Raw genomic sequence first — 71,190 nt, 5'->3', positions numbered from 1 at the left:
TTGTCCTAAATGATATTGTGGGGACAGATGCTGGACAATATATATCCTGCCACAACCCACTGAATGGACTGGGGGAGAGTGTAAACTACAATGTAAACTATTATCCATGTGTTGCAGCAAATGCAATGAATGTGCACATTGGTGAAAGAGGTTGTGGATGTGGGAGGAGTGGGGAGGGGTTGGGCGGTGGGGGGTATATGGGAAGCTCTTATATTTTTTAATGTAACATTTTTTGTGATCTATGTATCTTCAAAAAAATTCAATTAAAAAATGATGGAGGGTGGGGAGTGGGGTATATAGGAACCTCTTATGTTTTTTAATGTAATGTTTTGTGTGATCTATTAACTTTAAAAAAGATAATTAAAAAAAAAAGAATCAGAAGGAAAGAAATGAAACTGTTAATTCACAGAAGATACGATTTTCTCCATGTAGAAATTCCAAAATGGTCTAAAAGATAATAAAGTTATAAGATAATTCAGCTAAACTTTTTATGTAAACTGAAAATTCGGACTTTAAGTACACATTTTATACCAACATCAAAGGATTGGAAATTGTACTTTTTAAAAACTTATAAAAGTTTATGTAACATAGCTAAGAATAAATATAAAAACATGGTATATTCATTTTATGGAGAAAATTATTGGACTTATTGAAATACACCAAAGAAAAATAAAATAGAGATAAATTTATTCAAGGATACTTACATCAAAGAGAAGTCAACTTTAGAGAGACTGCGAAATAGATGGATGATTCAATGAAAGGGCTGGCGGGAGAGAGAAAATGAATACTGGGTCCTTAAATTCCACCATACACAGACTCAATTACAGGGACATTATAAACATAATCACAAGAATTAAAATTGTAAGCTTTAGAAAAATATCCTTATGACCTCAGGGCAGGGAAGGATTTCTTTAACTAGATACAAACACACAATCAAGGCCTCAAGAATCTCTTGCATACATGCATCAAGAACCATGTAAAGAATGTTCAAAAACAAGAAAGGGGAAGAGGATGTGACTCAAGTGATAGGGTTTCCACCTACCATATGGGAGGACCTGTGTTCAATCCCTGGGGCCTCCTAGTAAAAAAAAGAAAAGAAAAGAAAAGAAAAAGCTCTCCAGCACAGCAAGCCAGTGCCCATGTGACAAACCGAGTGCCTGTATGGTGAGCCAGTGCCTGCACAAGTGAGTCACACAGCAAGACAAAGACGCAACAAAAGAGAGATGAAGGGGAGAGTCAAGGTGAAGCCCAGCAGAGACCAGGAACTCAGGTAGTGCAGGTGACAGGGAAACTCTCTCCTCTTCAGAGTTCCCCAGGATCGAATCCCAGTGAATCCTAGAAGAGAACGATGAGAAGAGAAAAAGAGAAACAGACACAGAAGATCACACAGCAAATTGACACAGACAGAAGGAAAGAAAAAAATAGCAGGGCAGGGAGAGAGAGGAGGGGGAGGGGGAAGGGGGAAAATATTTTTTTAAAAAAACAAGAAGGCTAAAAACAACCTGACTGTCCCTTGAAGGGAGAAGGGAGAAAGAAATCATGGCTTCTTTTAATGGCCGACTACTACACGTCACTGACCGGTAATGCAGCAGCAGTTACTGCTAAGTGAACCATAACTAAGTAAATCAACATGAAAGAATCCTCAGCATTTTAAATGAGCACAAAAAGCAAACCGCTGAAAAATGCCTTAGGTATGGCCGTGCTTTTATAAAGTTAAAAGTTGACTAAAATAAACAGTATTTGGAGATTCAAACATGGTCAAAACTGCAAGGAAAGCAGGGAAATGATGGCCACGATATTCAGGGGAGCAGTTAGCTCTGATAGAAGGAAGGCCCCAGGATGAGAATGCCACACACAGGATGTTTACAGGACATTCCGGCTCATAACATCTGTGTCATGTGCTTTTCTACATGCAGAATATTTCATAATTTCTAAGATGAAAAAATAAATTCTTAGGCCCAGTCTGCTGCCTCAAACTGCTCACAGTTTAGTGAGGGAAGGCGTCTTGTGAAAAAATAAACTGTAATACAAAATGTATAAGCAAAGTGCAATCAGAGACAAAGTGGCTAATTATACCTGGGGAGGGAGGCAAGGCTGGTGACACCTGGGCTGGGCCTGGAGTGGGTTTTGAAGGATGGAGGGAGAGGGGGGAGAAAGTTCCCTGCCAGGTTGGGGGGACCTTTGCGGGAAGGTGGGGAGTGGTGGAAGGCTCAGACAAGTTGATGGAACCTGCCGGAGAAGCTGGGAGATCCGGGGGAGGTGGGACCTGACTCCAAGTCCCAGATTCTCTGCCTCACTTGCTGCCATCGGGAGCATCTGTCGTTTTCTCCAGTGACAAAGTGGAAAGAACTCAGGCTTTCGAACACCAGGAAAGGTGGGTTTGAACTGCAGCGCCTCCGTTCCCAGCCACACGAACTTGGACAGCCCCTCGTTCTCCTCTGTAGAGTGGAGGCACCGCAGCCCCCAGTTACTGCCCAGTCTGAGAAACAGGCACAGATGTCAACTATCTTCTCCTCAGGGTGTAATTCTCTCGATGGCCGAAATTTTTCTTTTGTTCATTTAGAAAAATTTTATTGAAGTATGTCATTCATGTATGAACACTGTATACATAAGCAGTAAGTGTATAGTAAAAGCTGTGAGCTTACCAAACAAGCATGTACAACAGCATTCAGGGGTCCCTCACTTCCCCCCAACACCAATCTTGCATTGTGAAACATTTTTTTGTAACAAATTATGAAAGATCATCATCAAAATATTACTACTAACTATAGTCCGTACCTTACATTTGGTGTATTTTCCTCCAATCCACCCTATTATTAATCCCCTGTATTAGTATTATGTATTTGTTATAGTTCAGGAGAAAATGTACTCAGACTTGTTCTGTAAACCACAGTCCATCTTCTACCACTGGATTCCCTGCTACGCAGCTCCCTGCCTTTTACAATCCATTCAAAGTGTACATTCAGCGGCTCTCATTTTCATCACAGAGTTGTGCTGTCATCACCTCAGTCAACTTTAGAATGTTTTCATTACTCCAAAAGGAAAAATCCCATACCCCCTACTGGTAACCCTTAGAACGGACACAATATATTATTTGCCATTGCTGCAAAAATATTACTGTTAACTATTGTGCATAAGTTACACTGGTTGTAATTTTCCCATGTAGAAATTTTGTCTTTGAGGCATCTGCTTTTTTTTTTTTAAGATTCATTTTCTATTTCTCTCCCCTTCTGCCCATTGTCTGCTCTCTGTGTCCATTCGCTGTGTGTGTTCTTCTGCGTCTGCTTGTTTCTTGTCATTGGCACCAGGAAACCGTGTTTCTTTTTTGTTGTGTCATCTTGCTGCGTCAGCTCTCCGTGTGCACAGTACCACTCCTGGGTTGGCTGTGCTTTTTTTTGCACAGGGCAGCTCTCCTTACGGGGCACACTCCTTGTGTGTGGGGATCCCCTCCACAGGGGACACCCTTGCGTGGCACGGCACTCCTCGCACACATCAGCACTGCACGTGGGTCAGTTCACCACACAGGTCAGGAGGGCCTGGGTTTGAACCGCGGACCTCCCACGCGGTAGGCAGATACTCTATCCATTGAGCCAAATCTGCTTCCCAGGGCACCTGCTTTAAGCTCTGTGTCGAACAGGTTTTGAAGTCAGAAGGCGTGGCCCAGAACTCAGCCCCACCACCAGAGGCATGGCTTTTGGGAAGTTGTATAACTGCCTCCAGCCTCAGTTTCCTCAATTCTAAAAAAAAAAGGAGGAATAGTTGAAGGAGGTTTCATTTCACTGGCCATAGAGCCATAGAGACTTCTGAGTCTGTTTTAGATGCCTGAGAAGGAGGGGCAGTCTTTCTCCTCTCCCAAATTCCTGTGAAGTGTGAGGCAAAGCTTAGCCACTGGCCCCCTGCCCAGGCAGTGTAAGAGTTCAAGGCTGCAGTGAACTCCCTGCACATCTGGCATGCCTTTAAAACAACTGTATCTCAGTAAATAAGTCAGGTCATAGGGCAGCTGAGCTCATCCCTAAAATGCATGTCTCACACACACACAAGCTGAGTTTACTTCTAGGAAATGTCCCCTTTTACGTTCACATCTAGGCTGACATCAGGCAGAAGCTTCCAGATGGAGAAGAATCTTTTCTGGAGGAAAACCTTGACCTTAAAAGAAGGATGTTAAATAGCCTCTCCTCATTTCAACCAGGCCTCTTTGGGTTCCAACTTTGATAATTCAACACCTATACTAGTCAGATGTGAAACTGTGATTTGGTCCATGAGTCACCATGGCCTGGCAGGGGACAGGGGAGAAGGGTGGGTGAGTCAGATGACAGCTGCTCTGGACCATCTTCAGGCTGATATTTTTTCCACAGTTATCTCAAATAACTACAGGGGCTTTTTCCCTTTTTTTTTTTTTTTCTTTAATGCACCGACACAGCAAATGGGATTTCAGAAGCTAATTTTCAAATGGCCACATCACAACTATCAAGGTATCTTTTGTTTATTTCCTTGTTTGAACTCTTTATTATGGAACATTTCAAAAATATACAAAAGAAGAGAACATAATACAAAAAACTGCCACATCCTGATCACAGTCTTGGCAGCTCCCAATTCGTGGACAATCTTGTTTCATCTTTTCTCTCACCTACCTCGCCCCACCCCACCCCATTCCCCAGGGTTATTTCTAAGTAAATTCCACATATCATATTACTTCATCGGTAAGCTCAACGGGGTTTTTTAACTCGTTTTTCACAGATGAAACAATTTATAGCCAGGCACGTCTGCTTTGTCACCTTGAGTAATCCATCTGCTACTCATTTACAGAAGGTAAATTGCAGCAGACCCAAGCTCTGAAGCTGGCAGTCTAGCTCAAGCTAGAAGAAGAGACTCAAATTGGAAGTGACTCTCTAAGAAGAAACGCTGCATGCCAAAGGTAACTTCTAGTTTGCAGAATCAGCTTAACAAACATTTTATCAAGCACCTGCTATGTTCAGAACAACCACTTACAGGTGAAGGGTGCTTGGAAATGGGCAAAGACCCTCTGATCTTCCGGGTAGCCCCATCTTACTACTGTGCATACTTTATAAAGAAGGAAATGAGTGTTCCGAAAAGTCCTCTAAATTTCTCCATCACTGGTGAGAAGGCAAGGTCTTAACCTTACAGGCTATATGCACAAAAGCGTTTGGAACAATCAAAAGCCTGGCAGAGACCTAAGTTATTATGTGTCTCCCTGTCTACTAAGAAAAGTAAGCAGGTTTGCAAGGAGAGTGAAGAGTGGGCCAAGCCCTGAATTCACTATGAAATTACCTGTGGGTACCAAAAGGGCTGATCTTGCGGATGGTTATAGCAGCCGTTCAGGCTGTGATAATGAACATAAGATCTAAGAAGAGGAGGTGTGCCATAGAGGAAATGAGAGATTCTGTAGGAAGGTCTGAATCACTGAACATCACTCATCTCCACCCGGCGTGGCCGCCCGCAGCGTGGGACAGCCCAGCCAGGCGGGAGGAAAGAGCTGGTATGGAGATTTGAGACAGATCGCAGAGTCAGATAGAGAAAGTCTGTCTGAGGAGAGAGAAAATGCAACAGATTTATAAAGGGGCTGCAAAAAAAAACCCCAAACAAAAGATTATGAGCAGTACAATGGCATTTCCTGTCGTTTTGGGGGAAAGGCTCACTGGATGCCGTGCCCTCATCATCGCATGAATCTCTTACACAATTCTGCCACAGCTGAGGGACGGAGAGGAGCAGGTGGTAATTTCTCCTGACCTCTTCGCATCTTCTGAGAACTCTTCAAAACCATCCATCCTCTCTTACTGAAGTCTCATATTTGGAGGCCCTTCAAACGAATCATTTAAGTTGCCCTTAAAATAAAGCACTCTTTCTGCACACTAAAAAAACACAATGCTTGTTTTGATTTCCTCAACTTTACCAAAGGACTTCCTCTGTGCAGGTGCCAGGCTGAGCATTTCACATGCACAACCTCACTCATCTGCTTAGCAGCTCCATGAATTAACCCCAGTCCTATCCCCATTTTACAGATGAGACTCCCATGCTCAGAAAAGGGAAGTTACATAGCTAAGTTGGCGTAGTGAGTTGAGTAATTTTCAAAACCCTGTCCAGCCAGCTATAAAACCCAGGCTGTCAACGAGCATCGCAGGCTGCCACCCCAACTTGCTGATCGTAACATTTTTCTGGTCCACACTTAAAGACAAAAATGAGAACAGATACCAGAGAAAGGGGACTGAGACTATGTAAACTTGACTTTTCCATGGCTATTATGAAGAATTCCTGGCTAAAGATGAAACTGTTGTGAATAATTATTTGCTGGATGAACAGCGAGCTCAGCAGTGCTTAGCCTAAGGAGTAATCATTAGTAGCAGAATATAGATAATAAACAGCACCTTTTCCATAGCATAGCACAGTGTGTCTCAACCTAGCACCCCATGGCCTCTTTACTATCCTGAAATGACATGGATAGAAAACATAACCTTCACACATATCAGAAAAAAATTTCTAATGTGTAAGGATTTGTTTTGAATTCAAGAGAAATTTAAGCAGAGTTATGCTACTATTACAAAGAAGAGACTCATTATGCTGCAGTACATTGCAGCCGGCTTCCAGCATGAGTGTCCACATCCTCCTGAAGTACCACTAATAGGACAGTAAAGGGTTTTTTAAAGCATAATCTAGAAAGACAAAAAAATCGGAAAGATGGAGACAACAGCAAAAAGCAGGGATGGGGGGCTGGAAAACAGGACAATACCTGGACTCAGCAGACCTGAGACAATTGAACATTAATCCAGTATTGGGAAGTCAGGAACTAGCCCTATATAAACTGCAGACCCCTCAAATCTCTAGAGAAAAGTGATGTCTCCAGGTACCTCTGCAGAGTTAAAAACTGGAGATTTGGTTAAAAGTCCGGTTAAGTAGCAATAAGCTCTCCACATCTACTCCCTCACTCTTAGTACCATCCTTTCTCCACCTTGGCAGAAGATTAGAGGTTTATTCTCTGGACTGGGAGACACCAAATTCTCTGGGCTGGGAGACACCAAACATCATTGTGGGCGATATTTGGGTTCCAATAAAAGAAGGATTACCTAAACACACACAGAATGGTGGGACACCAGCCAGCTCCTATACTTGGTTCTCAAAAAGCTCCAGGCAGGCTTATATCATCCAGACAGGAGGCTAGAAAATCCAAACTTCCATTCCAAAAGGAAAGACCTAAAGATACAAACATCGAATTTTTCCCCAACAAAACAGCCCATGCAAATGAGCACCCAGTGATTCCCATAATTAACAAACCATATTCATGCCCAGTCCTTCCAATCAGCTTCTGAGTGTCAATGTCAATTCCCAAGTATCAGTGGGAAGCCAAAGATCATGGGACATGAAGAAGCTTTTTAACATGAGACACAGAGCAAAAAACTAAATAGGAACATAAATTTGAAAGAAGAGACAAAAACTTTATAGATGCAAATATCAGTATAGTCTTCTCAAAGAAATAAGAGAAAATCATGCTATTCCCATAATATGGGAATAGCATTTATATTTTTTTCTGAGAAAAAAATGTGCTTTGAAATTAAAGTATGAGTTTTTTTTAAATAATAGAAGGCTTTGAAGTTAAAATTGAGGAAATATCCTAGAAATTACCACAAAAAAAGACCAAAAGAAGGAAAAATAGAGGGAAAAACATAAGAAAATGATAGGATTTATTATTTTTCAAGACTTATTTTTTATTTATTTCTCTCCCCTTCCCTGCTCCCTTCTCCCCCTGCCCCCCCAGTTTGCTCTCTGTCCGTTTGCAGTGTATTCTTCTGTATCTGCCTGTATCCTTGTCACAGCATCAGGAATCTGTTTCTCTTTTTGTTGTGTCATCTTGCTGCATCAACTCTCCGTGTGTGCAGTGCCATTCCTGGGCAGGCTGCACTTTTTTCACGCTGGGCAGCTCTCCCTATGGGGCGCACTCCCCACGTGTGGGGCTCCCCTATACAGGGGACACACCTGCGTGGCATGGCACTCCTTGTGTGCATCAGCACTGCACGTGGGCCAGCTCATCACATGGGCCAGGAGGCCCTGGGTTTGAAGCGTGGTAGGCAGATGCTCTATCTGTTGAGCCAAATCTGCTTCCCAAAATGATAGGATTTAAATAAAGTTTCAGAGAAAATGGATGGGAGAATAACAGTAGAAATTATGCTGCTATGGTGGTTTCAAACTGTATACATGTTCTTAAAGCTAATCCACTCCTGTCTGTGTAAATCTCTTGTAAGTGGAGTCTTTTGATTAGGTTTCATCAGTTAAGGTGTGGCCCAGGATGGATCTTAATCCTCTTTCCTGGAGTCCTTTATAAACAGGATGAATATGGAGATAGGGAGAGAGAAAGCCACGAGGCCAGAAGCTGAAAGCAACCAAAGCCAAAGAGAAGGGAGCTCAGCAGATGCCACCGTGTGCCTTGCCGTGTGACAGAGGAGCCCAGGATCACCAGCAGCTGGTCTTCAGGGAGGAGACATCACCTGGAGACACCTTGATTTGGACATTTTTCTCAGCCTCAAAACTGTAAGCTTATAAATGAATAAATCCCCACAATTAAAAGCCAACCCATTTTATGCTATTTTCTGCAATTTGCAAATTAAAATACCTACAAATTTCCCAATTACGAAAATGAGTTTCCAGGTTAAAGAGTCCCAGGAGACCCAAAATAAATGCTAAGTCACGTTACCATGAACTTTCAGAATACTACGGTCCAAAATCGAGAATCAGAATGCCCTGGAAGTTCTCAATACGAGAAGCAGGAAGCCAGTAAAATGATACTTTCAAAATTTTGAGGGGAAAAAAATTGTTTCTTACCTAGACTTTTATATTTACCTGAATAGCAATAAAACATGTGAGTAGAATAAAAAACAGTTTCAGGGTTGCATGTTCTTAAAAGGAGTTTGCCTCCCATGCAGGCTTTTTTTCAGGAGGTTCCAGGGAATGATGCCAGGACCCCATGCATGGGAAGCAGGCGCTCAGCCACTGGAGCTGCACCCACTCCCCCCATGTGGGCTTTTTCCGGAAGCTCCGGAGAAAGGAATCCACTGAAATGGAGACATAACATAGTTAAGAGAGAGGTGTGCAAGCCACAGCATCATGGGTACTGGGCTGAATAGAGTCCCCCGAGTTCATGCCCATCCAGAGCCCAAGAGTGTGACCTTATTAGGAAATGGGGTCTTTGCACATGTAATTAAGTTACAATGAAATCATAGGATTAGGATTAGGGTGGGCCCTAAATCCAACATGACTGGTGTCTAACAGGAAAAGAGAAAGGTGGACACCGACACACAGGCACGAGCAGAAAACAGTCCTGTGATGACAGAGACTGGAGTTACGTTACCACAAGCCAAGAGCTCCCGGGGCCACCAGAAGCTGGGAGAGGAGAGAAAGGACCCTCTCCTGGAGCCTTGGGGGCCCACAGCCCTGCTGACACCTGGATTTCAGACTTCCGGCCTCCAGCGCTGAGAGAATACATTTCTGTTGTTTTATGGTACTTTTTTACAGCAGCCCTTGGAAACTAATACAGACAGTTAAAAAAAAAAACAGCTCTCAAATGTGTGCCTCTACGAGAAGAAGGTGCCAAGTTGAGGGGAGGGCCTGGCGATGGCGCATCTGTGGCCGCTGTGGCGGCGCCCTCTCGGTGCTCCCTTCCAGAGAGGACCCGCTGGGAGGGGCGCCCTCCAGCTCCCGGCTGAGCGCAGCAGGGATCCAGAGCTGGGCCGCTTGGGCCCCACGTGGGAGACCGCAGGGCGCTCGCTCTGGGCGAGCCGAGGCCCACTCAGGGCACCGCAAGCTGAGACCCTCGCGCGCGGCCTGCCCCCGCGCCCTCTCCCCCTCGCCCTTCCCAGGCGTTTCCCTCGAGAAATCTCAAAACAGGCGCTTCCAGTCCCACGCTGGCGTCTGCTTCTTGGAGGGCCCAAGCTGGCACAGTCCAAAGCCAATGAGGTCAGACCGTGCCAAGAAACGCTTCTTCAAGGAGACAAAATGATCAGAATACCCAGAGTGTTTGATTTTATTGAGCAATCTTTACACAGATGGAGGAAAGTTGGGGGATAATCAGCTACAAATTCATAGACAATTAGTCCCTCTTCCCTCCCTGCCCCAAAAAAGGTAATGGTTCGTTCCTGGGGGGAAAGACTAGTTTACTACACGACTAAAGAGCAAATAGAACGTAAACACTAAACATCACCCTGCTTAGACTCCTACCACGTTGGAAGACTGGGGGAACAGCATATGTTCCTAAACGCAGGACGGAGATTAGTCATGACAGAGCACTACATCTTCTTCTTTCACATTGAGAAATCAACCGATAATGCCAAACGCAGGACACTAAAGAAGTAGCAGAAGCACGTTATTTCAGAGATGAGGCAAACATCATTCAAAGAATTCATTAAAGACCGTTGCAAGGGTTGCCTCTGGGGAGGAGAGAATGGGGCAGGTAGTTTAGGGAGTTGTGTCTTTGTTAAAAGGCCGTTTAAAAATTTAACTCAAGCTATGCACGGTTATCACTTTCCTAAAACAGACGCTGCAAAATAAAAGCGCACCTAACAGGGAACGGAAGGTGAAGAAACAGGAGAGCCTTGGCCAGACAGTGACAGAGGCAGCCCCAGGCCACTGCAGGCTCACAGGGGAGCTGCGACCCTGGCCTCCAGCAGGAGGTGCTGGGAGTACTTGAGTGACAAGGAAAGATGAGTGTGGTGAGCAAGGGCGGGGCTTGCACTTGGACAGAGGGGTGGGCCCCCCCCCCCCCCCCCCCCCCCCGAGGGCGCCTTCCCTGGGGACCTCCCCTTGGTTGCAGGAAAACACTCAGGGCAGGTGCTGGAAGCCCTGGGAAGATCCAGGTGTGCCGATGGAAATGTCTCCTGCCTGGGCACCTCTAGGGCCGACAGACAGAAAACGACTGTCTAGAGGGCTGGAGCCCGAGCACTAGAGGACAAAAGAGTGAGAAGGCAGGAGAGCAAGAGGACAGAGCCAAACCAGGAGCCAGGCGGTGTAGGGTGAGGCAGGAAAGCCATGGGAAGGAAAGGGTTACGAGGGAGTGCGTGGATGATGCAGAAAAACAGAGAAAGAGGAAAAAGCCACTGTGGCAAACAAGAAATTAGCTAAACTGCTGGGAGTTTTGAGACCTGACTTTCCCACGTGCTAAACTGTTGCAACTGGGTTTCTAAGAAACTGCTGGCTGCATGAAGTCAGAGTGTGTTTCTTTGGCTTTTCGTCATCGTTTGAGTAAATTGGTGCAAATTCTGAGAGCTTACCCTTGCCACTACGATGTGTCACTCTGGGTGTTTGTTCCTACCAGGGCTGGCCTTGCTTAGGTATTGTTAGAAACTCTGCTTCTGCCTTGACCGCTTACCACCCTCAGCGACAGGTTTTTCCAGCTGCTTGAAACCACTTCCTAAGTACAAGAAATGAGACGTTTTTCTCCTCAGATAAAATGTAAAATGTAAGCACAAGCCATCAGGAAAGCATAACTGAATAAAGTCATGCCAATTTGGAATGCCCACTCTGAAAGCCTGAGACTATTAACCCCTTTGTTGCAATGTTCCTATCCATTGTTGTTTTTCTCTACACACTGTCTTAAAAAACTAATATCCAAAAGTCTGATGGAGAGGTATTGTAATTTTTTACTTTATCCGAAAACTGTCAATGAAATTTAGTATACACAAGTTTTTCTGTCTTTAGACGGAACCAGTTGGGAATATTCTGCATATATTCAGGACCTTGATTGCTGTGGATGATAAATAAATCATCAACGCCTGAAGGAGAAGTATGTTTGATGTTGATGAATTCTAGCTCGTAGGAGCAGGGTATCAGAACAGTCACAGAATGCTAGTTTTGGGGTTGTTGCTTTTTTTTGGTGGTTGTTGTTTGTCGGTTTGTTGGTTGGTTTTATGCCCCCAAAGAGATACATAGCTCCTGGAAGTACTGCAATACCAGGTCGATGTGTGGACTGATGGAACAAGCACCAATTCCATCTCCCTGTTCCAAAAATCCATTTACTCTATGGTCCTTAGATAGAGGACGTAGTGGAGAGTAAACTGGTGACAGATACCATGCTTGATCTTAGCCCAAAGGCCGAGAAGCAGTTAGAATGCTGGTTTTGACCACATAGGCCAGGGTTGGTGTGTCCACCTGCTGCATTGAAAGGAAATGCTTCCTTCCTTTACTTCTGTCAAAGTAAATGTCCATTAAATAAGGCTTTAGAAAAAAATGACAATTTTTTTTTTCTTTTCATCTATTTCTTTACTTCTTCATCTGTATCAATAGTTGGTTGCTTGAGAATTTAGGTAAGGGGATGGATGGATCACGTCCAAATTTCAGTTCCCCAGGAAAATCTGTGCATTTTGGTTAGAGATCTTGGTTGCAAACAATAAAAATGGAGGTCAGCAAACTTAGCAAATAAGCAGTTTATCGGAAATATACTGAACGGCTCACAAAATGAGAAGCAGGTAGGAGCCCTAGGAGGCTGGGATGCTGAGCTCACCACAGGACATGCTGGTCAGGAGGCTGCCCTGGCCACTCAACTACGGCTTCCCCCGGGGGCCATCTCCTACTTCCTTTTTTTATTTTTTAAGGATTTTATTTATTTCTCTCCCCTCTCCCCTCTCCCCCCACCACTGTTGTGTGTTCTTCTGTGTCCACTTGTATTCTCAGCGGTACCGGGAATCTGTGTCTCATTTTGGTTGTATCATCTTGCTGCATCAGCTCTCCATGTGTGCTGCGTCAGCTCTCCGTGTGTGCAGTGCCACTCCTGCACAGGCTGTGCTTTTCTGGTGCTGAGCGGTTCAATGTGGGGTGCACTCCTTGCGCATGAGGCTCCCCTATGTGGGGGGCACCCCTGCGTGGCAGGGCACTCCTTGTGCGCACAGCACTGCGCGTGGGCCAGTTCACCACACAGGCCAGGAGGCCCTGGGTTTGAATCCTGGACCTCCCGTGTGGTAGGCGGAAGCTCTATCCATTGAGCCACACCCACTTCCCGTCCTACTTCCTCGAACCTCTGCTTTGCCTCCTCAGGATTCAAAGTAAGAACATCCAGGTGGCCTGGCCCGGTTGTGAGCTCGCACTCTGGACTCCAGGACCCTGCCCATCAAGACTCACACAATTGGCCATTCCCCAACCCCAGAAAGGGAGTTCCAGTCTTGGGAAGCCAAAAAATGACATTTGACTACTGTAACAGCGTCTTTCAAACTTTTTTGACTGTGGCTTCTAGTAAGAAATACATTTTACAGCACACACCACCCCGTATGTGTGCACACATACATACACACGCATATAAATGAAAGTTTCATATGATAATTTCTTCTCATTACTAATTAGACTGAGTACCTAATGCCCTGTAGGTAATGCACTAAAAATGCCAGGGCTGCCATGCACATAGACTACATGCAAGTGATGTCTCAGAAGTGTACAGTGCACAGCCTGCACAACCATACCTAGCAGCCCTGTGTGCAACATGCTTTGTTCAATTTTAGTCCATTTAATTTATTGTAAATTCTCATTGCAAGCCATTAAACGGACTTCATAACCCACTTATGGGTCTCAATGGCACAGTCTGGAAAACACTGCATTGTATTATGCTTAGGGCAATGTGGACCCCTTTAGAAATCTGCTTCTAGCTCCAGAGTTTTTCAGAGAATTCCAGGCTGCAGCTGTTCAGAGGAAAGCCTATTCTGAACCTTCACCTTCCCCAGGAGTTCCCCATTTCTCTTAGTGGGGTTCTCCCTGCCTCCCCCCATTTTTACCATTTGTCCACCCTTATTAATGCTAAACTGGGAAAGTAAATAGATTCTCTTCCTTCCTTTCTTCCTTTTTTCCTTCTTTCCTTCATTCCCTCCTTCCCTCCTTCCCTCCCTCCTTCCCTCCTTCTTTCCTTCCTTCCTTCCCTCCCTCTTCCTTCTTTCTTTACTTTATTTAATAAATGGATTCTTTACGATCTCAAAGTTCCCTTAAGTAACATTAACTCTTGAAAGTATTTTCATTAACTTAAGATGAATTTGAAGTGCATAAACATCAATAATGAATTTTTTACTTATAAAGCCTTAAGTCTTATTCTCCTTATCATTATAAGCAAAATTATAACTTTAATAAATAAAGGGACTGAGAGACAAAAATACATATGTATTTTTAAAATTTGAAACCAATGTTAGCCTCACCCTAATAAAACCTAACCTTACATGGGCTAGAATAGGACATAACCAAAACCAGTGTCAATCCAAGGGAGGGAATTAAGACAAATTACCAAGCCTGATGTTCTCAAACAGAGGGAATTGTTTCTCTCAAAAGAATTGGTGGCTCCCAATGGGGGAGGACAGACTAGTGTGTCAAACCCTCAACATTGTTGCAAGTATCTGTGAATCTGGTCCTTCAAACAGTGAAGGTTGGTTGTCACCATGGGCCCTGAGGGGAGGGGGAGAGAGGAATAGAATAGATGGAAGCAGGGTAACTGGGGGGCAATGGAAGTGTTCCACAAGACCATGCAATGACAGATAAAGGACATGTTAAATTTCACCAAAAATGTGTTAAAGTCTGTAGGCTAAAATGTATACCGTAATGTAAACTACAATGTAACTAAAATTTTAGAAAATAAAAAATGTGCAGTCTAAAATATAAACCATAATGTAAACCAAAAAAAAAGCCATGTTTGATAGCTATGTTTCAATATCTGTATATCTGCTATAGCTTATATAACATGAACATGTAAAAAGATCATTGCTGGGGAAGGGGGAGAAGGATTTGATGTTGGATATATGGGAGTCCCCTATATTGTATATGTGACTTTACTGTGATCTAAAACTTTTTTGAAGACAAAATTAAAAATTATAAAACAAAAAAGGATGTAGACACTGAGGAAGGAATGAAAGAAACTGCCTTGCCACTGTACATATAGGGCAATACCTATTACAGTGATGAAAGGGAAAATGTCAAAAACAAAGCTTTATGAGATTTTTCATTTTTTAATACACCAATTTATTTTTTACTTTTAGTTTTTCTAAATTACTATGTATTCTATTTCTAATCTTTAAACCTATCATTACTACTTCATTTTCCTACTAATTGAATTTAACAATATATTAGGCTTCATTTTTGAAGAAGTTTTAGACCACAGAGGGGTTCAATTATGGCAGGGGAGGAACACTGGTGTGGGGTGTTATTGATGAGGGACACATGGTTGGGAGGGAGTTCTCCAGGGCATGTATATAGGATATATAAATATGTTCGGATAGTCATTGGGTATTTTCATAGTAGTTACACTTACAAATGACAACTGAGGGAGTGCTGAGTTCCTAGCCAGGCGAGCTCTGTCACATTTCCAATGGAACAATTCCCCAAATGCAAGGGCAAAGACCAGTGAAGAAGGATGGTCCAATGATGAGCCCTTGATACTGATGACTATGCTTATAAGCCTGTGTGCCTGAAATTTCAACTAGGCCTAGAGCTGCAGTGTGCCTAAGAGTTAATTCATGAGAGCCTCCATGTTGCTCAAATATGGCCACTCTCTAAGCCAAACACAGCATGTAAATGCATTACCCTCCCCGCCCTCCCCAGCATGGGACATGACTCCTGGGGATGAGCCTCCCTGGCTCTGAGGGATTACTACCAACCACTAACTGGTGATGCAACTAGAAAAAGACCTTGAATAAAAGTGGGAAATGGTAAAGACAAATGAGTTTATATGGCTAAGAATCTTCAAAAAAGAGGTGGGAGGTCATCAGAGGGGGTTGCATTTACACACGCCTCAGCAGGATCCTACAGACAGCCAAAGTAGATACAACCCCATGTATTGGTGCTCCTGAGGGCTAAGGAGACACACAGGTTCTATGGTCATGGCAGATGGGTCTGGAGTTCAGTGCCTTGTCAGTGGGCCCTACTTTGGAATTTATGTTCCTGAGTGTGACTGAGTTGGACTCAGATGTGACCTTGCTACACATGCCTCTTCTATCACTTCTACTGTACCTGTGGTTGGTGCTGGGGTTGGTGTATACACAGGAGACTTGAATCTCTGGACTAGCCATGTGCCAGCTGGGCCCTGAACCTCAGCAGAGTTGGAACTCCTATGCTCCTGTTCATTGGTCTTACCGAGGTCAGCTAAGAGGGAGGTGAAGATGGTCAACCACCACACCAGGGAACTGAGAGGGCCTACAGCTGCAAGCAGGAGAATCACATCCATCAATCATGTGGGTTCTAAGCTCCCTCTCGATTTAGAGGTGGAGTGGGCATCACCATCCCATGGTCCACAGGATGGAGGAATAAAATATGGATTAGAGAGGACTTACTGATATTCTACTATAGAATTATTTTGACTAGTAATGGAAGAAATTGTAGCATTGATGTGGAGAAAGCATTCACAGTAGTTGCTGAGGGCAGGGAGAGGGAAGAAGAGATGTGATGTGGGGGCATCTTCAGGACTTGATGTTGTTCTAAATGATATTGTAGGGACAGGTGCTGGACATTATATATCCTGCCATAACCCACTGAATGGACTGGGGGAGAGTATAAACTACAATGTAAACTATTATCCATGCGGTACAGAAGTGCTCCAAAATGTATTCACCAAATGCAATGGATATGCCACAATGATGAAAGAGGTTGTTGATGTAGGAGGAGTGGGGTGGGGTGGGTGTGGGGTTGTGGGAACCTCTTATATTTTTTAATGTAACATTTTTTGTGATCTATGTATCTTCAAAAAAATAAATTAAATAAATAATATTTTTAAAATTAAAAAGAGACAAATTACCTTTAAAACCTTGTTCTTCCTTCCATGTACCCTATTTCTGCTTATTTCTATTTTCAATCTTTTCTTAGCTAGCTTTCACTCCAGATAAGAATGTTTTTAGTTGCCTTTTCCTTTTTATCTCTCCTCTAACTTCTTCTACACCTTAAGAAGTTCCAAGGATGGAGAATTATCTTGCATTGACTTTTACTAGATCCCAGTTACTTGACATGCGTTACCCCATTGTATCCTTATAGCCACGGGGTGAATTTCCTTAACCCCACTTTACAGGTGAGGATTCTGAGAGTCAGGAAGTTTAAGTCCATACTGTAGTAAGTTCTAAATCAGATTTTCCAATTTCAAGATTTGTGACTCTTTCCTCGACACAGCATTGCCTCCCTATTGCCTCATTCATCCAAATCCATCCAGAGTGTTTGCAAAGCCTGCATTGAACATCAGAGGGTCCTAGACAGTGGTAGGTACCAGGGCAAATGCTGTTCAGACCCCCAAAGTACTACGTAGGAACCTCTTGGATGATAGTGTTTGCCCCATTGGAATTTATATCGTCTGATGAAACGGGCTTCCATTGAAGCATTCTGTTGCATTTGGAAGATACATCTACCAGCTTGAAAGCATCATGGTTTCCCTATTACTTACCACATCCATCTTAAACTTCTTATATTTAACTTTGACAAGTATTTATCATTCATCCTCATCTTCCCTCTAAACTATAAGAGACTTTTCTCTACTTTCTTTCTTAAATTTAATTAAATGTAATTTTTTCAATAACTCAATTTTATTGGTTCATATTTACATCCATCCAAAGTGTACAATCAGAGGTATTTGGTGTTGGATGGTCCGCCTGGCGGCAGAAGCAGCACTGGGCCAGCAGCCAGAGGCTCATAGGCTCTTGCTCTGGTTGTGACTCAGGACAGCTCTGCATCTGGCAGCCCATCAGATCACCAATCCTGGGGACTGCCTCCCCAGCTCCGAATAAAGAGGCCTCGACTCAGTGGTCTCAAGGCTCTCTTCCTGCCTTGAAATTCAGTGAGCCATGTAGCATTATAGCGCAGGACAAAACTCTTCTCAATTCATGGCTCAGGATTTTGTAGCCACAAGACCAAAAAAATAAGAAAACGATGCTAAGTAGGGCACACTGGTTTCGAATTAGCACTGTGTTTTCGATTAGGCTACCTCATTTCTCCAAAGCCTTTAGCTGTTAAGATCTAGCATTTCTAGATTGGCAGGGAAAGTAAGCAAAGGCGCGGAAGGAAGTGGTTAGGGCAAGGCGCCCGGAGCCCATTCAAACAGGCAAACGGTGGTCAGTGCAGCCCGGGGACATTTCTACCCCTGACCTGCAGGCAGAACTGCACGGTACTGTGATTCCCCGACACCCCCTCCTCGGGCACCCTGGGGTGCCCTGTGGCCGGAACCCTCTTGTGGGCTGGCAAGTGGCTGACATCAGTCCACCAGAGCGCTGCTCTCACTCTTTCCTCTCTCCACTTGGAATGGTATCCTTTCAAGCAGTAAAACCTGTTTTGAACAAAATTTGATATAAATCCAGAAGCTCATCTCCTCCTGGCTTGCAACTTTCAGCCTTCATGAACACAAAGCAATCTCCCCAAGCCACCGCGCACCCTCTGCTGGCCTGGCTCCCAGAGCTCAGCCGTGTCAGGGACCCTGTCTTGTACCTTGGCCCATCAATCAACCCTTTCCCAAGGCTCACCTCCGCTCACTAGTTTATCCTGGAGGGAAATGCTGCATCCCAGGCCAGTGAGGAAGAGGGAGAGTGCAGGCCCAGCACTGACCTGGCCCCTGCTTTGGATGGACCATGTCAGGGCTGGGGAAGGGCTGCAGTGCACAAAGTCTACACCACAACCTCCTTCACCCTGGGCCAACCCCGCCAACTGGAGGGGCCTACGGTCACCCACGCAGTTTGCTTTGAGGGGCTTGGGAAGGACAACCGTCCTCCCATTCTCCCTAGAGAACCTGCTCTCCCAAAGCCTGAGAGTGCCCCACGGTCTTTAGTGGGGCATTGTTCTCTCTCTAATTTTCATTCAAATTATAAACGCTCTTGGGAAATACCACATTCACTCCCTGGGACTGCACTAAGAATACCTTTATTACTACATAGTACAAGCTGCAGGAAGAGTCAGAAGGGGCCAGAGAAGGGCGTGGGGAGCTGTGGCTCAACAGGAGAAAGCATTTCCCGACATGGCACACTGGCCTGGGAGTGCGTTTCCACAAGAAAACATCTGAGGTCATGGGTTTGCTTTCCTGACTCAGTAAAGCAGCTTCCAGAGATGGTCTAGATCTGAACAGACTGTGACGAAGGAAGGAGAGTGAATCAACACACACACACGCGCGCGTGCTTTTATGGCATCTCCCATGGGGTCTGTCACTTAGGAAGTGTTCAATAAATAAGCGTGTTTTCCCCATATAACTACATCCCCTAAACATGTAGGTTTCACGTCTGATATGCCCAAAAATTGCAAATAAAGTTCATAAGCCATTGGTCTTCAAAAAGGAACTCTCGTCTGGATATTAAGACTCATGGAGCTGCTCAATGTGACCTTAAGCTGATCTCAGGTCGCAGTATTCCTGGAGGTTGGAGTTAGTTAAAGGAAGTCAGTAAAACAGTGAGGTTAGGAAAGCAGATTTGGCTCAATGGATAGAGCGTCCACCTACCACATGGGAGGTCCAGCGTTCAAACCCAGGGCCTCCTGACCTGTGTGGAGCTGGCCCATGCGCAGTGCTGATGCGCACAAGGAGTGCCGTGCCACACAGGGGTGTCCCCCGCCTAGGAGAGCCCCACACGCAAGGAGTGCGCCCCGCAAGGAGAGCCACCCAGGGTGAAAAAAGTGCAGCCTGCCCAGGAGTGGCACGGCACACATGGAGAGCTGATGCAGCAAGATGACACAACAAAAAGAGACACACATTCCCGGTGCCACTGATAAGGATAGAAGCGGTCAGAGAAGAGCACACAGCGAATGGACACAGAGAACAGACAACTGGGAGCGGGGAAAGGGGAGAGGAATAAACAAAAAATAAATCTTTAAAAAAAAACACAAAGAACAGTGGTTAAAAATACTCATATTAGAGAAGGCTTTAAAAGAGCTTACTTCCTTATTTATTTACTACTGCAATTACTGCTGAGCCATTCCATTTCTCAGTGCTCTACCAGCACACAGCTGATTATTTAATACAATATGGTCATAGCACCTCAATTTTACATAGCAGTTTGTCTTTTTTTTTTTTGCTTTTTAAAGATATGTTGACTGAACAAGCCCTCTTCACAAATCCCACCAAACAAAACCCGACCTCACTGACTGATTTCATGTGAACTCCCATCACACGGTAAACTGAATGTGCCTTCTTTTCCCCAGCCTGCTTCCCGAGCTGCAGCCTGCACCTCCTGCTTTCCCTGGACACACACGGCCCATCTCAGTTCCCTTCTCGTTCTTCCATCACTTCCTTGGGTTCTCTTTTCCTTCATCTTTGCTTCATTTCTTTCTGCTTCTCTCCTTTTCAGGGAGACCCCACCCTGGTTTCCAGTTCTTCCTTGATTTTCTTAGCCGCTTAGTCACCAAGGCACTGAGCACACATTATGCTCCTGCGCTGCCGGCAGTATGGGGGGGCTGGAGCAGAAAGGCCTTCCTGAGGGGCAGCGGAGGGGCAAACCCAGCGTGTGCTTAAGGGACGGAAGACGGCAGGGGTCAGAGAACCCGTCGTGGCAGCTGCCCTCCCTTCCTCAAGGACCGGCGTTCCCGCAGCGGGCTGGAAGACGGAAGGCTCCCGGGGAGACCCTCGACTCGGTCAGGGTGCCGAGGCAAGAGACAGCGAGAACCGCGCTGGCCGCTCAAAGGACTGCTGAGTGGCGGCGACGGGCCCGAGAAGAGCAGGCCCCGTCCAAGCGGCGGAGCCACGGGCTCCGAGGGCCCAGGCTGGCCGGGGAGGCCAGGACCCCGCGGGCGAGCAGGGAGAGCGGGGTCGCCAACGGGAGCGCCACACGCTGGGCGCGCTCAGGCCTGCCTGGGGTTCGGGGAGCGGGTGGAAGGGGCTAGAAAGGGTCGCAGCGTTTCAGGGGCCCGTGGGGAGGAGTGAAGCGCAGGCCTGGGGGACAGAAGGAAGGCTCACGAGGCGCATCCCGGGGTGGGGGGGCAACTGCGCTCGGGAGGGGAGTCGAGGCTGGAGGCGCAGATTTAGGAGGCGGCAGGGGATGCAGTTGAGCACATCCAAAGCTCTTCCCGCAGCCGGCCGCCCCAGCTCTCCCCCTCCCTCCTGCTCCTCCTGCCCACCCCCTCCCTCCTGCTCCTCCCGACCCCAGCTCACCCCCTCCCTCCTGCTCCTCCCGTCCCCTGCCCACCCCCTGCCCACCCCCTCCCTCCTGCTCCTCCCGCCCCCTGCCCACCCCCTGCCCACCCCCTCCCTCCTGCTCCTCCCGACCCCAGCTCTCCCCCTCCCTCCTGCTCCTCCCACCCCCTGCCCACCCCCTCCCTCCTGCTCCTCCCGCCCCCTGCCCACCCCCTCCCTCCTGCTTCTCCCACCTGGCTGCACTGGCCTCCGCAGATTCTTCGTCTTCGACCGCCGAGCCCTTTGCCACCGCAGGGCGTCACATTTCCTCTGCCTGGAAAATTCTTCTCTTGGCTTTCCCCCTTTGCATCGTAGGGGCCAGTTTAAAGGTCCGCTCTTCAGGGAGGCCCTCCCTCACCCCTTGTCTGCAGGACAGTGCCGCAGTCAGGGCCCCCTGCCGTTTCTCTGCTTGGTCACAGGATCTGTTTCCCGCCTCGGTCCCTAGACTGGAAGCTGCCTTCCCAGGGAGCTGTCCTGTTCTGCAGGCTACCCTTGCACTAGTTCAGCACCTGACAAGCCGCCGACACTCCCTGAGTATTTGCTGAATGAATCCAGAGGCTTCTGTGCAGAAAAGGACTGTGTCAGCCAGGTCCCAGCGGGAAGTGGTGTCAGAGTGGGTGGTTTGAGGAGAGCTCAAAAAAGGGGGGACTTACAAAGGGTTGGGGAGAGTGTGGGCAGGCCCCGGAGTGCTGGGACCAGTAAGGTGGCGTGCCGGGCACAGCCCACGCCCAGGCCTGGAGGGGCAGCAGGGAGGGAGGGACCCCAGATCCCAGAGAGCCTGAGGGAAGGGCCAAGTGGCAGCACCAGGACCTTGGCTTGAGGGAGGGAACCAAGGAAGGGCCCGGGGAGGGGTGGCAGGGGAGCCTGCACCCGTCAGTGCATACAGGTCAGCTCGCGGGCCCAGGAGGGGGCAAGGGTGGAGAGGGGTCCCGGGAGACAAACGGAGAAGGCGCAGCGCAAGGACCACCTAAGCCAAGCGTGGGGTTTTCGAGACCTTCATCAGGCCACCCACTCAGACCCACAGGCTCCCGGCACCAAGGAGGTGCCCTCGGCCCCAGGGAAATGGGCCTGTTCCAAACAGCCAAGGGCTGCTGGGTCTCATTTCCAAAGTGTGTCCTTAGGGTATCTCAATGAAATTGTGTGTTACATGGAAAACTCAGAAAATCCTGGCTTAGACTGAGTTCTCACTACACGATTTCTCAAGCTCCTTGCTACACCAACGTGCAGGGTGAGCGTCCCAAAGGAGGAGCTTCTTGGTAACATCTCGTGAATCTAGAGTGCTCCCAGGATACTCCTTGGTAAATGTGAGTACGATCCAGTGCACCAGGCTGTATAATTCCAAGTCTGGATTGGCCGTTTCCTAGCTGTGTAGACTCTGCCAGCCTCTCGTGCCCCTTGTCTGCCCATCTGAAGGGGTCCATCAAAGAGGATCATATTTTTAGGAGTGATGTCTATCTCTGAGTCAGGCTGACCAGCGACTTTTCATTTCTCAGGGTGAAAAGCAGGAATCCTTAGAACCCCCAAGCAACAGCTTGGTGGGAGGATGCCCTGGTGTGGGCACTGAGTGCAAGTCTTGCCTCCTCAGCCCAGACCTGATTGGCCTGAACTTGTTTGTCACCAGCTCCAGCGTGATGCACGCTGTCTCTGTGGCCTGGAGCAAATGACTCAGGCCTGGATTCTGCCCGGACTGGTCCTGTCTCTGTGACATGGGCTGACTTCCTCATCACTGTGACTCTTTGGCGTCCTCTAAGGTCGTCCCCCAAGGTCACCTTCTAAGGTCCCCACTCAGCCCAGGATCATGTGTCCTTGTGCTTCTGCGCTCACCAGACCTCAGCACAGGGCCACCTGTCCTGTCCTCTTCCAGCAGTTGTCCCCTGGCAGCTGATTTTGTTCCATGCCAGTCTGTTTATCCCTGATAGCTTCCTCTTTTCTCCTACCCCTGGAAGCAGCTCCTTTTTCTCCCTATTTCTTCCAGAGCCGCCTCTCTCCACCTTCCCCTCCTCTCCAGTTCTCCAGGCTTGCCTGCATTCCTTTGGGCAGAAGTTACAATTCCATATCCAAGCTGGACCTCAAACCCCAGCCCTCCCTCCATGTGTCCCCACGTCAAGCTTGCTGTTCACGAAGGCAGCCACACGGCTTATCATTCTAACTGGGTTAACTTTTGAGGTGGAAGAGAGCGCTATTAATCCTTATCCCACAGGGTTGTCTCTGGCAAACAGGGACATACGGTCATCCCACTCTTGGCAGACGTGTGACCTGCTTAGCCACTCAAATTCCACCCACTTTTCTTGCAGCAGATGCTATTCTGTCTCGCTCCTGCAGGTTTGAAGGGCTGTGCCTGAGCACGCTCAGATTTTTCCTTTTTCTTTTAGAAGGTACCGGGGATTGAACCCAGAACCCCCTACATAGGAAGCACGTTCTCAACCACTGAGCCACACCTGCATCCTGGATTTTCTCTTGAGTGACGTGTCGTGCAGGCCTCTGACCATCCCCTAGCCCAGCTAAAGGCCTCCTCTAGATGACAGGCCCCTCAACGGGTGCTCGTCCCGGGTCTCCCGCCACACTCCTCCAACTCACAGTCCCTGGAGTTTCCCCTCGGAGAGCAGCAGTCTCTGCACCCTGCCTCCCCCTCCTGCTCCCCTCCACCACCTGCCCCACTTTTCAGTTTAACCTGATTCTCCCACTGGTGCCTACAGCAAAAACACCAGAACATTCCACCAGAACATTCCCACGGCCAGAGCAGAGCTTCTGGGCCTAACCCTCCAGACCCTTACTGGTTGGTGTCTGCTGTGGGGCTCGTGCCCCTCGTCCATGGCCAGCCGGATTCTCTGTGGCAGTTGCCCACATTGTGGTGACATTAGCCGGTGGAGACGGACTCAACAGTAAGAGGTGGGATCCCAGCTCCAGCTAGCACAACCCAAAAGGGGCAGCCAGGAGCTGAGGACCCAAGCCCGTTTTTAACAGTGGGAGGGTAGGAATGCAGCTGGGCCTGAGGAGACCTGCAGCCAGTGGGTACGGGACTCACCCACTCCCACTGTTGGCTCCTCTTGTCCCCTCCCCCTCGTTGATGACCAGTGGCCCCTATGGCAGGAGAGAAAGGAGGCTGCTCAGCTCCCTCGGTTGCTCCTCAGTGCTTTTTTCTTTTTAATGATTTCTTTTATTATTTACTTCTCCCTCCCACTCCCCCCTCCGTTGTCTGCTCTCTGTGTCCATTCGCTGTTGTTCTTCTGTGTCCGCTTGTTTTCTCGGTGGCACCGGGAATCTGTGTCTCCTTTCGTTGCGTTATCTTGCTGCGTCAGCTCTCCGTGTGTGCGGTGCCTCTCCTGGATAGGCTGTGCTATTTTTGCGTGGGGCAGCTCAATGTGGGGCACGTTCCTTGCGCATGGGGCTCCCCTATGCGGGGGACACCCCCGCGTGGCACGGCACTCTCTGTGTACATCAGCGCCACGCGTGGGTGAGCTCACTACACGGGGCAGGAGGCCCTGGGTTTGAACCCTGGACCTCCCATGTGGTAGGCGGACGCCCTGTCACTGGAGCCATGTCCGCTTCCCCTCAATGCTTTTGACACAGAAATAACTGACTTCATGTCCTCAGGTCTCCAGGACAGACTTCCAGAGGCAGGACCCAGCTTGGATCTGCCTGCCCAGGCCAGACCCATCCCTCAGGGCCAGGCTGGAGCAAGAGGAGCAGGGGCAGTGGCCAGGAGAATGGAGCTGCAGGGCCCGAGCTCCCTAGACCCTCCACGCGGAGACTCCCGGACCCCGGAGCTTCCCTTCCAGGTTAAAGCAGCCCACTGGCAGCCCCTCCTTTCATCCTCTGGACATGGGGGGCACACTTGCTCCCACCTTGGATGCAATGCTCCCCCAGGAAAACTCACTCTGACTTCCTGTTTCTTTATTACTGTTATTACAAGTAGGTCCTTACCAGTTGTCATCACATAATGACCCCAGCCTGCCACCAAACGAACCAGATTGTGACACTCACCCCACCCAGTTTCTTATAGCACAATCAACACCGTCTCATCAGCCCCACCCCCTCCCCCAGTTTCTCCAGTTCTGTCCCCAGCGAGGGGCAGCTCCTCTGGCAGGTCAACTTTCAGTTGACTTGCGCTACGTGGGTAGACTGAGTCATCGCACTTGAGCGTCCAAGCTTCGTTCACCTTTGACACCTTTCCTTTCTGTTCCTTTGACTTTTCCCCCAGATAAAATCTGAGCTTCCTGTGCCAAGCTGCAGGCACCCCCTTCTTGGGGCCTTTTTCTAGGTCCCCCCACCAGCACCACCTCTTGGTCTCTTGAGCCTCCTCTTTCCCCCATGCCTTTACACCTGGAGGGATCTAAACCCAGTAAGACCTTCCTTTTCCCCATGTCTTCCGCTGCCTCTCAGGGCTCCCCCGCTACCTGCTCAGGATTCCTGCCCATTCCTTCGGCGTCCCCGCCTCCATCCCCCCTCCCACAGCCCCCTTTCCTCCCCAGGACTTCTCTTGGTAGGTGTTTTTGTCCCTAGCTGGGGAGCTTCCTCCTGCCCTTTGGGCAGGTGTCACCAGCCCGTTTCATTTCCCCACTCACTCGGGGCCTGCCTCTACTACAGCCTGCACATAGGAAGTTTATGTCAGTATAACTGCCTTCCACCCAGAGATTAGCCCAGCCCTTTATATACGAACAAAGATAGCAGCATATGTGCACACTTGAAGGACTGTTACGGGCACTATACTTGAAATACTCTCAACTTAGCCATTGAAGTTACGTTTCCTCTTTTTGGTTGCATTTTAAAATTAACAAGTAATTCCTTGTAATGATAAAAATAATACGGGATGCAATAGAAATTTAGCAAATTTGCATTTTTGTTGTACACCGAATGTTGTTTAAAAGATACATTTTTTTAAAAAGACATTTGCGATGCTAGCACACATACTTTTTCACTCAGTTTCCCGATAACTCAGTTATCGGGAAGCATATTTGGCTCAACCGATAAGAGTGTCCGCCTACCACACGGGAGGTCCAGGGTTCAAACCCAGGCCTCCTGACCCATGTGGTGAGCTGGCCCACGCGCAGTGCTGATGCATGCAAGGAGTGCTGTGCCATGCAGGGTGTGCCCCACATAGGGGAGCCCCATGCGCAAGGAGTGCACCCCATAAGGAGAGCTGCCCCACAAGGAAAAAAATCACAGCCTACCCAGGAGTGATGCCACACACACGGATGCCGCACACACGGAGAGCTGACACAGCAAGATGACGCAACAAAACGAGGCAGAGATTCCTGGTGCCGCTGACAAGAGTGTAAGCGGACACAGAAGAACACCAACGAATGGACACAGAGAGCAGACAACGTGGGTGGGGCGCAGGAAGGGGAGAGAAATTTTTAAAAAAACAAAAAACTCAGTCATCAAATACTTACTGAGCAGTGTTCAGACTACTCTAGCCATAGTGCTGGAGAATGGATCAACTCCTTTGTGTACTTATTAACTCTTCATAGCCTAATTTTTTTTGTTAATGCAAGATCCATTATGTGGATGCACCATAATTTACTTAACCATTTCTTTATTGTTACTTATATTTTCACAATTATAAATAATGTGACAATAAACATGCTTCTCTTTGGCTCTCCTCTACACAGGCTAAAGCCCTTGTTTGGCCTATCACTTAGATTCTTCTAGGTGAGTAACCCCATCTTTTCCTTGTTACAATTCTAGCTCACATTCTGTGCTTCGAATCCAAAACCAAACTGGTATGTGAATTTAGCAGGGCCCGTTAGGAGCAGCATCAAAATACGAGAACCCACGTGGGAATGACCCCCGATGATCACCTACCCCAGTCCTACCAACCTCCTACTCAAACAGCACACTTCACTCCTCAGTCCCATGGACTGGATTGTCTGCGCTTCTGAAAGGAGCAAGGAGTCCTAGTTGAGACAAAACAGGGTGAGGAAATTTGTGTTCTGGCTGAACACATACCGAGAAGTCACACAAACCATTTTCAATCACTTCCTCTTTTTTCAGATCTTTTTTTAGTTATCCCAATTTAGTTCTTAATTACCATCAGTGAGAGTAGAAGAGGAAGGAAGGAAGCAAATACCACCCTTCTTGGGTGGCTGGACTATTTTAGGCCAGATATGATGGATCCACAATTGAAGCTTTGAGCGAACAGTCCTATTAGACTTCATGCCGGAGTCATAAATCATGAAACCACGTTTCTCTGATGTGGATGGCAAAGAGCCAAAATGTATGTTGGAGATTCTATAACTTTTTATGTGAGGAGGTGTATTCGTTAGAGTTCTCCAGGGAAGCAATCAAAAAGAGATATCTGTCAATAGAGATTTTATCAGAGTCTCTCACACAACCGTGGGGATACACAAGTCCAGGTTCCGCAGGCAGGCTGCAACCAGGGCGCCGATGAAAGTCCAGTGAAGGTCCTTGGTGAGTTCGGGGAGACACTGGCTGTCCAAAGACGAGCTGGGATATTCTCACTCAATGCTGGAATCACTTCCCCTTTTAAGGCATTGAGCTGATTGTATTGCTGATGGCAATCTCCCTGATTGATGTAATTATAACCAGCTATCTGTGATTTACTACTGCAGTAAAGTCAATGGTGACTAAAGTCCATAAATGCCTGTGTATTGCAATTAGCCCAGTGCTTGCTTGACCAAACAACTGGGCACAATTAACTGGCTGAGTTGACACATTAGCCAAACTATCCCAGGAGGTATCCCTTCTTTCCTATGTTATTTCCACTCATTGGAAGACTTCTCATTATTTTGTCATCTTTCCTTACCACTCAGCTTCCTTTCAGACAAATTTTATTCATTAGGAAAACACCCTGTTTTCATGGTTCATTTCTTATTAACTAGGTCTGTATACAACCAAGATATTAAAAGCCATGCCCAAGTATATGGCTTCCGGAACCTCACATGAGCCATCAGTGTCAACCTTGGTATCATTTTAGTGTTTTAGTTTTAAATTCCCTCCTAATGAAAATCCACACGCTCTTAATTCTACCAGAATCTGGCTACAATTAAAACAGGAGCCAAGGCAAGCCTTAGTGTTCACCTTGATCAGAGGTTAAGAAATGATTCAATTTTCTAAATATTTCAGAAACCAAAACCCAAAGCAAAACAACCTCTTTGCACAAATTGCAGGTAAGACTCTTTCCCAGTGGCATACCTAACAAAATAACCATCTCAGAGCAGATCATTTCTAACACTTCTTTCCTTTAGATAACAGAATTATTTTTGGTCACAATTATAAAATGAAATAATAGTTAAGGCCAGAAAAGAAGCAAAGGCCCTGAAGATGTTCTTTTATTGAATTTCAAATATATAACCATGCCAGTAAAAAATTAAAAATTAAAAAAAAATCAGAATAAATAAAAGAAAAAGAATAGGACTAAAACTTTTAAATTACACTAATATATTTTTGAAAGGGGGAAGCTATCTATACATATTTAAATATACAGTAAGGAATAATAAATTATAGTTTTTCCTTTTGAACCATAGCTCCTGCAATATAGCTTTGCGAAAATTGATCTTCTTGGCATATTCACATTCAATAGATACCATGGCCAAATTTTTCCATCTTTTTAAATTCTTAGTTGATTGAGGAACATTTGCATTTGTTTTTTTCACTTTAATTTCAAAAAGTTTTTTTTCACATAAATCAGTAGATACACAAATAGTTGGTTTAGCAGAGATTAATATACATCCCATTTCATTAAAAATTCCAGGAATTAAAATACTGTCCCTGTTTTTGTTTCTTTGGAGTTCCCAGTAGTATTCAAAAGACTTCATAGTCAAAAAGTTTTCATTAAAACACCTTCTCCAGAAACTTTATCATAGATTTCTACAACCTTTGGTAGAAACTTGCGAAGTTTTGCTTCTTCTGCAAAATTCAAGTAAACTGATGCCTGAAGAAGAGTAAACACTGAAGTTATCTGAGCTGCTCCTTTAGAACAAGTACAGTAGGTTGAAAGCTGTGTCCCAGCAAACAAATATGGATCAAACTTAGCCCACATTCCCATGAGTGTGCACCCGTTTTAGGTAGGACCTCTTGGAGATGTTGTTTTTAGTTAAAGTGTGGCTAGTGGGAGCTGGGTGGACATTAATCTGGATTACTGGGGGCCTTATAAAAAGAACTTGGACATCAGAGAAGCAAAGAAAGGAGAGGACATTGCTATGTGATGGGAGACAGAAATTCAAGCCAAGGGACTCCAAGGATTACCAGCAGCCAGCCCCAGAAGGCCACATATCTTCCAGAAAAGCAAGCCTTGCCATTACCTTCATTTTGGACTTTTTCTGGCCTCAAAACTGTGAGCCAATAAATTTCTTTTGGTTAAGCCAGCCCTTTGTGTGGCATTTGTTTCAGCAGCTGGTCAAACTAAGACAATGAGTGTCCAGCTCTTGGAGAAAATAATTGGGACACTCAAACTTGTCTTCTTCTGGCAATGGGAGACTAGCATCTTTTGTCATTTCTGGGCCTTTGTCTTCAAAATGTAATTGTATTTTCTATGCAGATGGTGTGTTCTCTATTTTGTTGTTGCAGAGTTAAAGGTGTTCTTCAAAAACTTGTGCACCAATCTTGAAGAAAAAAAGAACAGTTTCAAGAGCTTACTAGACATTGTTCAAGGCTGATTCCAGCTGCTGGAGGCTATTGTTGTGTCTGATTAATCTCACCTAAAACTTCACCCTAGGAAAAAGTATAATTTAGAAAATAAAAGTAACACAGAACCAAAAGTGAAACCTAAATTCACATTTTCTTTGGATTAAACTACTTCAAACATTGGGACTGGCTTCAAAGTTAGCTTTCATGGTATGCCCAGCTTCAGACTGAGCTCTCCATCTTCTCTGGGACAGGCTTTTTATTTGCTGTCTACACTCTGCAGTGTTTTTCTTGTATGAGGTGAGACTAAAAGAATGAATGACATTTTCCCAAAGTTCCAACAGTATCACACATGATGAGATGCACCCACAAGAGTAAAACTCGACGAAGATTCAGAGAATGAATTGTACAAGACCCTAGTAAGGGCATGGTAAAATTCTTGGGTTTTTACTGAATAGCACCATGAATACTGGTCAGAATTGCGGGGCTGTCATTTTCTCGATCATGGCAAAGGTTTATGTGTTGTCTATCCACATCCGATTGTGTCAGTACCTCTTTGGTGTATTCAGAGGCAATCTTCCCAGAAATAAGAAAGAAGCCCAAGAATGATTGTTTTATTTTAATTTGACCACCTTCAAAATGGACACATCTGATCACTTCCAATATTTAATAACTATGTGAAATATAAAATAGGAGTGATATAAAAAAGAAGGCCAATGTATTTTGATTTTTTTATTATCTACTACTCTTTTCAGTTTGCTGTAATTTCCCAAAAGATGAATGTATTCATTTTGAAGTTTTGGAGATATGTATGGAATAAAATTCTCTTCAGAAACATTAATACACCTAATTTTTACATTTTGTTCCTTCAAAACTTGTTTGCATTTTGAGGCTGTTTCTACCAACTCCAAAAAAAAAAAAAAATTCATTTGTTTGCAGATGATGTATCAGCTCCATGGCCTCAGAAATAAAGGCTTTGTTTGGTCAAAAACAATTCATCCAACAGATTATATAAGATAAACTGTCTCATCATTCTTTCCTTATCTCTTTTCACTTGATAGATTTTATCAATAGGTTTTTAGGAGTTTCAGTCCATTACCAAGGTTTTCTATTTTTCTCAGTAGGGGAGACTGTGGTTTAATTACCTCATGCTCGAGGACTTGAAGATTTAATTTCTACCAGATTTTAAAACTAGTTATAGGGAAACGGATGTGGCTCAACCAACTGGACTCCCGTCTACCATATAGGAGGTCCAGAGTTTGATGCCCAGGGCTTCCTGGTGAGGGCAAGCTGTCCCATGTAGAGTGCTGGCCCGTGTGGGAATGCAGTCCCACACAGGAGTGCCAGCTGACATGGAGAGCTGGCGCAGCAAGAGGCACAGAGGAGAGAAAATAAAAAAGACGTAGCAGAACAGGGAGATGAGGTGACGCAAGAGCGTAATCGCCTCTCTCCCACTCTGGAAGGTCCCAGGATCGGTTACTGGAGCAACCTAATGAGAATAAAAGCAGACACAGAAGAACACACAATGAATGGACACAGAGAGCAGACAACAGGTGGAATGGTGTGGGAGGGGGAAGAAATAAATTTTTAAAAATCTTTAAAAATGAAAATGAAAAAAATAAAACCAGTTATAAAACAGGATGTTCTATTTTGTTTTTTTTTTAAAATCTTACCTGCAAGTAGTCTCCAGCAAAAACAAAACAAATTTTTCAAATTGGTCCATGTTCTCTGCACCTTTTTGGCATTTGGTCAAGATTTAGGAAACCGTGACATTGTCATGTGCTGGATTTAGTTTGAAGACCAAGTAGTGGTTAAAGTACAAAAAGTCACTTTAATTTTAAAATGTTATTCACGATAAACCAAAATTTGCCCTGACCAAACAAAAAATTATATCTCACAGTTCATACTCTGTTTTACAGTTTGAAATTTTAAATACAAATTAAAACTCCAAGTGGTCACACAGAATGACAGAATTGAAGTGACTCAAAAATTTTTTTTCTTTAAAATTACTGGGATGTGATTGTTTATTCTGAATCTACTGTTTAAACATACACAGATATAAATGCCACAGGAACTGAGGCCTAAACTACACCAGACGGAGCTTCAACAATTAGGAACCTTCCAAAACTTACTCTTTGTTGTTGTTTTTTTTTAACTTTTCATTTTGAAATATTTTTACACTTATAGGAAAGTCACAAACATAATACAAAATAATACAGAAAACTCCAATATGCCTCCTACCAGATACTCAGATTTAACAACTGTTAACATTTTACCATATTATTTATATCATTCTATCTATCTACCTATCTATCTATCTATCCATTTTCTAAACATTGAAAAGTAGGTTGCACACAACACATTCCCCTACCATTCAGTACTTCCATATACATTTCTAAGAACAGAATATTCTCTTATGTAGCCACATTAAATGCAATTATCAATCATGTCTTGAATCAAACTCATGTGGCTGAGTTCTCTGTTGGGATTTAAACCTGCGAGTTCTCCAAGTTAGTTACCATACAATGTTTATTAAAGGATAAGATTTTCAAACGTGTTAACTGAAGCTTACATAGATTATTAAAAGTCAATGGTAACCAAAGAAACTGTTTAGAATTTAAACCAACAAAAGAGTTTTTGGGAAAAGGATATTTTATCATTGACAAAGGCACGGGCTATAACCAAGAGCAGACCAACATTCAGTTGATTTCATTATTGTTTCTAAATCTTCTGTAGACAATATACCCCCTAATTGCCTGTACCCTGAAAGACAGATCCTACTGCCCAACAGTTCATCCTTGATGTGGTGGTTTGAAGCTTTATGTACCCCAGAAAAATATGTTCTTAAACTTAATCCATCCCTCTGGGTGTGAACCTCTTTGAGTAGGACATTTTTTTTTTTTTTTTTTTTAAAGATTTATTTATTTATTTAATTCCCCCCCCTCCCCTGGTTGTCTGTTCTTGGTGTCTATTTGCTGCGTCTTGTTTCTTTATCCGCTTCTGTTGTCATCAGCGGCATGAGAAGTGTGGGCGGTGCCATTCCTGGGCAGGCTGCACTTTCTTTTCACGCTGGGCAGCTCTCCTTACGGGCGCACTCCTTGTGCGTGGGGCTCCCCCACGCGGGGGACACCCTTGCGTGGCAGGGCACTCCTTGCGCGCATCAGCACTGCACATGGCCAGCTCCACACGGGTCAAGGAGGCCCGGGGTTTGAACCGCGGACCTCCCATATGGTAGACGGATGCCCTAACCACTGGGCCAAAGTCCGTTTCCCTGAGTAGGACATTTTGATGTCACTTCAGTTAAGGGGTGACCCATCTTAATCATGATGGGTCTTAGTCCTTTTATTGGAGCCCTTTACAAATGGAATGAAATTCAGTTGCACACACAGAGAGAAAAGTTGAAACCAATGGAACCTGGAATAGAAGGGAGCGACCCAGAGACACTGCCCTGTGTCTTGCCATGTGACAAGCTAAAGACCAAGGATTGCTGGCAGCCAGCCCCAGAACACCACCATCTTTGGGAAGAAAGCATCACATTTTTGGGGATGGCACCTTGATTTGGATTTTTTTCCCAGTGTCAAACCGTAAATAAATGAGTTGCAATTATTCAGTCCAACCCATTGCATGGAATTTGCTTGACAGCTTAGGAAACTAAAAAACTTGGTATGGCACTACTCTGTTCTTTTATAGGTAATATTTTTGGTTGTACCAGTCAAGATTAGAAGAGATAATTAATTAGTGGATCTCTCCAGTCTCAATATGTCTCAACCAAAACCCATCCTCACCCTACAGTGTTGCCTATCCCCACCCTAGATTACTACCCATCTCACTTTCTGTCAAAGTTGCCACTTTTCTCCAATCACCCAAACTCAAAAGTTTGCATTTACCACTGGCTCATTCTTCTTTCTCACCTCCACATCTGGCAATATGCACTCCTTACCCATTTTTCCTTGAAACACATCTTATGACTAGTTCAGGCGTGCATCCCTCCAGTTCTGAATTTATTTAATACTTCCCAGCCAGACTCCTTAAATCCAGTTTCTCTTTTTTCCAGAGTTAATTTAGTGTTTTGCCTAGGCTAATCTTTATTCATCTCAAAACCATCAGTAGCAACTTTTTTCCTGCCACACCAACAGGAATCTTTCCTGCCTAATCGCAAAACCCTTCAAAAAATGACACCAGCCACTTTGCAGTATTTCTCATAATGTTCAAATTGTTGGGTCTGAATAACCTCTTCAGTGCCCCACGAACTCTCCTTGCCCATTCTCATCCTGAGCACTGATTTATCCTTCTTGCCTTGCCTATCACACTCTTCCCTCTGCCCGGCCTTAACGTAGTCCTCCCGCAAAGGTCCATCACCTGGAGCAAGATAACTCGTCTCTCATTTGATAATTAAAAAAAAATGACAGGAGAGAGAAAGACATAGAATAGATGTTCTTTGAGACCCTGTGTGCTTCACACATGATCCTCCAGGCCCACCTGCTCACCTCTCTGCCTCTTGCTTAGCCCCAGAGCCTGACCTGTAGAAGCTACATCAATAGACCCTTGTTCTCTCGCTTTTGGATTGGGTTTAGCCAATGTGGAACCCAGGAAGAGAACAGAGAAAGAGAGGAGAGCAAAGGCAGGGTATTTATTCCTCTAGCACCTTCTTTGTGAGATTGCCAGGGGATTGGCTGTGTCCCTTGACAAAGGTCATAGTTACTCTCAAAGTGGCCTATTCCACTGGACTATCTTTCTGAGTTCAGTCGCTGCTGCTTCCCTAAATCCCTCCAGCCTGGAGTTATTGAATAATCCCTGTGCTTCCTCAACACTGATGTCTCTGGAAAGAGTGCCTTTATGGCATTACCCTAATTTGAATGTGTCATCTCAATTTGCTTGGAACCCTTTATGCACCTCCTCAGATTCATTGGACCCCATGTGTCTGTGCCCTCAAGTGCTTACTCAAAAAGAGTCCCACCACCACCCATTGCCAGGCAGCCACCACATCATCTGCTAGCATTGGCAATCTCTAAGCCTCCATCAAGGTGAGCACCATGCCCCAACATGGCCACTGTTGTCCTGCTCCAGTGGGAGTCACAGAAGTTCTGGTACCCAGACCCAACACTGACCAGATTGGATGAAATGCTAAGCTGCAGCTCGTGAGAAGAGGCTTTCTCAGCAACTGCCCAAAGGGGTATGATAATGCAATTCAGAAGTGCAGGGGAGGTAACCCTAGATGGGGAGCCCTTAACCTATGAGAGCTAGGAGATAGGAGAGAGAGAGGATGAATCCCTCTTTCCCGTCCTCCCTTCAATGGACTCTTCTGGGGTGCTGTGTTCTGTACATACTGTCTGAAAATAGCCTGTGTGGCCAAGCAACCTCCTCTGCCTCTTCTTGAAGCCATGGCCAGTCAGCAACACATCACCTTCTATTTGCTTCCCCTCCTTTCCTGCTGCATTAGCTCTTGTCTTCCCACCCTTACAGCTCTGGAATTTCACCTCCCATAAAGCATTAATTAGCCCTCTAGCTTTGGCTCAGGCTCTGTTTTCCAGGAAGTTCATTCTCAGAAACTGATGAAGATCCTCTCCATGTCTATTAGTTTATTACAGTCTTCATTTCTCCAAATTTATATTCTTTACGCATTCATGCAAGAGCCTACACTACAGAATTGTGTCTGTAATTACATTTAATTGCTATTTTTATGGGCCCTGATCTTATTGTCTACGTAGATCAGAAACTTCTTATGACCTAAATCTATATAGTTCTCTCTTAACTTCTATTAATGAAGTAGATATGTTACAGCAATAAACATAATAATTCAAGGAACTTTTTTTCTAGAGATGGGAATAATATCAGAGTCATCAGATTTGGATTCTCGTCTTAACAAACTTTGGTAAGAAATTTCTTTCTCCCATTCCCTCCATTGGCATAGGTGAAAAGGTAGACTTTAGGGGAAAGGCATGGCCTTTGGAGTCAGATGGACTGGGGTTCATATCCCAGGCCTACCACTTACTAGCTGCACAACCTCAAGTCAATTACCCGGCTTCTCAGAGTCTCAGTTCCCTCCTTGCTAATACATATAAAAGTAATTACCACAATGTAGGTCATAAATAATTCTCCCAATAAGTATCAGTTTCCGTTTCCTGTGAAATTTTCTAAGTCAAGTGCTCGTGCAACACTTTCACCACTTCTAAGCAAGTAGGTTTTGCAAATTCTGAGCACAGTCTGCCCCTGCCTAGGCCTGGCTCTCACTTACTGAAGGCAGGGCTGCCCACTCTGTCCTCCTTACGAGCGTCAGTCACCAACACAAACAACCAAGGAGACTAGCGTTCCTCAACACACCTGCCAACTCCAACGTCAGGGTTAGTTTGGAAGAGCTTTGCTCTTAGAACACTTAGTATCACTTTGCTGAATTCACAATTTAATGTGATCCTATTCACCCTAAACAGAAGAGTAATGCCAAAAGTACAGTACAGTCTACCTGAAAATGAGATTGATTCCCATAGGGTTAGTTGCTGGAATACGACTTGGCATTTACCCACAACTGCCTCACGCAGTTCTTGAGCAAGCAGTACTTATCTAGCAACATTCTTTGTCATTGTATGTTGGTCAGTGTTCTCCAGAGAAACAGAACTGACAAGATTTATATATGTGTGTGTGTATACATATGTAATTATTAAGAGATTTATTATAGGGATTGGCTCACGCAACCATGGAGATTAGCTGGTCTGAATTCCATAGGGCAGACCACAAAGTTGGGAACTTGGTGGTGACATTGAAATCCCTGGCAGAAGCCCCAAATTGGGAACTCTACTGGAGGTGAGGATGAATTCTCTAGGACAAGTGGGCTGGCTGAAGTAGAGATAGAAGTGCTTCTTTCTGACTGCTGTAATCCTAGTTCTGCCTTTAAGGCCTTCAACTGATTGCATGAGGAGATTTCTCTGTTGCTGAAGGCAAACTCCTTTGTTGATTATAGGTGTAATTGGCCATAGATGCAATCAACTGAGCAGTGTTCCTTAAATCCACAAAGTACCTTCACAGTAACCATTGGGCCTGTGGGGGCCAAACAACTGGACCCCATAACCTAGCCAAGTTGACACATGAAATAAAACATCCCAGTTAGGTGTAATGAGCAGCTGACAACTTTATTGTCTTGCACCAAACACCAGCAGGTCTTCCTTTTCATTTCAGATGGAACATTTCTCCCCTCCATCCTTTTCCCCAGAGCCCATTCTCATCCACTTACATCACATCTCATGATATCAACTTGAGACATGCCTGTCACTAGAAACAGAAGGGAAAAGTGGTCAGTTGAGCCCTGTAGTTCCTATCGTTCCCCACACTCAACACCTAACGTGGCTATCAACTCCAGCCTTGTTTCTGCTCTGAGATTTCCCAAGCTCTAGCAGCCGGAAAGGAAACAGCCAGCAGCAAATGGTGGTGTGATCTAGTGGCTAGATCCTGAGGTCAGGATTCAAGTACTCCTATTCTTGTCCTTGCCCTGCAAACAAATTTGGTCCTTAGGCAGATCCAGAAGATTGTTGCAGGTCCATTTCCTTTCCTCCTAAATGAGTTTTCAAGATTTCAATGGCTGGAAGCAACTTGGTGGCCATCCAGTTCCACTCCTCCATTTGTGGGGGAGGAACAAAAGCCCAAGGAGAGCAGAATTTGAGCCTGTCTTAGTTTGCCAGTGCTGCTATGACAAAGCTATGAGACTTTACTGACTTGCAGTTTGGAGCCTATAAGTCCAAAGTCAAGACCTCAGCATGCTTTCTCCTAGGGACAATAGTGCTCTGGTGATGGCGTCCCCAGTCACACCATGGTCCTGCTCTCTCCTTCTGTTCCTTTGGTTCCACTGACTTCTGGCTTCTCCCCATGGCTTTCTCTGGCTGACTGCATCTGAATTTCCTCTCTTTGTAAAGCCTCCTGTTTTAGGGATTAAGGCCCACAGTGATTCTATTTGGCCCCATCCAAAATAGGAGAGCTTTGATGATCACTTTCACAAATGAGTCCACACCTTAACTAACAATCACCTCTCCAAAGATCCTGTCTACAAATGTGTTCCCACCCATAGACTTGAACAAATTTTTCATGCTTCAATCCTCAATACGGCCGGCCTGACTCATGACAGAAACAGTTGGGAAAATGCTTTGTCTACAAACTAAAACACACTTTCAGGGACTGCTCTCATTACAATACTTCTGTCTGTGCGCTCTAAGAAATATTCTGTCAAAAGATGTAGAACTATGTGTAAATCACACTACCATTTGTGTGGGTTTTGTTGTTCTTGTTCTACAAAGAAGGGTGTTATACGATCACCTATGTTTGTATATGCATAAAATATATTGGCTAGCAGCAATTGCTTCTGGAAAGCAGAACTGAAGAATTGCAGGTGGGGGAGATCAGGAGTGGGAGGGAGACAGACTTACTTTGCACTAGTTTAGATTATTCAAATATTTTCCATGTGTATATAATACCTGTTCAAAAGAAGGCAATACAAATTTTTATTAAAATATAATCTTTACTCCTAGTCACTTACAACAAATGAAATCAGAGGAGACTATTGATGAATGATAAATGGTTAAAAGAGCTGGTCAGGGATTGAAATAGGAACAAATGAGATGTGGCAGTGCAGGCACCTCCAGGAACCCCATTCACCTGCTGAAGCCCAGTGCTGGCTTGGAACTGGTCCAGAGCTCTCCCTGAAACTAGACACACATGTCAAGAGGCATAAGACTGAAGAGGTAAAGCAGGAAGGCACTTGCCCAAATCTTTCTGTTCTCTCTTACCTGATGGCCAGACCGAAAAAAAAAAAAAAAAAAGAACTTGGGATTCCAGTGAGAAAGTCTGAACGAATTACCTTGCTCTTTCTCCTTCTTTTCTTTTTGTTTTTGTTCTTTTTTGTTGTCCTTTTCTCCTTCTTTTCTATGTGGCTGAATTAAGACGGAGCAACTGGTGCTTTCCTGCGCCCTAGCCCTGGCGAGAACTTATAAATAACTCCACAGGGGGAAGTTGTGAGAAGTACGTGGCAGCCTCCCAGGCCCTGAGTCACCACTCAGTTCGCCAATCTATTGGGAGCAAAACTTTGGCAAGACCAGAATTTCCAGTTGGAAGAAATACCTAGCCAGGTAGGGGTGGAGTGGGGCAGGGGCATGGTGGAGGTGATGTTTCCATAATGCATGAGCTGAAAAGTGGGCACCACCTGGGGTCATCTTGTGGCCTCTGTCTGTATCACCAACGCACCCGGGCTTGAAGCTCACTGGCGCCTTGGCATATGGAACCAGAAGTCAGCTCCTTGTGCCAGGCCTTCAGCTGTGCCCACTGATGCTCTTTCTCTTTAAAATATTCTTCTTCCCCTACCTCAAAGCCTTGGAAGACTGTTAAAAGGCTCAGGAGAGTCAAGTCCATCGGAATTTATAAATCAGTAACTGTGGACACGTGTTCCACCGCTCTCTGAAATCCTACATCCTTATGAGAAAGATGAAGCTGGTGTATGTTAAGCTGCACAGAAAAAATTTAGCATTAAATAATTTAAGTAATAATCATAATGGGCAATGTTTGTCGCGCTGTTCCACATGTCTAATCTCTAATCGCTGGTGCTATTCATATGATGGTACAATTGCTAGAACAACTCTGGCACTTCCACATGGCGCCATGAGGTGAGAATGCCATGCTCGCTGGCAGATCACTCATTGATTTGTATTTCATCGGCCTCCCTTGCACAGCCATGAGAGTGACTGGGTTCTCATCAAACCAGCTGTGATCCCCGGGCAGATGGACAGCCAGCTATCATCATCTTGGTCTCTTACACGTGGGAAAGCAGATTTCCCTGAATTGGGTCAGTACTCAGGATGGAGGCCGGCACGTGAAAGCCATGCCCTTTTCCCATGCGCCATAACTATGTGGGTAGTCTCCCACTTTGATTTTGAAGTGGGACAAATCCGAACAGGGAAGCAATTTATGGTCCTCCAAGAGGAAGGAGCCAAGTCCCACATGGGGAAAGGGTGGTCACTGCTTGTGGCTCAGAACCTAAACTGGAGGAGGAGGGGGCTGGCAGCAGGATGCCCCCTCCTCCTTGCTCAAACCCCGTCCAACTGCACACACCCCGGGAGAGGGTGGAGCCAAGAGCCCGGGCACGGCAGGTGAGTTTGACAAAGGTGCTTCCATCCTGGCCAGCAGTGGACCTCTGAAACCTGATCTTGGGCCCCAAACCCTGGTATCATCATCAGCATTCTTTTGCACCATTAAGATTTAACCGACATTTGAAAAATCAGCTCAAGGCAAAAGGTCAAATTGCAAGTAAATGCTTGGCCAAAATGTCTTTTTTGGAACTAGAGAGCCATGTACGTTAACATAAAGAACCCTCTATCAATTCCAAAACGGAATGTGTTTTCTTACAGTGGGCTGTTCTTCCTTACGTGGGGAGTGGATAAGTGAGAGGGGCCGGGCCTCCCTCTCACCTGTGCCCCCCCAGCATCTAGCACCACTCTTTGCCCAGAGTAGCTCCTCGGAAGGCTTCGGCTCTCCATTAAACGGGCAGGACCCATGGCATCCAGAGATCTTCAGAACATTCACACTGCAGACCTACAAATAAAATCCTCCACACCCTCCAGAAAACTTTTTTTTTTTTTGTATTGAGTGACAGCAAAGAAATTGGCTATTGATGAAAGATCCATTTGTTTGGGTCTATCAGTAAGTGAAGTAGCCTCAGGAAGGAACGCAGGGGACTGACAGAATTCCTTTTAGGTCTCACTCCAGTGCTCAGTGAAGGGACAGATATCCCTGGAAACTTCGCTTTAGGGGCGCGGGTGCACTGTGGATCCCCAGAGTAGAGCTCTCTCTCCAAGGCTGGGCAAATTCCCTTGGGGTCAGGCAAATTCCTTCATCATCTGTTTTAGATTATTTTAGACCTCAAGGGAAAAAAAAAAAAAAGAAAGAAAAGAAGGGTAGGTAGGGGAAGGTGTGGAATACGAAAAGCAAAAGGTGATGCGCTGGCCCTGGCAAGGTGACCTCCAGCAAGTCAGGCCCATTTAACACCCAACCATCCAAGAAGATGACTTCTAAGGCCTGGCAGATAAACCCCATCTTCAAATTCGTAATGCATTCTGTTGAGGATTAAGTCATGTCCCCCACAGAAGACACATTCAGGTCCCAACCCTGGGCCCTGTGTGAACCCATTTGTAACTAAGGTCCTTGGAAGGTATTATTTGTTCAGTTGTGCCTAAACTGAATGAGGGTGGGCCTTAACCCACTAGGACTGATGCAAAGGAAATTGGACACGGAAAGACAAGCCAAGGAGAAGCAAGAAGCTGCAAGTCAGCAGAACCCCAAGATGCCACCATGTGCATTGCCATGTGACAGAAGAGCCAAGGAGCCCAAAGGTGGCTGGCCGGCCAGAACGTGCTGACCCAGGGAAGAAGCAAACCTTCTAGCCTCTGACACCGTGAGACAATGAATCCCCCGTTTAATCCAACCCATTGTGGTGTTTATTTTAGCAGCTGGGAAATTAAAACATGCTCAACCAGAAACCTTGATGCCTGATCAAAGCAGGCAGAGGTAGGCTTCTGGCGGAGGTTCTCTCCCCGTTACCCCCAAGTCTGACAGTCCCACTGTCCACCTTCTCAGGAAGAGGCGACTGATGGAGCCACTTGGACCCCAGTCAGGGCTTCCTGGCTTCTCAGAAGCTGGTTGGCGACTCTGCCCAGGCCATACCTGTCCGAGGCCTCGGACTAAGGGCTCAGCCCTGAATGCCTCCTTGTCCCTCCAGGACCACTTCCTCGGCCACCATCACCACTGGCCAGCTCTGAGACCACAAACATCCCTGTATCTCTGCACCAGAGTTCCCAGGTATTTAAAAGGTATGCTGCTCTCCAAATGGAATGCAGTAACTGAAACTCAATTCATACTGGCTCTCCAAGTTTTTAAAGAATCATCACAAACTCTCTATCCTCAGGCAGAGGCAGATCCAGGTTTGGTTGGGTGGGGTTTGGGGTACAGAGCCCCGGAAGGGGCCATGCACGTGGGGAGCCCTGAGGCTGAAACGTCACTAGCTTCATGGTATGTTGGCTTCTGCCTTCCCTGAGGGACCTGACCACCCAGAGGGTGGGTGCACTGTGCCTTCCCTGCAGTGAGATGGGGCAGCACTTGAGGGTCGCTGGGTACAGGGAAGCGCACTTGGGTGTCAGAAAAGCCTGGATGGATCAGGAGCACACAAAAGTTTACCTCACCTCTCAATGCTTCTATTTCCCTCTGGAAAAAAGGAAGTAGCAATGCCTATTTCATGGATGTGTTGTGAGATTACCAGGCTTGACATGTCACCCAACACACGTACAAGCATTTAATCCTATGTACTCATCGAGTGGTGGAGCAGACTCCCATTCAGCACACTTCATTAGAATTTGATGTGATTTAAATCTACCTTATAAAAGGGCAAGATAGTTATTAACTTGGCAAACAATTATACACAAAGTGCATACAAGGAAAGCATAAATGCATAAAAACAAGATGCAAACTAGAGGGAAGCGGATGTGGCTCAAGCAATTGGGTTCCCATCTGCCATACAGGAGGTCCAGGGTTCAACTCCCACAGCCTCCTGGTGAAGGCAAGCTGTCCTGTGTGGTGAGCTGGCCCACGAGGAGTACTGCCCTGCACAGGAGTGCTAGCTCATGAGGAGAACTTGATGCAACAAAAAGAGACGCAGAGGAGAGACAATAAGAGACACAGCAGAGAAGGGAGCAGAGGTGGCGCAAGAGAATGGTTGCCTCTCTCACACTCCGGAAGGTCCCAGGATCGGTTCCCAGAGCTGCCTAATGAGAATACAAGCAGACACAGAAGAACACACAGCAAATGAACACAGAGAACAGACAATGGAGGGAGCAGGGAGAAATAAATAAATCTTAAAAAAAAAAAAAGATGCAAACTAGAACCACACTTAACCTAAAAAAGTGGTAATTGTCATTCTACTTCAACACACTGGAAGAATTCAACACATTCCAGGCACCAGCAATAGCTTGAGAGCGCAGTGACCGAAAAGGAAGAAGTCATTTGCAAAGCTTCCAGATATTTTTTGCCTTCTAGTGATATGTGTTCTGCAACAAACGATATCCCAAGCCCTGTAACCTTCCCAGTCCCAGCTGAGAGTCACATGCTTTACAAAAATTAAGGGAAAATACTGAATTTATTCAGCTGCTTTAACCAATCACATTGGACAAAAATGTTGGTTTTATTTGCCTGATGAAGAAACATACTTTAAATAGGAGTACTCACATACTTTAAAATATATATAAGAGAACATCATGAAAGCATTTGGTATAAAACATACACAGTATGCTATTTTAATATACAAATGCTTAAAAGAAAATAGAGACATAAGAATTACAAAAGAAGTATCATTCAGAATTTACAAACATTTCCATTTTTCTTAAAGGTCACTTTCTCATCCTTTGGGATGTACAGAAATTATGTGGTTTTCACAGTGTTACCCACATTCAAAACACCATGTTTTAAATGTTTAAAGCATAGCATGTACAGTACAAAATGTTTCCATAGGAACAGAACAGGAATGGTCTCTAGCGGCATACCGTCAGACGGCTCCTCTTTAACCAGTCAGCCGTTTTTAAGGCACTAGTTCAGCTTATTGCTACAATACTCAAGTTGTTCTAGTTACCCAGAAGAGAATGAATCCAATTTATACTAGAATCTACCAACGAAGGCTCAAAGACTTATCAGATAATATCTATACCCAACAATGATTCTGACTTAAATGAAGATCCCCTACTTAAGTTAAAACCAAGAATATAATTTCAGGCTAATATATTACCCTTGCTATAAGCATTTTGAAAATTCTAGGCAAAGTGCACAGTGAATGGAATCAGTCCCAAAAACGATCCTTTCATGAACTCTCAACGTCCTTCCTTGGCATCACACCACCTGAGAAATGAGAACCTTTAGACCCGATGGGTTGTACCAGTGTAGCTTCACAATCAAATGCACAGGAGCTGCTTGGAGGCCACGTTCATGAGTCACTGAGGCCCTCAATGCCAGCTCATCAACTGCACAATTCCCTAGAGAGTGGCCCTGTGGAGAGTTTGCCAAATCAGCTTCCAGAAGATAAATGCTGAATCTTGATTTGGAGCAAATGGTGTCACCAATCAGCCATATTCTAGTGTTGGCGGACCCCGAACGAGATTGAAATAGCCGGCCAGCGCTCCGAGGTCAATGTAGAGAGAACGCTGCCTCTTTAGCATCTCGGATTCCTCAGTGCTTCCTGTGCATGAAGAATCTGAAAAGGAAAATGTTGAAAAAGTGAAATAAAGGAGGGAACGTAACAAACACTTCTCCCTCCCGTAAACTAGTAATACCTCGGGGCCTCACGAAGCAGCTTTGCAGTTCTGGCTATTAAAAGGTGATCTTTGAACAATATGGACTACTTCATGGAATATAATATATACCAAAGAGTTCATAAAAGAGTCAATAACTACAAGAAATTATTTAGAAATCCTGGCATATTCTCCAATATCCCAGATGGTTCTCTTTAAATGCAGAAAAGTCAGACAGAAAGCAGAGAAATGCAAACAAGCTTTACAAGGCTTGGCATCTGGGTTTGCATCTAAATGGATTAAGAATGCCTCAGATTTCAAGAACAAAAATGGAAACCCCTTTCCTGTGCACATCCACATCCAGTGCTCCTGGAATGCTTGCTCGCTTTCCCAAGTGGGAACGATTCATAACTGAGAGATTCTAAACAGAGGAAGACAAAAATGCAAGTCGACCTCAATCGCAGTATTTTATCTGTATCTCACATAATGCTTACAGAGTGGCTTACCAGAAGTGAATTAAAAAGAACCCCACACGTTGCCAACAGCAAAACTGTCAGAGCTGGTTTGTTTTTAAAACCAAAAGATATTCTCTGTGGCAAAAAGCAAGTCCAAGGCAATTCCCAATGACTGTATTGCCACATTTACACTGAAAAGCTGGTGGGGTACTTGGCCCAGTGGTTAGGGTGTCTGTCTACCACATGGGAGGTCCACGGTTCAAACCCTGGGTATCCTTGATCCGTGTGGAGCTGGCCCATGCGCAGTGCTGATGCGTGCAAGGAGTGCTCTGCCACACAGGGGTGTCCCCGTGTAGGGGAGCCCCATGTGCAAGGAGTGCGCCCCGTAAGGAGAGCCGCCCAGCGCCAAAGAAAGTACAGCCTGCCTAAGAATGGCGCCGCACACATGGAGAAATGACACAAGATGACGCAGCAAAAAGAAACACAGATTCCTGTGCCGCTGACAACAAACAGAAGTGGACAAAGATGCAGCAAACAGACACAGAACAGACAACCGGGGTTGGGGGGGGATGGGGAGAGAAATAAATAAATAAATAAATCTTTACACTGAAAAGCTGTTAACATTGCTGGTAATCTGGCCAATATATTAAAGGAAAAAAATGCTTTTGCTAAAGTTCTGGCTGAAATTTCTCAAACATCATTCAGCATTCAACAAATCATTCCACTTTTTTTTCAAGTGCTTTCATGAGCTTCGCAGGTTTGATGTAGACAGAAAAAAGAAGGGAAGTGCAGCGTGCAACACACTGCAGGGTCTCCCTACCAGTAATGTTCTCGGGAAGTTCCAACTCCTTTCTACTCAGCAACCTCTTCTGCTCAAAGAGAGCGGAGTCCAAACTCTGACAGCGCGGCTGCTCCTCCCGGGGCGGGTTCAGGGCTTCGTGCTTCAGCAGGTCGGCCGCCCTGGGGCGGTGATTGGGGTTCCTCTCCACCGCCGCCTCAATCAGCTCCCTCATGCCAGGACTGCAGTTGTCTGCGATGTCTTCTAACGGAGGTGCTTGCTTGTGGATCTAGGAACAGAACAGCTCCCTCAGCATCCACGGCATGGAAATACACGCTCAACAAGAAAAGTTTAACAAGACACTGGAAAGTTCTTTGCTTTCTACCCAGTCCTCGGTGGTAAATCCAGTTCATTTAAACAACCTTCTCTTTAGCGTCCTAAGGACACCAAGCTGAGCCCATCTTTTGGGTTAATTCCGTAAAGGATACAGGCTCAGTCTGACTATGCAGTGACAGCTTCATATCTGAACAGTAGCCCAAGGGTGGTGGTGGACTCATGGGAAGCGTCCATGAATCTCTCAAAGATGAAGTGGGATTTGCATGTTCCACCTCCAGGCCAGGCTGGAGTGGGGATTAACGACCTCCTTTCTTTTTCTTGAAAGCGTTCAGAGAACATATACAACTTCCTTGACCCCAAAATTTATGCTACTCTGATGCTACTGACATTTTATTAGTAATGGTTATAACAGAATAGCATAAAATCTATGGCTAATGAGCATTTTATTAAGTTCCACTAAAAAGAGCAGTGTCTTCATTGTAGGAACCAAGCTGCCTGCACCTGGGGAGAACGTGCAGCTCCCTCTCCTGGAGCACACTCTCCCACCCCCGCCCCCTGGTGCAGCCCCACTTACAATGTACAAGTAGGAGGGGTAGGCTGAGCGGGGGTAGCGCTTCACCCAGGGGGGGGTGCCCGTCTGCATGTGGATGAGCGTGGCTCCCAGGCTGTAGATGTCGGCTTTGGTTGAATGGCCCCTGCACAGAATCACCTCTGGGCTCATGTAAATCTGAAAGAGAGTGGGGAAAACCGGGCTGACTCTCTTCATTGGTCTGGTTTTCCATTTCCCTAATCCAAGTCCACAGAAGTGACTCATCCACCTTTGTCCTATTTATTGCCTGCTTAGCTCCCTTGAGAAGACAGGTTGCTGCTGTGTGCCCTTCAGCGAAGGAGAATAATGCAGACATTATCTGGGAGTCAAGCAGCTTTGGCTTGGAGGGACCACTGCAGATTGACAAAGAACACCTTTTGCCATAACTGAACTCAAAGGGGCCAGGAACCAGGAAGCCACCTGGGACACGCATTCTTCAAAGGTCTGATCTGATAAGAGTTCCTTTTTCAATCGAAACACCAAATCCTTTCTGGTTTAAATGGGGTACTACCAATATATCACTGCCCATAATGCTTGCAAATTTGCAGCGGTCCATGGGGCACAGACACCAACCACTTGGAAGAGAAGAACTTAAAAAAGAAGTGCCATTTGTAAAAGGGATCCTCATTGACCATTCCTCCTCCTTTCTACCTACCAGGCAGCCCAGGGCTGAAGTATTAAATAAAGACCACACTACCACTGCGTAAGTGTTATTTGGTTTCATTAGCAGATGCTGAATAAGGAGGCCTGGCTTTCTAGATCATTTCTCCAATAAATATTTGTTTCTAACTTAAAAGAGAGAAAAAGAGCCCAAACGCTGGTGGCTGATGAGCTCTATTTGTGAGACTAATGGCTGGCACAGGCATACTGTAGTTAAAATTCTAACTATCAACCTTTGGCTTTAAAAAAGCTTTTATACTGTCTGTCGTTTGATTATGGGGGCAGAGCTGGTGTTTCTGGAATATATTTAGAGTAAATAAGTAAAAACCTGGCTTACAAAAACTGGGGAAATTGCCCAGCTTCCCCAGACTAGCCCTGCTCGACTCCTTCCTTCCACACACTTCCTGGCTGGCTTGTTTTCGCTCCCTGGTCTGTATTATTTCTCTCTCTCTCTCTTTCTCTCTGGCTTTCTCAGCCAACAACTAAACTGAACTCCTTGTTCTCAAGCTTTCCCTACAGGCAAAGACAGAGTGTTTGAGCCCTGAAGGCTTTTCTCACTAAACGTAATCACAGAGGTCCTAAATAAATGCAGCGGGTGTTGTTAGCTATCAACAGAGGATGCCAATTTCCTTCTCCCCAAGAAAGCAGGGACTGGGCAAAGTCGTGGCTGCTGGGGAGGTCAGCGGGGGCTGCGTGCAGGGTGGCTGCAGGCTCAGTGACACTGTGCCCGGCGGAATCCTCCCAGCCCGTGGGTGGCAACCCGAGCTTCAGGATCCAGGGCTCCTGCTTCCTCAAGCTCTACCAGACGCAGGATGGCCAGGTGGGCAGCAGGACATGATGTTCAAGGTCCCCTCGGGCGGGATGGGGGGTGGGGGACACAGAGGCAAGGCTCTGGAGAATTCCATGCCCCAAGGCTGGTCGCAGGAGCAGGGGAACCAGAGGGCAGAGTCGAGACCGGAAAGGGGCAGAGACTGCAGGTGGGGAAGTGTGCTGTGCTGACTCAAGGGACGCCCAAGGCAGACCCAGAAGAAAGCGATTCTATAATTAGTTACTTCCATTCCCTGCTTATTCTTTCTATGCAGCATGTAATGTAAAAACTCTAGTTTAAATGTATGCCGCAGTTAACCCTGTATATTTATTATATTAAATATATGCCAGAGTTAACCCAGTATATTTATCATATGGTTCCAATATAATGTTCTGAATATGAATGCAGACAGAGAGAGCAAAGACGCACAGGCATGGATGATGAATGTTTATATTTTTGAGAGCTAGACTGCCGGGATCAGAAACTTTCTCCAGCTCTGCACTAGCCCAGTAAGTGAGTCCTATCAGAAAACAAATCTGCAAGGTTGACTTGGACTCATTATATCTTATTGGCTCTTTGAGGACGAGGAGAGCTTTCATTGGTGACTTGCTCATGACCGAACTTCAACTGCTGCGGATGGTAGGTTGATTAGAACAGAGTTTTTTAACTATAAAAAACGGAGTCAAGTCCTAGAAGCCAATTTTGCCACTTCATAAAAGTAATTTACATTGGCTGAAAAGAACTTGATGCAAAGGCTATTAAGTAGTGAACACAGTGTTATTATTTCACACTCAAGCATACATTCTCTTTCTGCCAGAGCATCCCAGAAAGGACATGTCTTTCTCCAGCATTGCAAAATGTTCAATTTAATCACACTGCCGAGAAGAGAAAGATATTTTCCATGGCTGATGCCATAAATAGTTTGTTTCTTAAACAGGCTCCAGGAAAAAGGGTGGAATGTCACATATCTGAACTGACTAATGCCAAAATATGCTGCAACATTTTCCAAAGAAAACAGGTCATAAGTATTTAAGTCTTAATACATTTCTGCTTTGGTGAGGAATTCTTGAGATGTGGAGACTAAAAACATTAATAAAAAAAATAAAAGTCCACACTTCTCTCTTCTGAATATTATTGTGCTCCAAGAATCCCCTCTCAAGTACTTTCCAGTAATAACTTTAGTAGTATCAGCAAAAACAAGGGTTTCTTTTGATGCCTAGAGAGTCTTGGCACAGAGTTAAGAAAAGGTTTACAGAACCGTGGTTTAAAAGAGGGTAAGTTATGCACTTCCAATATTCAGACTGGTGTGTGTCTGCGGGTCTCTGGCAAGTGACTGGAGTGGAAGGGGGCCAGGGAAACAGTTCATTTACCTTCCCGTTTGCATACAGTCCCACGCCCACAGTAACCTGTTGTGAAATAGACTGTGGGTCTTCTAATAACTCAGGTAAATTAAATGAGGTCCTCCCACCAAAGAGTGAGGCCGTCTAAAGTACTCCTCACTGACCTCGTTCAGTGCTCTCTCTCGGGCCTACGACCGAACCTAGAACCTCCCACATAACAGACGCCCAATAAATGTTGGATAAGTCAACCAACTACGCAGCATACTGTTGTGAATGTCAAATTCAATATATTATTTGAAAGCCTGTGAATGCATTTCTCTGAATCTTGTTTAGATTCAGGAAGGGTTTTTGTTTTTGTTTTGCTTCAGAGGTGAGGTAATTATAGTTGCATTTATATCTTTAACTAGGATTTACTGGTGTTAGCGATTTCAAGTTTATTCCAGTATTCCTAGGACTAAAAATATGCCAGAAATGTTGGAAATCTTCAATAAAAACTATTAATCACCATGATGGTTAAGGCTGTAAATGAACTACAACTTAAGTTACATTAGTAACATATATTCATATATCAGTTATATTTTAAAATTACATAGCAATTAAATCTTAGACTTTAGACTCAGGAAGAACTAGGTTCCAGTCCCGGCTCTGTCACAAGTTGAATAACTTTGAGCACTCTACTTTAACCTTCAAGCTTATTTCCTTACTGTAAAATAGGAACAGTAATAGTATTTGCCTAAGTGATAGCATTCAGCAACAACAGGTGTTGAATGAAACAATTCATTCAGAGTGCTAAACTTAGTACTTGACACTGATCAGAGGCTCAATAAATAGCTTATGATAATAATGATTCAAGGCAATGGTTTTCAGCCTTTTCATTATCCTTATTTCCTACAGTAATTCTAGAACCAATTCTATTTTCCTCTTAGTAAGATATTAACAATTCTCATGTGAATAAAATTACCTCTGTTCCCCGGAGATCCTTAGGAAAGTAGATATCTTCAGTCATTTGAACACTTAGGCCAAAATCCACCAAAACAGCCTTTGTAGACATGAAAACGATGTTGCTAGCTATAATGAGAGGGAAAGTTTTTAGTATAAGATTGGATAAATGCACATTTAAAAAACCCCCAAAATATTACCTAAAACAACAGTGTGTCCCAAATTGGAATGGGTTTGAAATACTTTCTCTCTTGAGATGAGTGCATTATATTCAAAAGACAGTGATGACTCTGGGCTAGAATTCCAGGGGAAAGCAGTTCAGATCTGTCAAGAATTCAGCCAACGTGGGGATAAATGGTTGAAGTCATTAATGTGACACTCAAGAGTTTTGAGTTTTAAACACTAAAATCAAGCAAACTCTTATCAAGCCACTTCCTTACAAAAATTAAAATCCCCTTTAATTTTTTTCCAGACTTTACTAGTCCAATCTAGCACTAGGTCTTCAGGGTTTATGCTGGGTCTTTCCTGACTATTTCCTCACCACATCTTACTTCTGGAAAGCAGTTGGTGAAGGCTGGTTTAATGGACTATTGCCAAATTGGTCTGAATTAAAAAGCTTTCAGTCTTCTGAAGTAGTAAGCTGTTTCTCAAAAATATGTGACAGTGTGTGTATGTTTTTAAGAAAAATTATCTGCTTTAAAAGGCACAGGCGGTACTGACTAGATGTGTGGCTGTGTCTTTTCAACCATTGGGTTATCGTCCCTCCTTCTGCCTTTGATAGTTCTAGCGACACAGCCTCATTCTAAAACATGTCTCAGGAGCAGGTGGAGGAAGGTAGGACTTACTTGGCAGGAGCCCTTCTCCTTGCCACTGAGGAAGGAGCCCACTTTCACCTGAAGGAGAAGCCCATTTGCCCCTCTCCAAGCATCCAAAGATAACTCACGTTTAATATCGTGGTGAATTACTTTCTTTGAGTGTAGAAAATCAAGTCCCTTGAGAACATGCTTCGTCACCCAAATAATTTCAAATTCTCTCAATGGTCCACAGCTCTCCAGTTTCTCCAGAACAGACCCTCCCTCGCCTGCTTCCATAAAGAGGTGGACGGTTTCTCCCCACAGGACTGCGCCATATAACTCGGCGATGTTCTCATGTCGAAAGCAGGCCTGGATTTCAACGTCCGATGGCTTAAATTGATCTACTGGGATCTAGAACACAAAAACACGAGTAAGAGTCTGAACACCCTCCAGACAATTTTTAAAAACCTATTAAGTAGGTCAACCCACAAACCGCAGGACAAATACCCTTAAGCATACTCTGACCTGAGTGAAATTGTACTGCAGAGTTAAATAACATTTACCTCAGACCTGCTTTACATCATGTCAGCTTTAGGGATAACATTCAAACTAAGAAAATAAAAAAAATAAAAATAAAAAATAGCAAAGTATCATTTTCATGGAGAGTATAGATATCCACATTACAAGGTTCTTAAGTTATTCCTGATTGAGTCAAAAGAGGGATCATTTCTCATCTACAATAGCCATAATTTCTACAGCACCTACAGTTTAGATTGTATTTTCAATATTTCAACTTGTTGAGAGATAAATATAAAGTCTGTGGTCCTACAGTGAATAGTGCAGCAAAGCATTTCAATAAATGCTGCCCATCCACACAATCGAATAACAGGCAGTTCTTAACAACGAAAGAAGTCGATCTTTAAGTGCAAATAGATGTGGAAATGTCTCTAAAACGCAGTGTTGGGTGAAAACAGCAAGATGGAGAAGTTAAATGTTAAAACATTTGTAAACTATACAGACAGACATGCATAGAATTTTCTTGAAGGATACCTAAGAAATCACTAAGGGTAGCTGTCTCAGAAAAGGAATCATATTTTTCAGCCTACATGCTTTTGAACCTGTTTGCAGCCTTTATCATCTTTATGTGTTTTAAAAATAAAATGTAACTTCAAAAGTTAAATATAAGTACTATAAGGAAAAACCCACAAAGCTATTTTCCAGGGATTTCTGTGGTAAAACCGAAAAACAGAATGATTAGGTTCAAAGATCCTTATGGAATTCCTCTAGATTTTTAAAAACGGCTTGAACACATCTCCTCGAAACGCAGGCTTAAACAGGCTTTCTAAAACTCTGCTGTTTTCTTTTTAATAACTCTAACACACCTTGATTAAGGGACAATGAGACCACATATTGCTGATCTTTTCATTACAATAAAAATTAAATTCAGAAATTATTTTTTATTTTCTATTTTTGCCAAATCAAAAATGGGTTTATTTCTTTTTATTGCACTTTTAAAAGATACTTGTTGAAGGAAAAATACATAAAATTGTAAAAATAGTAAGTATAAAATTCAACGAATTCACCCACAGAACCACCATCTGGGTCAAGAAACTGAACTATACCAGCGCCCCAGAAACCCCTCCTGACCCCTTTCCCATCACTGCTCATCTACGCTGGCTTCCAGCAGCAGGGGTGGTTTGGCCTGTTTCTGTACTTCATATAAATGGAACCATACAGTAGATCCTATTTTGCATCTGGTATTTTGGGCTCCACGTAATGGTTAGAAGAGTCACCTACATTATTGTAGCTATCAATCATTTATGCTCTTTGCTATACAGTATTCCACTACGTAAGAACACTGCATTCCAGCAGCTGGGAAGTTTCCAGTTTGGGACTATTCCAAGCTGAACTGCTATGACTTGTTTTTGGTGAACGTATGTCCACATTTCTGTTGGGTGTGTACCTGCAGGAGCAGAACTGTTGGGTTACAGAGCGTGTGAATGTTCAGCTCTGTTGGACACTGCCAAACAATTTTCTAAAGTGGTAGTATCTTAGCAATTATTCTTTCACACGGAAAGACTGAGCTGGAAGACCAATGTAATAACTGGTCTATTAGAATTCAGCCCTTTAAATCTGCAACTTGAGAAGTCATGCAACTTTCCTAGCTTCTGCTTTCCTGCCTGACCTCCCCACCAGTGGGCAGGTTCAAAGAAACACAGAGGTTTGCTCTCACCTTGCATGAGAGCTTGCCTCCACCCCATGCCAAGAGTGATGACATTATCTGAATTGATGCTAAATAAACCAGCCCTTTGTATCATGATTGACCTATAATCAAGTCAACAATGCACTTAAAAGAGACTTAGGTGCTGAATGGCCCTGGGTATCAAGCAAAACCATGAAAAAAGATGGTTTTGGACAGAGCACCATTCCATAAGCTCCAGGCAAAGGAAAGCCACCTTTGAACAATGCAAGTAAAATAACACATACAAGTGAGAGTTCTCAATGTGGGACGCACACTATCTAGTTATCAAGTACATACCAGTTTACATGCCATTCTTTTCTTCGTCTTTATATCTTGTGCTAAGTATACTTTTCCAAAGGCCCCCCGAGGGATGAAATCAGAGCCAATATTCCTGTAAGTCAGCTTCCAAGGAATGAGCAGGACATCAGAGTCTATCTGATAGCGTCCATTTTGGGGAGTGATCACCTAAAACAAAATAAAAATAAAGGAGGGTGAGAGTTTCAGCAAAAAGCTGTCATTTTCCAAGGCCCACCCTTTAGAAACTTGTTATTTTAGACGTATTTCTACATGTAGTATTTGAAATTAATGTCTCATGCCTGATCACAATGCTGTACAGTGACTATATTTAGAGCTTTGGCAAGACAGAGCAAACATGTAACAGAAACGTGTCCCTGGTTGGACCTGATCATTTTTCCACCTACTGCTGAGTAACTGATTGCCAAATCAAATTTTAAAAATTTATCAAAGGGAGCACAGCTACTGTGACCAAGAGGCTGAAAATAAAGATTGCATAAATGTAAACTGTGCCTGCAGGCTGGCCGATTTCTAATTAAAACGTGCTGACCCGTCAGTCCACGTAACTGTTACTCAAACATGATGCACACGGGCAGAGCACAGCCATGAAGGGAGAGCCGTGAGGTATTCTGGAACACAATGCATTATGCCAGAACTATGAGCAGACAATGCTACACAAATGAAGTAAGGGCAGAATTATTCTTCACTAACTTACTCATCTGATATTTTCTGAGTGCAGAATATGTACCAGGCACCGTGCTTGGTACTAAGGAGATAGCCATGGACAGAAGATAGATGACCCTGCCCGCCAAGAGTTCGTGTGTGAGCAAACACATAGAACAAGAGCTTTCAACACTAGCCAACTTGAAAATCGAGAGAGCTGTCTTGAGAGCAAGATGGGTTACCAGGATGTGAACATTTGTTAAAACTCATCAAATTAGACACATAAGATCTGTGTATTTTATTGCTTATAACTTCTATCTCCATTTTTTAAGAGGAAGAAAATTTAGTGGGGAAAAAATTATAATTTAAATTAAAACAGATTAATATGGTAATCCATAGGATATATGACCTGGAGCACATGCCTTTAAAAAAAGGTTTAAAAGTATTCTTTCAAGGGATAAATAGTCTCAAAACTCCAGTTTATTTAGTAAAATTTTGACTTTGGATTATAACAGGAATTATGCAACTATCAAAATGACATGAAAGTATTTCAAATACAGCAGCAGCTGAAGGAGCATAGGACAAACCCCCAAATCTACCCCACGGGGAAAGAATAAACACCTGATTCATGGTCAGATGCCCCGGGTCTTTCCCTCTGGCCCCTGCTACGGGAATATGTCTAGAAACTGTAAAGGTCATTCGTTCAGTCTCCATCCTTGCTAATTTTAGCTACACATCCTAGAATCTGATGAGCTCACTATCAGGCAGGAAATGAAGCAGAGAATAATAACCCTAATACTTAAGAGTGTGGAGCACTGCATTCAAATAGTATATATTACCGAGTGCTTCCTTGGTGGGAAACTAGAGGGAGTATGAGTAGGTACCACCACCGTCTTGGCCTGTTTGAGATAAGACCGCCTTTCAGGAGGCGCGCCACGACTAGGAGCCAGAGGCGTCTTTTTGCACCGTGCTAAGATCGCTGTGAATTCAGTCCCTTTCCACATTTAGTAGAACCATACTCCTTGCACTCCACTGCACTCTCTCACTGCTTCTTTCCTATTATAAAATATTTACGGACTCAGTTCACTGTGCCTTCCTATTATCTGCTTCAGTGTCTAAGCTGGACTTCATGAAAGTTTTTTTTGGTCCAATCTAATTTTGGCATGCTCATGAGAAACAATGACAATTAAATGCAATACAAGATCCTGGACTAGATCTAACAATGGAAGAAAAAATGCCCAAAAAGGACATTGTTGGGATAACTGGAAAAAACAGGAATATAGGCTGTTAAGTTTTGTTATCAATGTTAAATTTCTTGAGTCTGACAACTGTACTTAACGTGATTGATAAGTAAATATCTTTGTTCTTAAGAAATATACACAGAAGTGTTACATGTTACAGGAGCATGAGATATACCACCCACTCTTGAATGTTTAGAAAATAGGTAGATAGATTAGAATAATATTACCAAACGTGGCAAAATGTTAAAAGTTGTAAATCTGGGTAGGGGGGTATATTGGAGTTCACTGTATTGTTTTTGTTGTTGTTGTTTTAGGAGGTACCGGGGAGCCAGGACCTTGTACCCTCATACATGGGAAGCAGGTGCTCAACCACTGGCGCTACATCTACTCCCCGTTTTTGTATTATTTTTGCAATGGTCCTGTAAGTTTGACATTATTTCAAAAGAAAAGGTTAAAAATAAAAGGATTGTGCCTGATTTGCCCCAGTGTCCTCTTATTCTTCCAAGAGGACAAAGATGATAAAATAGTTCATACTGAGTGCTAGCTCTGGGCCAGGCGCCCCCTCAGGACTGGCAGCGCGTCTTCCCTTCAAAGTCTTGCAACAGTCCTCGGATGAGGTCGGTCCCATTTCCATCTCTGCTTTTCAGATGAGGAAACTGGCTCCGAGAGGTGAAGCAAGAAGCAGCTTGCTCGACAGCCACAGGCAGGCTTCTAACCCAGGTGGGCCAGAGCCTTTTGCCTTCCAGAAGGCATAATTAACACTGAGCTGTCATCAGAACCAGGTTATTAAAAGCCTATTATTCACATGTCCCTGGGCACACGCAGGCCTTCCTTTTAGAGAAGGTAAAGTCAAGTCCTTCAGGCCTCTTCTGCAGCACCCCTCATTTTGGGGACCCTCCTCTGCGTGCACTGCAGGTTCTCCACGGCTGCCTGGAACGACTGGCCCCAGAGCTTCCACCCAGCCTGGTTCCCAAATCCTGAGGAGCCTGATCCCAGCCCCGGGCCTGCCCTGTTGGGACTGAGGCTGGGTTTGTTTCTTCTATCAGGAGGCCTCCCAAATAATCTTCCAGAACTCCATGCTGTCAACTACTTCAATTCCCCCAAATCACCTTTAAGTGCAGGTGTTTCTATTTCTTCATCCACCTCGCTCTCATCTATACTAAACAACACTGGGCCCAGAGGCAGCGCATGAGAAAAACCGGTGGGTATTTCAGTAAGTCGCATAAGTGGCCTTGTGATGTGGTTGCTATAAAACGGATGTGATCTGGACCTATATTCAAAGAGGCGTGTTGTCCAGGACACAGGCGAAGCTGGCCCTGTCCTCTGCTGGCCACACAGGCTGTGTGCATGCACACAGCCTGTGTGGCACCTCCCAGACGAGGGGAGTCAACACACAACACAAGGCAAGGAGTGGACACAGTTAAAATGCACGTGAGAAGAAGAGGGAAGATCTGGGAACATGAGACTTTTTAAATACCGGAAGGACCGTAACAAGGAAGAGTAGTAACAAATGTACAGGGCAACAACAATGGCAATGGCTTACGTACATTACACACGGCCTCTGGTAACCAGGTAACCAGATTACGTGCAGGCATTATTTATTTATCCTACGGAGTAGGTGCCATTTGAAAGAGGAGTAAACAGAGGCACAGAGAGTGAAATCACTGGCCCCCCCGCCACACAGCTAATCCGATTCGGAGCTGAGATGCACACCTCGGCCCTTTATCTCACAGGCCTAAAGTCTCAACCACTACTCATTACATAGACCTCTTGATGGCCAAGAAGGAGAACAAGGAATAAGAGGAGTAGAAGATGGATTTCAGGTCTATTTAAGGAAGAACTTTCTTGCAGCTGGAATTGGCCAAATATGAAATTAGTTGCCTCAGAATGTGATGAGCTCCTGGTCCCGTGAGATGTTCGAGCATGGACCAAAATGCACTGACAACGACTGGGGCTGACAAGTGGGATGATGCCAATAGCAGACAGAGGGTAGGCTCAAGGACCTTTAAAAGTTCCTTCAACCCTGAGGAGCCAGGACCCATGACCAACCCTGGAAGAATGGCATCCAGCCCCTCCCACCCACATCACCTGAGCAGCCCTGTGGCCAGGGCCCCTCAGCTCCCCAAGTAAATAACCACCCAAGAGCCGAGTGCTTGGAATCCACCCGAGCTGTTCATCCCCAGACCACGTGATGAGTCAGACCCGGTTGTGCAACCCCGTGGCACTCACACAAAACAACCCCTAGGTTCGTCTCCTAAAGTTTCTTCCATAGGTCTTGCTGGGTATCGGTGGCATCTTTAACAGATATTATTTTGAGGAAAAGAGCACACACACAGACCACTCGCCAGCCTGCCCATGCTCCAGGAGATATATATATATATATTTAGAAGGAACTGGGGCTTGTGCTCGGGAAGCAGGTGCTCAACCACTGAGCGACACCCCCTCCCCTTCAGGTTATTTCTGTAATTCCTGGTCCTCCACCCTGCTTAATTAATTCCACTGGCATCGCAGTTGCTGGCTCCTGGGAGCATCACATGCCCTCTTCAGCTCCAGGCCTCGGCCCTTTACTTAAACACGCCCCACCCTCCACGCCCTTCATCTGGCTAAGGCCATCTCCACGTTCCAGGCCCCAGCCTCGGCATGATTCCTCTCTGGAGTCTCTGTTGACATTCTCCCTTCCCCCGACCTACCCTCACGGCCCTGTGTGGTAGCCTGCTTGAGCGTTTCCATAGCAACCAGGGCATAGTTACACTTGGGCAAGTATCAAAGTGGACTCTAATTGCCTGTTTACTTGCCTCCTGCATCACAAGGCAGAAAGCTCCGAGAGGCACAGGCTCACCATCTCCAGAGAGTGGACAACAACCTGCCACACTGGAGATGGTCGAGATACCTCCAGCAAACGGACAGTGGATTCTTGAATCAGTTATCTGTCAGTACACATAGATCGATTAGATCTTGGAACCAATCAGTTTGGTAGACAATTAGCTATCTTTGTGAAAAGCAGAGAGACAGAAAGATGCAAATGAGGCACAGAAGAGAAAAGTGTGCATAGGGCAGAGTGATGGATGATTAGAAGAGGAAGGTCTGGCACACAGGATAGCAGAATAGCAAAAGCCAAATGCAAAGCTCACCTTCTTTACCATTCTGTCTCAGATTGGGATCAGGGGTGACAAGCCACAATTCCGCTGTCATTATTTATGAAACCCAGAGCTGTGTGTTAGCTGTGACAGACATGGGGACATATTCCACCTTTAAGGTCAGTAACAGGAAAGTCAACTATGAACCCAGAGCCACCAAACCTAAGTGAGGTGCCTTCTGCATGCCTGTGGATGTCAAAGTCCTCTTATTCCATTCTGTTTTGAAGTCTTCTTGGTTTGTACTTTATATACTTGTTCATTTTCTCAAAATAAAATCTTTTAAAAAATTTTAAAGATCCCTGCCTTTATGATACTTCTTATTCTTGAATTTTCTCCTTCCTATACATTTGCTCATACATAAAGTACAGGATTTATGGCAGATCCTGACGTTTTACTCTTACCCCGGGCTGGTAATGTTTTGACTTCCTTTTTATGTCTTAGCTTCTCTCCTTTCCTTAGCTTTTCTGACCCCACTCCTTAAACTTCAGGAGGATATTTCTCTGTACGCCTTTGACTTTTCCTGAATTCTCCTCTCTACACTCCCAGTGAAGTTCTATGGCCTATCTCTCGTGAGTCTGGTAGGCCAGGGGGAGGGTAGCCAAACACGCCAAAGTCTCTACATATTTATTGCTCATGTTAACAAATAAATACATAAAGAGAAAAGGAGAAATATATAAACAATTATGCTTCTCAGAGACACATATGTTATTTTGAACCAGTTCTCCAGCTGTACTAAATCAGCTGCCCACTGTATAGCATTGTTCTGAGTTCAACTGATTTCTTCCCAAATACAAGAGGAAGTAATATTCCCAGGGCAAAGTAGTTAGCTGTATTGAATAATTTCAGTATATCCATTCCAAAGCAAGTCAACAACTATACAAAATGTAATCTTGCTCCATACTTACCTACAGGTGCACACAACTGGCTTCTACCAAAACAAACAATTCACTACATAGCTGACCTAAATTACCGTGTTGTTTTTAATTAAATGAATGTGGTATGCAGAAAAACAAAACAATTAAGGACTGATTTGTCCAGACTCCCTATTCCTTCTGCACTGACCACACAGATTCACCAAAGGGAAGGGAGTCACTTTCATCAATAAGTATGTTTTGCCAGTTACCACCTGCTCCTCTGCAATCTGCTGTTTTTAAAGAATTGGATTACACTCACCCAGTGCCTGTGTTCACCTTTGGCATACTAAGAGCCTAAAGAGGCCCAGGTATACCTAACCATATCACCTGACCTACTATTGTGGAACAAAGTGTTGCCACAATATTTCGGATTATTTGCATCCTCGGGATGACTAAGCAAATAAATCATTTGTCATTCATACTTTGCCAATTAAAGAGAGTGAATCTGTGGATAGCTATTTACTGCCTTCAAACTGCATTTCTACAAGAACTAGATTTAGCCATTATTAATATTATAACATTTTAAGATCTGAGGACAGACATAGTTCAGCCTTGAAGACAGTGAATTAGAGACAGTGTTTATTTGCCTCATAGATGAATGGCTCTCATTAAACCTTCCTCTTCCACCAAGGTGATAGCTGAGATTTTTCATGAATCATCACATTCCTCTCTAATTACCTATGTGTGGAACTACTACTAAAATATGGCCAAGGTTCTTTTAATGGAACTTTTAATGGAAACTTCTTCTGCATCTTTAACATGGAGGTGACTCATACAGATCCTATATTTTCAAAAATCATATCCAGTCATCTGTTTATATCAGGGGTTCTTAACCTTTTTTGTTCCATGGCCCCCTTTGCCAGGCAGTTAAAAACCATGGACCCCTTCTCAGAATGTAGCAGTAGATAGTTTTATGAGACTCAACTAGTGTTGGGTCTAACAACCACCATAATTTCAAAGTATGGATGAGCATAAGTGATTTTTCAAGATATGCAACATTTCAATGTGATATGAAATGAATATTAATGTAATTTACTGCATGTATTCGTAAGTAAAGGAAATGCCAGATTTCAGTGAGAGGTCAGAGAAAATAAAGATAATAAGTTGATTTGTTTCAATTTAAGCTCATGGACCTCCTGGTTAAGAACCCATGGTCTAAACCAAGTTCAAAAGCCATTCTGCAGTAAATGTATTGGGGGGGGGAGCGGGACGGGACACACTGAACATAGCGCTCAACTGACCAGGAAAAACAAAAAACAAAAAACCCCACAACATACCATATTTAATAAAATCCCAGATTCTTGCGGTCGATGTCCGTAAAAACGCTTCGCCGTATTTGATATATGGTTGGCAAAGGCAAGCAAATCCTCGACTGTCCCATATCTGACCGATGACAACCAAGGCCCTTCCTGGCCGCTGAGCAGCAGAGAGTCCGCACGCTCCTCATTCTGGTTGTCATCTGGACACATGGTCATTAGACTGGGTTCGTAAACCGCCTGCTCTTCATCTGTGTAAAGATTTTCCATAATGTCTATGACATCGGAAACATTTAAATGTTTAATTAACAAATCGATTTCTTCTTTATTGTCACTTCCAGTGCTCATGTACTCCATCACTGGTGAGCTTTCCAGACAGTCTGCAAGAGAAAATGCCAGTACTTACTGAATTATATTTGTTTTAACCCCAGCACTGGTGATCAGCTGCAAACAGATGCAAAAGGCTAAGGAACAGACTTCCACAGGCCCTTATTTATAAAACGCGGGTGCAGTTCAGCAGTGCATGTGCATTCAGGTTTATAGACAGGGAAGAGTAAAAGGGACCTTAGATAACCTTTAGCTCAACCTGCTCACTTTGCAAAGGGGAAACCTGAGCCCAGAGCCCTTCCTAGTTGGCGGCCTCAGCTACAGCCACTGAAATCAAACGTCCACCAAATAAAGAACAGCCAGGAATCTCTGAAGAGCTGAGGCTCCCGGTCCTCGACAGTTCCCAACCCTGACCAATCTTGCTGCTTACTTGCTCAACGTGGCAAGGACCCTGCAAGGATCACTGGTTTTCACACCTCGGATGAATAAAAGAAAAAGAACTACTTTACCAAATTACAAATGTAGCTAACTTGGTAATAAAACTCAGGCCCTGAGGTCAGAAGCCTGTAAAATGGATTTTAATCTAAGAAAATGTTATGACCATAGGTCAAGTTTCAGAAATAATTCTGATGCAAATGAGTCAATGAGCAAATCTGAAATCAACTTCTGCCAATGATGAGTGTGAGAAAGGAGATGACTCATTTAACCTGGGAATCATCTGGTCCCCTCCTGGGTCTGGAATTCCTCAGTAGCACAAAGCAGTCATTTCCAGGGTCCAAGAGACTTAACATCTGGTAAATGACCCTCTAGAAGTTATCGTATTTAAAGAGACCAGGAGAGGGTGGGGAGTGGAAGAAGAGATGTGATGTGGGGGCATTTTCAGGACTTGGAGTTGTCCTGGGTGGTACTGCAGGAACAGTTACTGGACATTGTATGTCCTTCCATGGACCACTGGGTGGACTGGGGGAGAGTGTAAACTATAATGTGGACCATTGACCACGTGGTGCAGCAGTGCTCAGAGATGTATTCACCAAGTGCAATGAGTGTCCCATGATATTGGAGGAGGTTGTTGTTTTGGGAAGAGTAAGGAGAGGGGGGTGGGAGGGTATATGGGGACCTCATATTTTTTTAATGTAACATTAAAAAAAATGAAGACAAAGAAATTTTTTTAAAAAGCTATTAATGTCTATTCAAAAAAATAAAAAAAATAAAGAGACCAGGAAAGCCAAATCTATCATAAGCAAGAGACAGGTAAGGCCAACTATGCTCTCCAATCCTGAATATCAGGTGCCACACCTGGGAATCTGTAAGTGAGAAAAAGAAGGTAAAGCAAGAGTGAAAAGGGACTACTATTCAGGATTTTGGAGCAACTCTATTCTGAAGGAGAAAAGATAAAAGGATCTAAGAGATCTAAGAGAATTTCGGTGCCTGTCTTTCTATCCTAACCACTGTGGCTCTGACAGCACAACCTCTCTCTGAAGAAATGTTTCAGGTTCTTAAAGTCACAAGCTCTTAACACAGGCAACCCAGCGCTAAAAGCCATGACCCTCAACCTGGCAGTGGCTAGGTTCAAAGCGCCTGGACCTGCTCCCTCACCGCCCGCAGGCTCCCACGCTGCAGTGATCTGCCCGAGTGAACTGCACTTGACCAGAGAACCACGTGACTGAGTGTCGTCATTGACTGATATTGGCCCTCATTTTCTAATGTACGCACGAGGTGTGCGGGCAGCAGCCTCGTGTCCTAGTTCGGATCGCTGACCCCGGAAGCAGACTGTCTGGAACCAAACCTTGGGCAAGTCCCTCTCCCCAGTTTGTACCTCAATTTCCCCATCTGTAAAGCGATGGCAACAACAGCGGTAGGCGTGAGGCTTCAGTGAGCTAAGGCGCAGGAGGGGCTTGCAGCAGCATGCTCTGCTACCTATCAAGGAGCTGTGGGACTCCTAGAAGCACTGAGTCAGGTGCTCGGGGGGCGACACAGACCCCTTTCTTATCAGATGGGACTCGACACAGACGCAGCTCTAGACCCCTTTCTTATCTGCAGATGGGACGTGGCTCCCTATTCCCCCACCTTGATAATGGTGAGGTTGCAAAGATTGTATCTAAACTGAGAAGGGGTGAGGGGGAGCAGACATGCTTTGAGGGCTGTTATCACCAGTGACATCTAAAGCTTGGAGGCAGCTCCCTCCGTGCAGACACTGCTGGCCTCTGAGGGAGATTACCATCACGGCGCTGGGACCCCCGGGCTTGGGGACCCCGGCAAGTTAGGAGAGGAACCGCTGCGTGAACCAGGAACGCTGGACCTCGGTTTCACCCAACCTTTAGTTGCAGTTTCTATTGGTCACATTCGGACGGGGAAAACAGAAGTTCAAATAAAAACAGCTAAATTTAGGACCCGGGTGGGTGAAAAGTTCCAAGGCTCCTGGTTTGTCAAATGGAGGGCTTGAGAGGAAACAGAGTTCCCGGTACTGACAAGAGAAAGAAAGAAAGAAGAAAAATTCCACTAGGTTTGCAATTCAGTCAGTTGATCAGAGATGAAAGGCAGGTTTTGGTTTCTAAATCCTGCAGAACATCTCAAGTATTTATCCCTGCCAAGGTAACACGAAACCCCTTAGGCTTCCAGCTGGGGCACAAGGCGGGAAGAAGAGGGTCGGGGGCGTGGAGGGGTGGTCCTGGGTGCCTGCCACCCTTCCTTAGCAGCGCAGGGCTCGTCTCCTACAAATCCAATCTCCCCAGCCACCACGAGGACCTGCCTGTCTGCCAAAGGCTCTGCAAAAAGCTGCTGCAGCCGCAGCAGTTTCCGGCCTTAATTAAGATGATATGCTAATAATTTCTGAGTTAATCCTGATCAGTACGGCTCTAGAAAACGTATGATCAGGAAAATATTCTTGTTCTGCAATAAAGACCTTTAGTATAGGATGACTGGCCCCTCCCCCCCCAAGAATGCAGTTTTCAGTAAAAATCCTCATGGAATTCCTATTCTCAGCGGTGTAGCCTACTACTCCAATTTTAAAAGTGCAAAGTTGTGCGGGTACAGCAAAAATTGTTCCGCTGCGCGTTATTTCCGAAATCAGCAATAAAATCAGGAGGAAATCCTATTCCTAAACGTTAATATGATACTCCTGGCTACTTTCATCTGCAATAAAAAATGCTGAGAGTTTCCTGGGCAAGTATGAATGAAAACGGCCAGGATTGCAGGCACCAGCTCCTGCCCAACAAAAGAACGATTATACGTCCTGTTACTTCCCATTTAAAAGATTTTTTTTTCTGCCAAAACAGCACATTTTGTACATGTGCCCTCAGGACACTTCTCACTACATTTTTCTTCTCAAAAAACTCCAGAATGAGCATTGCCAGCTGCAGAGAAGCGCAGCCACTGTGCTTCTAAACCTCTAGACATGACAATCCGATTTTCCGTGGATGCCAAGTTCATTCATGGCCACTGGCCAGAAGCAGCCCACGCAAAACACAATCGTCGCAGAGCCCGGGGTGTGTCTGCAATAAGGCGCTCTGCACTTCCACAGGGCTCAAGCCACCCGCATGGGAAGCCACCGCAGGCGCATAGCTTTTTACCCTGAGCAGGCCTTTATTCTGGACTCCAAACTCTCTTTCCCAAAGCGAAAGAGGTCAAGCATCGCAACGTTTCACCTCCAGACAGCTCGTGAGGGTCGCTGGTCAACTAGGCACCAGCCCCGGGCTTGCTCCACCCACCACGACAAGGACTTCTGGAGTCCTGATATGGCCTTACCCCTGGGAAATAACTTGGTTTCCCCTAACATTCCCTCTTAGGCCCAAGGCCAAGGGCTCATGTTCTGCCACCATCCCCCTTGATGACAGTACGTTGTTCGGGTAGACATGCATGAGATGCATTTTCAGCCCCGTGGAAAGCTCTCTGGTCCGCGACCCTACCCCCATTCCCTTCTTCCTCCGGATCCCGAAAGCCCGGGGGTCTGGAAGGGGTACTAAACTGCAGAAGCAACCAATGCTAGCGCGGGCAGCAGGCTCCGCTCTCGGAAGTCCACTCACCCCGGGTTTGGCCAGGAGGGTGCAGCTGTCCCAAAGGGCCCCGCAGCAGTGGCGCGGTGACAGCGGGTCCTGCTTCCCCGCGCACAGCCCAGACCAGCACTGCCCGGGCGCTGGGGATCCGGGAAGGAGGAGGAAGGGGGAGGAGCCGCCAGGCGACACCCCGTGAGACCCTTGCGCAAGGTGCTTTCCAGCCGTGCCTGGCTGCAGCCGCTGACCCGCGCGAACGGTGGAAACTCGGCCGTGGGGGGTCGAGTACGCCCCCACCTCCCCAGCTCCCCTCTGCTGGGACCTGAGCACCCTCCACTTCAGGGTGGGAACTCCCGGGAGCCCCAGGACCCGCACGGTCCGTAAGCCGCCCCGGGGCCCGGAACTCGGGGTTACCTGTCGCCTCCGTGCGAGTCCCCGACAGCTCGGCGTGCTCCTGGCGGCCGGCCCTGGCGAGCGGGACGCGCCGGGGCTCCCGGGTCCGGCGGGCGCAGAGCGGGTAGCCAGGGCCCCGGGCCCCGGAGCGTGGCGCAGCGTCCAGAGCGTGGCCGGCGAGTGAGCCCCGCGCCGCCTCCGCCGCCCGCGTCGGCCCCTGACTCACGGCGTCTGAGCCCGCCGGGGGGCGGGACCGCCGGCTCCAGCCGCCGCCTCCCCGCCTTTTCCATTTCCCCTTTCTCTCCGTAAACAGAAAGCGACTCCTCGCAGGCAGGGGAAGCCGGAGCCCCCGCCTTGGGAAATTCCGGCCTCCCCCCCCAACTGTCCTCGGAGCGCCGGGCGGAGCTGAAGGCGGGGACGGGGGAGGAGCCGGGCGCCCGGCGGGGGGCCTGCGGGGTGGAGCCGGGTGCGGGGAGCGCGGGCTCGCGCCGGACCCGGGAACTACCAAGCCGCGCCGGGGGGAGGAGGAGGGTTCGATCGGGAAGAAAAAGGCGCTACGCCGCGGGAGAGGGGCCTGGGACACCAGGTGCGTTGGGTCGCGGCCTTGGCAACCCGGTACCCCCGGTTTCAGAGTGCGCCCTGGTGGCGGGGGTGGCCCGAGGGCGAGCGCGGCTGCCACCGGTTCCTGGCCTCCTGCAAGGAAGATCGCGGCTGCCAGGCGGCTGGCGCGCTCCGCGCCCCTTGGGTCCCCGAGGCGCTCAGAGTTCGGCTCAGGTTCCCGAACAACGAGGGCCTGATGGGGTCCGCACGCTCGGACTCCGGTTGTCCGCACGTGAGGGGGCGGCGGCAGCGGCCTGGGCCCGGGGCCTGGGCTCGAGCACCGGAAAGTGACCTGGCGGGGCGGCGGGGGACGGTGGGGAGGGGGGTGGCTCAGCCGGTATCTTTCCCGGTTTGGTTCTGTCCGGTCTGTACTGGAACTTGCTAGTTGCAGTTTACGAAATGCGCCTGTCCTGACCTCCTCCGAACGCCGGCGCCGACTCTGGGACTCGGGCCTGCTCGGCGGGCAGAGGAAAGCTGGCTGTGGAGTGTCCCTCGAGGTTCAAGTGGAAGGTTTAGTGCAGGTGAGGCCGGAAGGGAGCCCGAGGGCAACAGCGCCCCCTCCCCGAAATCGACTCTGCGGGACCGGGCCACCGCGCTTAGAGGAATGCCGTGCGCCTCCTCGGGCCTCCCAAGTCTCAAGCACCCACTGGAGCCGGGCGTTATACCAGACTGCCCGGGGAATGAGGGGGCGGAAGGCCGATGTCTCCATCTTACCCCCAACCGGGGGCGGCTCGGGCAGAGCCCACCCAACGCCGAGGGACTCGAGGTTCGTTCCCCCCGGTGCCCAAGCTCCTTCGCCCTCCCGCAGCTTCCCCACCGTGGGACCCGCTCTGGATCGCGCCACCGAGACGGACGCCCTGGGTTTACCAGGAGGTCAGGAGACCTGCTGACGACGTAGACCAGCCGAGGTGAGCGGCGAGGCCCCTGCTATAGCGCCTTAAATCCCACCATTTCTTTGTGTCCCTGGTAAAGAAGAGGCCAGGGTGATGACAAAGTGAGTGGACAGTCCTCGGAGCCCGTCAAGGAAAGCCAGCCGAACTAGCAAATCAAACGGCGAGCGCGATCAACTCCACCCTTAAGTCGTCCCGGAATTTATGCTAAAAACCCAGGTAGGTGTGCAGGAAGGTGTGAGCCGGGGCAGGAAAGACGGAGGACAATTACCATCCTCTCCAACCTTCCAGATTGCCCCAGGCAGCGCCGGGGTCCCTGGGACCTGGAAGAGAAGACCTTCTCTCTGGCCTTGCCCCCTCTGATCTGGGGAGAAGGGTGGAGGTGGGAGTGGGAGCAATGACCCCCACCCCAGCCCCACCGGGCGCTGGCTCGGGAGGGGCCTGAGCCTCCCACTCGCGGCTGACGGCTGAAGCTTTTCTCAGGAACCCGGGGCGGGGCGGGCGGTCACCTCTCGTCTCGGAGAGAGACGTCGCTCCCTTAGCTGTCAGTTTTTAGGACAGAAAAAGGATCTTCTTTAAAAACGTTTTAAAAATAGCTCAGCAGGGCCACTCCCACCCTTTCCCTTGAATGAGCTTATTAAAACCGCACCTAAACTTCTGGGAACTGGGGGCAGGCTTACTCCTTGCAGAGGGCTGGCGAAGGGAACTGCCTTCAGGGAGTGGTTGAAACGGCTGGTTCCTCTGGGTTCTCACTGGCTGCTGGCGACTTCTGCACTGGCAGCTGTCACCCCCCCCTCCCCCGGGGGTGAATTAGGAGGAGGTTTTACTCAAAGTTTTAAAAAGTCTAGTAAGGATTGAACCTGGGACTCCAAAGAGACTGACAAGAGAGAACAACAGAGAAAAGAGTTTGTGTAATCAGGGCAGTTTTCTTGTTCAGGCCCCTTTTACAGACTTTCCAAAGCAATCCTGCTTTTAGGAAGTGTGCTAGCAAAGACGTTGGGCAAGAGCATGCACGTCCACGGGGAGGTGACTGAAGCAGTCCCTGTAAGGTGCATTACAAAACAGCCCTCGGAAGCTGTATGCAGCCATCAAAAGCACCCTAAAATCAGGTTGCAGCCTCTTGCAGTGGACTGCACTTGCACATTTGGACAGTGGGTTGTGATCTGTAGGTTGGAACTCAGAACTCATTTGCTCATAGCAACAAAATTATGAGCAATGGGTAGACCACCCAGAAAGGGCAGAGCCAGGGAGAGGGGCTTCTCTTCCAGCCCCTGGGATCCTGCTGCAGCTTGGGGCAATCTGGAAGGTTCCAGGGGATGGTAACTGCCCTGTGTCATTCATGCGTGGGCATGATTGGGTCAGCCCACCCAGGTGCGCTCTATGTTAATAGGTATATTGAGGAAGCGACTGGGCTCCCCTCTACCATATGGTAGGCCCTGGGTTTGTGTCCCCGGCCTCCTTGTAAAGGCAGGCTCGCCTATGCCCGCAGAGAGCTGGGACAGCAAGATGACCCAACAAAGGGAGACAAGCAGACACAGAAGAACACGCAGCGAATGGACACAGAGCACACAGCAAGCAAGGCGTGGGGAGAGGGGGGATAAATAAATAACTTTAAAAACTTTTAAAAAAAAGGTATATTGTATGATAAGGCACTGCTCTCCAGTCTTATGGTGTGCATAAATTTTATTAATATTTTTACAAGATCCTGTATAAACGAATAAATTGGGGGATGCCTATATGAGGCTTGGGGAAAAAATGTTTCCTTTTCCTTTTATGATAACAATAAAATGCAGAGTATTCAGGGAAGATGGTTAAGTACTAAATCTGTATAAAGCTTCAAATAAGATATTTTTAAATTATATTAAGAAGGAACTTGACCCTGATTTCACGATCACAACTTTACATGCATCTATGTTGCAACAGATGTCCACATTTACTAATTAAGATGTTTGAATACTGATTGCTTCAAACTTTTTAATAATCTCAGATGCAAAACTCAACAGGCAAATAGCTACTATATTTAAAACTATTGCTATAATTTAAAAATTTTTAAGCAGTGGAAATTGTATTTTTTAAAAATCCAATAGCTCTTCTTTTTCTTTCATTGCCATACAAGTTTCTTATGACAATGTGAGTGGATTTTAATTATAATTGAACTTTTAATATTAAGTGTTTCAAAATGACAAAGCTTTACTTTGCGGAGCATGCATGCATTGTCAGAGCAGTCACTCTGCAGTGAGCGTGGGCACCGCTAAAAAGGCCCATCACCCTGAAAGGAAGAAGTATCCAACAGAGGTGGAGATTCAGGACCCGCCCCCACTAAGCTCCGGGAAGCAACAGCAGCCCCCCACCCCCTCATGCCTTCACCCCTCCACTGACTCCCCTTGCACCTGGAACACAAACTCCTTCCCCAGCAAGATCTGGGCCCCTATCCTGGCTGGGTAGAAGCTTCTGCAACTCCTGGGTGATGGAGGTCCTGCTTGGGCTCAGTCACCGTCTCCAGGTAGTGCCAGGATGTCCCTCAGACCTGTGGGGACTTCAGGCGCATCATTCGATTCTGTCCTGCCCCAGCAGCCCCATGGGGCCTCCCAGAGGCCCTGGCACCTAGAGCCTCAGCCCCACCTTCCGGGCTGCCCTGATGGATGAAGGGTGACTGCCATGGTGCATTCGTGCACATCTGCGAGCAAGGCCGTTTCCCTGGCTCCTACAACCCTCTCCCCCTCCGGTGGACCCCAGGACCATGGAGAGAAGTGCAGACCTTGGTTGAAGGGGAAAGTCTTTCTCCTTCCTTTCACCTTCCCGTCCCCTTTTGGGGCTTAATTGTACTCACCAGTGTCTCCCATCACTGTGCAAAGTGACAGCAGCAACCAAGCTAGGGAAATGGGTCTGCAGGCAAGAAAGGAGTCCTTGTGTGGGGGAAGAGAAATCCCCCACTGCCGGTGGGAAGGAAAGGGGAGTTCCTATTTGCACTCAGCAGTGGCTGGTTTCTGCATGAAGGCTCTGTGTAAATTGGACCTGCATCTCAATCAGACCATCTGTCGTCCTGTGCAGAAAGCAGAAATGTAGGTTTCTCACGGTGCCTAAGGTGTGCTACTCTATATGAGACCGATTATATTTTTATTAGTTGCCCTGTGCTGTGACTTCCCCAAACTGGGGATCCTTAAACCACACTTTGAAAGTAGAAACTAGTGCTCAGAGCTTCTCTGTTCTATCTCCCAAATGGAAACTCCTACTGCAGCATTTCTTTGTCGTGTTTGCTAAGTTCCCACGTGGCTCACCATTGTTTTTAGGAACTGTGCAAGGCTCTGTTCTCTAACCCATGCAATTGCTCGGCTGGGACTCTGTCCTGATCCCCCACATCCCAAACTGCCTTGGGCCAAACATTATAGAGTAATCCCAGTTGGATTGGTAGAGATGACCCATGTGCAAATTTATGTGCCCCTTTCTATTCTTTTATTAACCTTACAGTCCCAGGGCATGCTGCTTGACAAGGTTTGCCTGTGATGGGAGGGAGCTTTTGGCCACAAATTGTGAGGGGAGGGGAAGGACTGGTTTAAAAAAACCTATGTGCTGTCTGATCCTCTCTCTGTAAATGCAAGAGCACATACTTGGGCAAAGAAAAAAGTCTAGAATACTATCCCTTCCAAAAAAATAATTTTCTAACCTCCCTTGGAATTCTTCCCTTGCAAACATGTTAGGAAATTGATGTGAAATCATTTCAACAGCATGAAAATGTGTTGAGTGCTTATTTTCATGTGAAACTTTCTTTTAAACCAAATGAGTTAAACAGATTTTGGTTTTTGCCCTTTCAGTTTTGTTAGAACAGGAGAAAACAATTGCAGATAGAATCTGTTCCTTGGGTGGGGTGGAAGGGACTTCTGCTTTCCATTTCTTAATGAAATGAGTGACTTCTCGGGCATTAGAACTCACTTCTGTGTACCAACGTGCTCTGATGGATGGGTTTTGTAAAAATGAAGCAGCATTATACAAACCGACCATATTAAAAAATAACAATAACAGCTGTCGTAGTTTGAGTCCTTACTGTGTGCCAGGAACACTGCTAAACCCTTTGGAGTTGAATCCTTTGATTCTCACAACACTCCTCAGGCAAATGCTATTATTTTCTCTACATTTTCTCTTCAGAGAGGCCAAGTAATACATCCAAGGAAACTGGACCTGATCCCAAACCCAGACGACCCCTCGCATCCACCTGTGAGCGCCTTGCCAGCCCCTGACTGCACACTGGTGTTTGTTGGTGCAACAGGAGGAAAGCTGGGCTGGCAGGGCCAGTTCTGCGGCGCTCCCAGGCTGCTTTCCCCCTCCCTCTCCTCGGAGGCTGACTTTTCTCTCTGGGCTCTAGTACCTGCCCCTCTTCCTCAAGGAATGAATGAGTTGCAGGAGTTGCATTTTTAATCTTGTGTCTCCAGCCCCCCAAGGAGGAGCTTCAGCGCCATCTCCCAGTAGGTAGGGAGGTGGGAGGGCAAAGCCCTGGAAGCTTCAGGAACAGGACACTTGTTTTGCTTTCCTTAAAGCCTGCTTTAATTCCTCTTTAGGGTCAGCAGGAACCCAAAGAGACTTCCTGC

General features: G+C 45.9%; 2 protein-coding genes and 1 non-coding gene across 4 annotated transcripts; 1 reads left to right on the top strand and 2 right to left on the bottom strand.

The window, feature by feature from the left end:
• Window positions 1-11,915: 11,915 nt before the first annotated feature.
• LOC111765952 (U2 spliceosomal RNA) lies at window positions 11,916-12,102 on the bottom strand. Its single transcript, XR_002798146.1, has one exon. It is a non-coding gene; the product is annotated as a U2 spliceosomal RNA (small nuclear RNA).
• Window positions 12,103-42,802: 30,700 nt separating this feature from the next.
• On the bottom strand, window positions 42,803-65,472 carry MAP3K8 (mitogen-activated protein kinase kinase kinase 8). Of its 2 annotated transcripts, none has more exons than XM_004455816.4 (8): window positions 65,139-65,472; window positions 60,430-60,788; window positions 53,201-53,368; window positions 50,811-51,072; window positions 49,890-49,996; window positions 46,106-46,258; window positions 45,238-45,484; window positions 42,803-43,925 (listed from the first exon to the last, which is right to left on the bottom strand). In XM_004455816.4, exons 2-8 carry the CDS (start codon window positions 60,763-60,765, stop codon window positions 43,795-43,797), a joined length of 1,404 nt encoding a protein of 467 aa, XP_004455873.1. In that variant the 5' UTR covers window positions 60,766-60,788; window positions 65,139-65,472; the 3' UTR covers window positions 42,803-43,794. The 2 variants fall into 2 exon arrangements, with proteins under 2 accessions (XP_004455873.1, XP_004455872.1); XM_004455815.3 differs by lacking the exon at window positions 65,139-65,472 and adding an exon at window positions 64,758-64,861.
• LOC111763535 (collagen alpha-1(I) chain-like) lies at window positions 62,576-70,626 on the top strand. The gene is made up of 5 exons (XM_071215528.1): window positions 62,576-62,590; window positions 65,167-65,297; window positions 65,544-65,703; window positions 66,103-66,590; window positions 66,690-70,626. The coding sequence occupies exons 1-5, from the start codon at window positions 62,576-62,578 to the stop codon at window positions 66,757-66,759; spliced, it is 864 nt and encodes a 287-aa protein (XP_071071629.1). The 3' UTR covers window positions 66,760-70,626.
• Window positions 70,627-71,190: the final 564 nt, after the last annotated feature.

Source organism: Dasypus novemcinctus, chromosome 5 (assembly GCF_030445035.2).
Source record: "Dasypus novemcinctus isolate mDasNov1 chromosome 5, mDasNov1.1.hap2, whole genome shotgun sequence".
Taxonomy (NCBI): Eukaryota; Metazoa; Chordata; class Mammalia; order Cingulata; family Dasypodidae; genus Dasypus; species Dasypus novemcinctus.
The sequence above is the reverse complement of the archived record's forward strand: the minus strand, read 5'-3'. Positions and strand labels throughout refer to the sequence as shown.

Bases quoted from the DNA above. Each gene is read 5' to 3' on its own strand.
- LOC111763535 (XM_071215528.1), top strand. The intron at 65,704-66,102 runs GTGCGTTGGGTC...GGAACTTGCTAG, and splicing joins AGAGGGGCCTGGGACACCAG to TTGCAGTTTACGAAATGCGC. The intron at 66,591-66,689 runs GTCAGGAGACCT...TCCCTGGTAAAG, and splicing joins CGCCCTGGGTTTACCAGGAG to AAGAGGCCAGGGTGATGACA.
- MAP3K8 (XM_004455816.4), bottom strand. From the start codon at position 60,765: ATGGAGTACATGAGCACTGGAAGTGACAATAAAGAAGAAATCGATTTG. The intron at 53,369-60,429 runs GTATGTTGTGGG...ATTTTGTTTTAG, and splicing joins CTGGGATTTTATTAAATATG to GTGATCACTCCCCAAAATGG. The intron at 46,259-49,889 runs GTAATTTTATTC...ACTCTCTTTCAG, and splicing joins AGGATCTCCGGGGAACAGAG to ATTTACATGAGCCCAGAGGT.